General features: G+C 36.0%; 1 protein-coding gene across 3 annotated transcripts; it reads right to left on the reverse strand.

Annotated features, from left to right (window-relative positions):
* Window positions 1-12,764: 12,764 nt before the first annotated feature.
* LOC124885580 lies at window positions 12,765-28,053 on the reverse strand. Of its 3 annotated transcripts, XM_047393559.1 has the most exons (3): window positions 27,813-28,005; window positions 26,974-27,009; window positions 14,380-14,926 (listed from the first exon to the last, which is right to left on the reverse strand). In XM_047393559.1, the coding sequence occupies exons 1-3, from the start codon at window positions 27,988-27,990 to the stop codon at window positions 14,673-14,675; spliced, it is 468 nt and encodes a 155-aa protein (XP_047249515.1). In that variant the 5' UTR covers window positions 27,991-28,005; the 3' UTR covers window positions 14,380-14,672. The 3 variants fall into 3 exon arrangements, 2 of the variants coding, with proteins under 2 accessions (XP_047249515.1, XP_047249516.1); XR_007042741.1 differs by lacking the exons at window positions 14,380-14,926; window positions 26,974-27,009 and adding an exon at window positions 12,765-13,037 and having other exon boundaries at window positions 27,813-28,040; XM_047393560.1 differs by lacking the exon at window positions 26,974-27,009 and having other exon boundaries at window positions 27,813-28,053.
* Between the last annotated feature and the right edge of the window lie 44,036 nt (window positions 28,054-72,089).

A 72,089-nucleotide genomic window follows, 5' to 3' on the forward strand; every position in this document is an offset into this window, starting at 1 on the left:
TACCTTGGTAGATGATTAAATGAAAAATCTTGAATTACTGATTCATATTTGAGTTGTTGAAGATGAGTTCTTGATTATCTGGTCCTGAAAATCCTCAATTTGGAGCTTTCTTGGAGAAACAATAGAGGAATTTGATTTCTTGTAGAAGAAACGTTGGAGCTCTAGGGTTTTTCTTTGAGAGAGAAAGGATAAAATTATGCATAAAGTGCTTGGGATATGCTTAATTCTTTGTTTTAGACGGATTGGGGCTTGGGAATTGACCAAAGTGCCCTTTTTAATATTTTAAACGAAACTAGAAAAAATAATATTTTTTCAAATCGGCAGTCCACCGCAATGCGAAACTATCACGGTGGCTCACTGGAAATGACGAGTGGGAACTGGAAGATCTCTACAATGCACCACCATCGCAGTGCTCTATAGAAATGCCATTTAGGCCACCAACGCGATGCAGTACAATCGCATTGGCCTACTGGAAATTGCCAAATGGGAAATTGGACCTCGTCGCAGAGGTCCACTGGAATTTGACAATTGGGATTTTAACCATCTACGCGACGTGGTGAGTGCGCAGGTGGCACACTGCTTCACTAAAATCGCCATAACTTCTTAACCGCGTATCGTATTTAGGCGAATTTGGTATCGCTGAAAAGCTTATTCAATTATCTTCACAATTGAAGGTCTAAATCTGGAGAATTCCACATGGAATAAATGTTGTTTATTTTTTAAGCTAACCCATAACATTCTCGGAGCAAAATTAACCTAGGAAAAAGTATGAGGCATTACATATAGGATGAGTAGTTCAATTACAAATCAGTACTAACTCAAGAACAATTTCAATTTAAGCTTACATAAATAGCTACGAACTTGAACAATGGAGCTTTTGCTTCTATAACTCTTCCTCTCTTAAATTTGTAAAAACCTCATTTGATGAAGAAGTGTCTCTTTCCTTTCATAGATGAGTGATGATTAGAGCTGAAATATCATTGGACCAATTGTCCTAATTAGTACAAAATAGCACCTGCAAGTTTGTTACACAAGAGGACAAAACTGTGTAGACAACACGTTCCAGTTATACTGTTCCTTGTACATCCAGGGACCTAGTCCCTTGTAGTTTAATTGTTCATCATCAAAACTACATATAGTAATTTCCCCCCTTTTTGATGATAACAAACTAGCCATACAGTTTTGAGAATTAATGCATATTCATCACATTTAATCAGTGTGATTACCACCAAAAGATGAATGTTCCACCTATCTTCATGCTTCCTCTATCACCATCATGCAACATAGGGACATGGTCCCTTGTTGTCAATTGCTTATCAGGATTCAATTAATTTCTTTACGCTTCATAACTCATTTAGTGTATTTGCATATTTCCCCCTGTCATTATACCTGCATACCTTCACTGTAGCTCATCACATCATTCTACATACCTTTACTATAGCTCATCACATCATTTCTTCCCCCTGTCAACATGTATACTTATCTGCAACCTTACCTTTGTTTATTAACACTTCTCTGTTTTCCGGTCATGAGATCCCTTTCGTCTCATGAGATCAGTGAGTATTCCCCCTTTTGGCATCATTGAAAAGTGAGAACAGTAAACCAAGGGTAATAGTAAGCACAAGTTAGTTAACTCATGGCCAAGCAACTGGGGCAACACTAATCATAAAGAACACTTTTAAGGTAAAACCGGATAAAGAGCATAAAAGCAAGAACACATTTATGTCCAACAAATTATGTATCATTTTAGTGCAAGAATTACATTTCAAGTTCCATAGAAAACGCCACATAAGTTAGAGGGAAAAGGTGGAGGATTATGGGAGAAGGTTTGGAGACATGAGGTCATCTTAGGATAGTGTAACAATTCAAGTTCAGGAGTTCATCACTTTTTTGATTTTGCACCAACACTTACAAAATATCTGCGTTTTCTATCATTTGTCTTTTGTTTTTCTTATTTTACAAGCCCTTTTAGGTTTATCATCAGGATTTTCTTTTTCTTGGGACCGGGTCCCTCAGAATTTGGTGCCTTTTAATAGGATGTTCAGAATTTACTACAAGCGCTTTATTTTCAGGTTGTTATTTTGTTCCTTGGACCATCCAAACTTCCTTTCACACTGTCGAAGGAGTAATATATTTTTGGGGCAAATCTTCAATGGAAAAGTGAAGAAAAGGATGTCTTTCGATAATTTGGATAGTTTAGTTGAGCAAGGTTCATGGGGTTAATGCAAAGATGAAATTGATTTTAGTTTTGCCTTAGAAAAGTTTTCTAACATGGAGAGAGAAAATATGGCCTTTCCTAGACGAACAAGAAGAAAAACATGCACAAAGTTTTCTAGCATTTGTCTTTTGTTTTTCTTATTTTACAAGCCCTGTTAGATTTATCATCAGGATTTTCTTTTTCTTGGGACCTTGTTCCTTGGACCATCCAAACTTCCTTTCACACTGTCAAAGGAGTAATATATTTTTGGGGCAAATCTTCAATGGAAAAGTGAAGAAAAGGATTTGTCTTTAGATAATTTGGATAGTTTAGTTGAGCAAGGTCCATGGGGTTAATGAAAAGATGAAATTGATTTCAGTTTTTCCTTAGAAAAGTTTTCTAACATGGAGAGAGAAAATGTGGCCTTTTCTAGACGAACAAGAAGAAAAACATGCACATTCATGATACTAACCTTAGATATGGCACCAAGTCCCTCTCTTTCTTTGAGTGATTTCTCACATTTGTGCATACTTCATCTATTTTCTTTCAAAGTTGTTTCCATAGGTGTATACCTGCAAAGGTATGATACTAAGTTAAACTAACAACTACACAATTTACCAAGGATACCTGTTCTCTTGATCATAGCCAATTTTATGGAGAATTACTAATTCACATGGTAGGTTAGGTCATTTTGATCAAGCCTAACCTCAGCCTGTTCTTCATAAATTGTTCCTTGTGAAGTGCCTTAGTAAAGATATATGCTATCTGATCCTCAATCTTGCAAAAGTTCATTTAGACTGCCTCTTTCTCAACATTGTCTCTTAGGAAGTGATGCCTCACATCAATTTGCATAGTCCTTTTATGCTGCACTGGATTTTAGTCCATGTTTAGAGCATTTGTGTTATCATACATTAGAGGTGTAGTATTTAAGACATTAACAAAGTCTTTCAATTATTGCTTGATCCATAGTAGTTGTGCACAACAAGAAGCTGCAGCAACATATTCAGCCCCAACAGTAGATAGATCAACTGAATTTGCTTCTTCGAACCCCGGGAGATTAAGGATGAGCCAAGAAAATATGCCATTCCTGAAGTGCTTTTCTATTTACTAAATATCCATCATAGTCAGCATCAGCATAGCCCACTAAGTCAAAACTGTCTTCTGATGGATAGTATAGGACCAGGTCTCCTATCCCCTTCAGATACCTAAGAATTCTTTTTGCAGCTTCCAAATGGGACTCCTTTAGGCATGCTTGAAATCTAGCACACATTCCTACACTAAAAACAATGTCAGTCCTACTTACATTGAGATATAGCAAGGATCCAATAATCTTATACATTGTCTCATTCACTGAAAGACTTAACTCATCATTGTCCATTTTTGAGTTGGTTCCAATTAGGGTATCAATTGGCTTGGCATCTCCTATGTTATACTTCTTTAGTGTCTCCTTGATGTAATTCTCCTTATAAATCATTGTCCCTTGAGAATTTTGCTTAATCAGTAGACCTAGAAAGAAGCTCAATTCACCCATCATACTCATTTCAAATTCACTTCCCATCAGTTTAGCAATTTCTTCACATAAGGATTCAGAAGTAGCTCCAAAGATTATGTCATCAACATATATCTGAGCAATCAATAGAATACTACCTCTGGTCTTTAAGAATAGAGTGTTATCTATTTTCCCTCCTTTGAAGCCATTTTCCATGAGAAACTTTGAGAGTCTCTCATACCAGGATCTTGGTGCTTACTTCAAACCATAAAGAGATTTGTCCAATTTAAGTACATGATAAGGAAAATCTGCATCTTCAAAACCTGGAGGTTGTTTGACATATACTTTTTCTTTCATATTTTTATTCAGCAAGGTACTCTTGACATCTATTTGAAACAGTTTGAATCCCATGTATGCAACAAATGCAACAAGAATTTTGATTGCCTCTATTCTTGCTATAGGGGCAAAGGTCTCATCATAGTCAATCCCTTCTTCAAAGTTATAACCTTGAACAACCAACCTTGTCTTGTTTCTGTTGATAGTTCCATTTTTATCTTGCTTATTCACGTACACCCATTTGGTCCCAATGATTGTTCTATTAACAGTCCTAGGGACCAAATGCCAGACTTTGCTTCTTTCAGATTGAAGAAGCTCTTCTTGCCTTGCATTAATCCAATTAGCATCTTTCAGGGCCTCTTTTACATTCTTGGGCTTAATTTAAGATAAAAAGGCTGAAAATGCCATAGCATTCCTGGCTTGAGCTCTTTTTTGAACTCCAATTTCCAGGGGTGTATTCAGGTTCTCAAGAGCATGAAAGGATTTGTACCTCCAATTTTGCCTTCTGAGGTTGATACTACTGGGACCAGGTCCATATGAATTCTGACAGGTTTCCTCTAGTTGTTCTTCTAGTGGAGCTAAAATTTATGGTTGAGATCCTAGATCATCAGCACTGTCATCACTTTCATCTGTACCATTAATCACTTGATCATCATCTTTCGTAATAACGTCCTTTTGAAAAGGAAAGAGTTCTTCATCTTCTGAACTTTCACCATCTCCAGTGTTTATATGACTTCCTGACCCATTAAAGATTACATGAATACTTTCTTCAACAAACAAAGTTCTTTTACTGAACACTTTGTAATATTTGCTAGTTGAGGAGTAGCCGACAAATACAGCTTCATCACTTTTGGAATCAAATTTTTCCAATTCTCTCTTCCCATTGTTTAGTACAAAACATTTGCATCCAAAAGGTTTGAAATACTCTATCCTAGGCTATCTATTGAATACCAACTCATATGGAGTTTTATTCGTAAGTGATCTAATCAAACACCTATTAGTCATATAACAAGCAGTATTCACTACTTCAACCCATAAACTCTTCAAAAGACCACTATCAATTAGCATAGTCCTAGCAATCTTTATAAGAGTACTGGTTTTACTTTCAACAACTCCATTTTGTTGTGGAGTTCTAGGAGCAAAATAGTGATGACTTATTCCATGATCAGAATTTTCAAATTCAGTCCCATGATCAGACCTAATTTCAGCAATTTTACAATTTAGCCTCACTTGAATTTTCTTGGCAAAAGACACAAGAACCCCATATGTTTTATCTTTTGTTCTTATAAATATTGTCCGGGTGAACCTGGAACAGTCATCTACAATAACCAGCACATATTTTTCCCTCCTTTACTTTCAACTTGGATAGTTCCGCATAAATCCATGTGAAGTATTTCAAGAATTCTGGAAGTACTTACTTGCTTCTTCAATTTGAAGGAGGATCTGGTTTGTTTACCTTTAACACAAGCATCACAAACTTTATTATCTGGAAATTTCAGCTTTGGCGGGCCACGGACCAGGTTCCTTGAAATCAGCTTGTTTAACAAGGAGGAACTCACATGCCTTAATCTTCTATGCTACAAATTAGCATCTTCACCTTTGTGCACTTAAACAAGTTAATTCCCCATCGACCACAGACTCTAGATCAGCTGCATACATGTTCTTGATCCTTTTGTTTTTGAGAATAATCTTTCTAGATTTTATGCTTGATATGGTGCATCCATCAGATGAGAATTTTACATTTACTTTGTCACATATTTGAGATACACTTAGAAGACTATACTTTAGACTATTCACATAATACACATCTTCTATTGCATGATGAGGTGATTTCCTAATTTTTCCAACACCTTGGATGTAACCCTTTTTGTCATTTCCAAAAGACACACCTTTTCCTTGAAGTTCCTTGAGAGAGAAAAAACAATCAACCCTCCCAGTCATTTATCTAAAACAACCACTATCCATAAACCAATTTTAGGTGTCATCCACATTTTCTACCACATTTTATTCTCTATCCACAGTAGTGGCCATTAAAGAGATACAGGGTCCTGATATTATTTTTTTCTCATCATGTTTTAGCATTAAAACATCTCCATCCTCCTTGTCTTAGATTTATTTGTGGAGTCTTCCCATGCAGCCAACATCTTTTTTATTATACAGCAAGTTGCCATTTTTTTTCAAGATTTTGATCATTCTTTTTGCTAAGCTGACCACCCCTTTATATAGCTCTAACAATCCTCATTGCCAGAAGTGCAACGTCAGTGTCTTCCTCACCTGGGTCAGACTCTAGAGTCTGAAAAGTCAGGAATCTCTCCTTTTTTGCTTTCTTTTCACCCCCAGTTCAGTTAAAGCAGCCATGATGACCAGAACACTGTAGGTGTAAACCCTTTAGAGTGATCCTTCTCTAATACTAACTGTTGGAACCTTTGGGGGTTGCTCCACACAATAAGAGACCAGGTTCCTCAAAGTCAATCACAAGCGATAGAACAGTAAAGAAACTATGAGGTGGTAAAAAACAAATGCAATGCAGGAAGGTAAAAACATAAGAATTTTACGTGGAAACCTAGGAAGGAAAAAACCATTGCTTGCCCTCACAAGAACCTCAAGAAATTCACTATAATCAACCTCCTTATTACAGCCTAGATTTCATCCTACCACTAGGCTCCTTTCGCTTGTAATAACTCTACTACAAGCTCATCTTGGTAACTCTACCAAGGATACTCTACGCTGGTTAACTCTAATCAGCCTCACACTTAGGCAACTTTACCTAAGCACTCTCTACTCAAAGAGAAAAACACTACTATTATAGTATGAGTAGTTCAGTTACAAATCAGTACTAACTCAAGAACAATTTCAATTTAAGCTCACATAAATAGCTAAGAACTTGAGCAGTGGAGTTTTTGCTTCTATCTCTTTCCTCTCTTGAATTTGCAAAAATCTCATTTGTTGAAGAAGTGTCTCTTTCTTTTTATAGATGAGCATTGAATAGGGTTGAAATATCATTGGACCAGTTGTCCTAATCAATATAAAATAGCACTTGCAAGTTTGTTACACAAGAGGATAAAACTGTGCAAACAACGCGTGCCAAATGTACTGTTCCTTACACATCCAGGGACCTGGTCCCTTGTAGTTTAGCTGTTCATCATCAAAACTACATATAGCAGATACAGCCTTGTCATTAAACATAATTTCAGATGTTTTGTCAAATCTAAATACTCAACTTATAGGGTTCCACTACCTTGTCATTCTATTCTTCTCCCATTAAGCATTAAGTAACCCATATTTCTCTACCTTCTCCTGTTGGGCATTATCCTCCTCTTGAAGTATCTTTTTCATTAATTCCAGGTGGAGTACTCTACATTCTTTTTCATCATGTCTCTTCAATTTACACTCCTTACAGTACTTTGGAACCATGCCATACTAAATCTTAATCTTCTCAATTCTAGATTCATTTGGGATGGGGTTAATAATTCCCATCTCAACAAACTTTGAAAACTCAGATAAGAGATCCACTTGCACCTTTACCAGCACACAAATAGGTTTAGTTTTATTAATAGTGGTTGAATCCAAATAAGAGGCTTGCCAACTGCTTTGGCAATTGAGAACAATGCTTCCTTGACAAAAACGTGGGTTCAAGATCAGAGAGGGAGATCTAAGCTAAGGCCTGAGTAGTTTCTTCATCCACTTTAAATTTGCCATAATAGATTAAGGGTCTTATGTGATAGGAGTAACCTTCTTTATCCAAAAAAATAGTAAACATTTTTGGATAGCATGTTAATAAAATCATCTTTTCTCTAAATCCAATGAGAATATGATTGTGTCAAAGTAGTCCAACGGTACATCACCCTTAACATTACATTGCTTTGGGATTTTGGATCGAAGTTCATCAATTTCAGGCCAACCATAAGAAAATTTCTCAACAACCGTAAATTACAAGTTTTCTATGGTATTCACTCTGTTTACTTCTTTTCAATCCACTAGATATGGGGAACTCCAACTTTGTATACTATTTATTTCATAGGGATCACCTCCACTGCAGTCGTAGTAATTTCATCATTGACAAGAGCTTCTAATAAGTTGAAATAATTACTAGTCTTCAAAGATTCAATACTCTTGTCCTCCATGGTAGGCATATTCGTCGGCAAATTATCTAGGTCCTTATCCAATGTTGAATTAGGGTTAGGTTTCAGTGACTTAGATGGGGAACGAGGGGGATAATCAGTGTTAGAGAGTGGGGGTGGATTGTCAGCCTTGGATGGCTAACCAGTGGTTCGTACAGGCCATCGGCGACAATGAATGGGGTTATCAGTGGGTAATGGCTAGTAGGTGAGAGAAGAGAGCATTTTTAAGATATTTAGAAACTTTTTTCCCTAACCCATAACATGTATTACTTATTTATTAACTACCCAACCTAATAAAGTTAAGTAATAACTTACCTTAAAATGTAAAAATTCAAGCCTAAAGCCTTTCCTATATCGACTGGTCTCGAAATCAACTAAAACATTCAAATATCATAGCCGCACATTAAAAGAAAGCTAATGATACCCATATCAGTTATACTTAAGAATGGTGAAAAACGAGTTAAAAAATGAAAGGGATAAAATCTGAAATTTTATTGTAGAAAAGTGCCCCAAGGTTATAGGAGTCTGCAATCGAAAATCCATGAGAAAACGCATCAAAAATGCGGTTTGACTAAAAACAACTCTTTTTAAGCTTTACTGGCAAACACCCCCCTAGAAACTCATTTTGAAATCAAGATTAAAAGGTGTTTTTGAAGAAATGACCAATAGGAATCAATGTAAACAAGATTTTGAAGCTTACTTAAGCTCAAATTGTGAAGAAAACCTTAAAAATTGTCCCAATCCAAAGCTTCAAGTCTTGAAAATAGATGAACAGAAAAAAAATTGGGTATATATACTAGGGATGGCTGCTTTAGCGGCTAAATGACTACTAAAGCAACCTAACCTTCGTGGCTATACTTCGCTAAAACGGTCACCTACGCTAAAGCAGTTAGGTGTCTGTTTTAGCGACTGAGGCGAAAGTCAACTGATCGCTAAAGCGGTGTTATGCCAGTAAAGAGGCTATCACTAAAGAGGTCTTTGGCCTCTAAAGCAGTTGCACCAAGTTCAGCTGCATCAGCAACTTTGTGAAGTTGCAAGTTGTCGATCGACCCCACGGAATTCTTTTGAAATCTCATGAACACAAACTAAGTAACTTAGCTATTTTCGATATTTCAAACTCAATGGCAACTTCAGATTTTTTTAAATGGATAATTTTCAACAAATTAGTCCTCGAGACCCCTTCAAGGCAATTCTCACTAATTTTCAAATAGAGGGTCTAAATGCAAAAATAAAGATTTCAAAACCGAGCCAATCCGCTGCTAACCCAAATTCGACATTCTGGATCAAATAAAATTGTCTATCATTGACATTCAAAATAAAATATGTTGATGGAAGTCAAACTAATGACTTTTTAAAGCCTCCAAGAGACTCAAACTCTCCAAAATCGTTTTCAAAAGTATTGAGAACTGTGTCGATCATCCTCACACTCCAAAATCAACATGCAACAACTACAGAGGAGGGGAAATATGTCAAGTCACATAGAAAGAAAATTTTTACATATCATACAGGAAACAAGGGCTCCAAAAGCTAATTCATTGTAAACAATCTCTTTTTAAAAATCTGATGATTCAATTGAGTCTGGAACATTGCATTTAATCCATTATTATTATTAATTTGTTTTCATTGGTTCCCAAACATTCTCGAAGGTCCATTCGAAGAGTTTTTGACTTGTGTTTTGTTGGTTCCAACTATTGTTGGTGCAAGTCCTCCTTTGTTCGCATTCATGACCCATCTTTCACATTTTCAAAGAATAAATATTTCCTTTATCATGATCGCATTGGTGGGCACCACGATCGCAAAGCCATTATTGGTGGGCCAAATCAATTTTTTCATTCCATTTGTAGCCTAGGGCTTGCATTCACAAGGTCTTGATTTGGGTCAAGTCGTGATCGCGGTACCTAACCCACAATCGTGATAGCTGACACATGATCGCAATTAAGAGTGTACATGAGCAAATATTTTTTTCCGTTTTGATGCAAAATATAATTTCTTCTTTTTTAGACCTTGAGAGCTCAAAATTATGCAATTTCAAATATGTTTTCGAGAATTCTTACATGGGTATGTTTCCAAACTTTGAAGTCATTATTTCACATTATTTTCCTTAAATCTACCTTCAAATCTTTTTTAAACTTGATTATGAGGGTTTTACCCTGTAAAGTATAAAATGAATTTTTCTTTGATTTAAAGCTCGAAGTCTACTCATTTTTTCTTGGATGTCTAGATTCAGAAACCTAAAAGTGTGGTGAACATGATACTTAAATAGAATCTCAATTTTACCCTTACATTTTTGAAATTAGTTTTCAAAGTGATTTTAGACCCGAAATCAAAATATATTGATATGGACATCGATGAAATTCTTTTGTAGATGTCATATTTTGTTAGATTGAATGTGTTTAGAGATGATTTGAGGGAGTAGAGCTTTCGATTGATGCTTCGTACTGTGTTTTGGGCTTGCAAATCTTCTTTAAGACAAGTTGGGATGTATTTTGACTTTTTCTAAATTGTTGTATGCTTGTTTGCTTGTGTATTATGAATCTCTTGGGTTTTGGGGGCCCTACTTGGGTGAAACGACGAGCATCTCTGCAGGTACCAGAGTCTTTTGATGGATTATAGTTACATAATTGCTTATCTTAGTTAGTCTTGCTATTTGAGAATATGCTTAGAGTAAATTATAGATATATGGCTCACTGACTTTGAATAAATTGATAGTGGATAGATATTTAGAGCTTGAATCATGTTTAGTAGACTTTGTTGTGATATCGGGGCTTAGGGATCTTTTAGGAGTTTATTATGTTATTATTGTTATTTGATGAAATGATTGAGGTTTAGAAAATATTTAGAGTATAAATAGACTTGTAATAATTAATGTGATTATTGGGGTTTAGTTTCTTTTATTAGAGCATATTATTAACCAGCATAGTTCTTCTTTTAGTTATTTAGTCTAGTGACTTCATCTTAGGAAAATATGACATTTATCATATGGATTAAGCTAGGATCGGGTAAGTTTCGTCATATAATGTTTTTTAGATTGTTTACTATTTTTTTGTTACCCGAGTGGGGGTTTATGTGAATATTATTATTGACTTGGGAGACTATTATTGTTGTGATGCTCGCGTGAGTCATGAATTGATATTTTTGATATTATTTGTGCATTAATTTCCTCATTATTATCATGATGCCCGAGTTGGGATTTGACTTGATATTACAGGCCTTATGTGAGCATTATATTGCCTATCATTATCATGATTTTCGAGAGAGAGGCTTGAATTGAGTATTATCTTCATATTGACTGGTTGTTAGCATTACATCCTCATTTCAACCATACATATTCATAAGATTTGGTACCACTAAGAAACACTGATTTTGATAGAAAATGAAACATTTTATCAAACTCTTGATCGTGAATTGTGTCAGTAAGGAGATTGAGATATAATTTGAGAGAGTATATGAGTGCGAACCTCCCATGGATCCTATCTTAAAGCACTGAGGCTCAAAAGGTGTATACAAAAAATCAAGTGATGACTTACATCATCATCCTACCATCATTACATTGCATTGCATCACTATTTTTTTCTTATGTCTTTTGACGTCGTGTACTTAGTTTTCTTATATTTTTTAGTGTAATTATTCTTATTCAGATATTATATTATAGAAATTTTTAGGAGATACGGTGCGATTGAACCTCAATTGTGATATTGGGTATTTTCCATTCATTTCACTACATTACATCATATCATACTACTTTTTGATTCATTTGAGAGTTGAGATATTTATGAGATGTGGGGTATGGCTACGGCTTGATTAGTGAGATATGTAGTGACGTAATTATTGGTGGCATAATATACACATAATTATACATTCTCACTATTTTATCTCAGATTATTGGTTGAATATGCTTGATTGAGCCTGATATACTGTATTAATTAATCTTCCTCATAAATAACGTACTTGCTGATCATAAAACGGCTAGTGTCGACTCATTTGAATTATTTTGTCTACCCTGCATATTGATACTCCTATGATTGTTGTGTTGGGACACCTTTTTATGATGAAATAGTGTATTTATCGATTGTAGATTGAAGGGAACCTTGGATAGTTGGGATTGTGGTCCTCGCCATCACTTTGAATTATGATCGATTATCGACTATGCTTGTTGAGTACATGTGTTTCATCCTCACTCTTATTTTTCTTTCCTTTTTCTTTTCTTCCGCACCCCATGCAGGTAGTGGTTCGAGTAGCAAATAGTAGATTGGGTCCCCTTACAATTGATGTTGCGGAGATCGAGGTAGCGACTAACGTTTCCCCATACTTAGCCAAATCTCTCTTAATTTATCTAATATTTTATCCACATTTAACATACTTTAGAGTATTGATATCATTCTGTATTAGAGACTTATACTAGTGACAAACAGATGTGAGATGTTTCGTTGAATTACTATTTCATTTTTAATTATTTTGGAATTATTCTATTCTTCCTCCTTCGCTTCTGAATTACTTTGATTGTTGAGTTTGAATTGGGATAGACTTGTATCGGAGGGTGTGACTGGTCCCATCACATACTCTATTTTGGATCATGATAATATGTCTAGCAAATCACGGGTAATTCCTATCTAGATTATAATACAACAGAAATACCACCAGTTTTATGAATTTGTAATATTCATCTTGAAGATTCACGAATATTTTATGATGACAAGCAGAAAGTGGAGGCTTATATTTTCAAGAAGGTGATGTTGAACTTGAAATCCCCTAAACTGAAGGCCCAAATTCCATCTGTAATCAAGAAAATCTAAACATAATTATACTAGACTTGCATGTTTCTGAATGGATAGCAAGAACCAACTAGTGTCCAAACTACTCTGTCCAAACGAGTAGAAAAAGGATCATGAATCATCTGAAATCAACAAAACATGGGCCTTGTCAAGAATCAATCACTCAAATAAACTACTACATTTATGCATCCTCCGATGCATGATATGAACTATAAAATGCACCTTCGCAATGATACGGAGAAAAACCTATTGAATTTCTTTCGTTCTCATAAAAAATAACAGATTGGGCAGGTACCAAAGGACAGCGCACTATAGCTCTTATATAACTGTGCTAAACTTCTTACTCCTACTACACCAGATAAGAAATAATGTCAACAAATATCAAGGTGGCTGACCAAACTATCAACAGCAAACATTACGATGCATCCACATACAGCTTTTGCACAGTACATAATGATGTAAGGCGGCAAAACATTCTGTACACAAATCCAAGAACAAAGGGGATGTAGTGCAATAGTTATCAGTTCATCCAAACCCTATAGCTTTGGCTCCAGAACCTATGTGCGTTAATAAAAATTAACCAAACTAGTAGAAATAGTAGACTTTGAATACAGTAAATCATATGGTTCACGGCAGAATTCTGAACTCAAACCCATAATGTTCAAATCCTGGATCCACCTTTATCACGGAAATGGCAAAACAGTAAATTATTATCGAAAACCTAGTTCCAACATCCACACAGGCATGCAAGAACTTATGAATCGAAACTTTCATATGCTAATACTTCTTGCTCTCATACAGGCAGTGGGGCTTGGGGACTTCTTGCTCTCATACAGGCAGGCAGTGGGGCTTGGGGACTTTAAAGTTGAGACAACCCTTTCTAAAAAATGGGCAAGAGTGTCACAGGGGTGTTTTTAAAGGATTATGCAACAAAAGCAAGACCTAGGTAACAAATCATTAAACAAAAATAAGAGAAGAAAAAGGTTAGCGTTCAAACTGCCAAAATTGCAATACTCCGAAAGTGTGAAACGCTTTTAAGTGATTAGCCTATGAGGTTCTGAAAAAGGGAGTGAGAATTTGAGAAATCTGAATCTGTATAAAGGTGCTTGGAATACTAGATTGGCCAGTGGCAACTAGAGATTATATATGAGTGCATACTTTGTCCAAATTTGAGCGTCTGCATTGATGAATCTTTTTAAATGCTATGGTTGGTTGTCTTTCTACTTTTTTCTGGATGGTAGGGTTTGAAGGAAGTTGGGTTTGTGGGTTTGTTTCTTCCTGGTTGAAGACAAAATTTGACATGGAAAGTGCATATTTGGTGTGCAACTGTTGTTTGATAACCAATAGGTCAAGAAAAAAGTTCAGATTCTATAAATACTCCTATTAACTATCAAGAATAAACAATTAGAGCATTTTGTTGACTCGTGAAATAGCCAACAGAAATGACCCTCTTATGAAGTGCAGTGGGAAAAAGTTCATTTAGATAAATGAAACAGTCATGGAACTCGATTAGCTCCATTAGTTTCCTCCACTGGCAATAAAACATTCTGCTGTACCGAATCATCTATTATCCATACTGCCTACTCAAAAAGCAGCAGTATCAATTAGATTGAAGGTGGCAAAAAAAAATGCCACGTCGTAAATGACGGTTCAGTAACTAAGCTCAGCCTACGAAATTTTTGAATTACGAAACATCTACATTACATCAGATCTTTGGGATGGAATCTGCTTACGAACTGCTTCAGTAGAGCTTTTCTTCATTGATTATCTTCTTCTCTTCTCAGTTTTGAAGTTTGACCTTCCTCTTTATCTTTTAGCATCGATCCGAAAAAACTGTGTTGCCGCTCTACATAAAGGGACTCTGCTACCTTCACAGGCTCTGGAATAGGAGAAAAGATGGGTTCAAAATTGTGGGGAGCGAGTGGAGTGGGAATAGTAGTCTCAGCTGGAGTAATGGGTTGTCTAGTGGTAGCCTTTTTATCCTTCTTAGCAGGCCTTGCAAATAGGTAAGCTGCAAAAGTAGAAATGTTTGTCAATTTATTAGGAAGTCACAGAATCTGAGCCGCCATTGGTGTTAGCCTCCTATAATAACCTGATATGATTTAATAATAATAAACTAATAAGAAGAGATCAAAGTAAAGAATCAAAAGATGAGCAAATAAATTGGGACCTCGGAACTATATTTGGAAGAACTCACTGGAAGATCCCGATAAGGGGCAATCAAAGATTCTGACAGCGGATGATGGAGCACCAATCACGGAAGGAAGATCTCGCCCAAGGCCAAGCAAGGAAAGAGATCATATCCTCCACAGGGACACATCCAATATGGACATGTATAGATGTGAACCAGAAAGGAAGATTATATCACACGCACAGACATATTTGATATGGACGTGCCAATGATGTGAATTCCCAATCAAGGAATCAATACAAATCCTTGATTGAAAGAAATCCCTTGGGTTTTGCTATTTAGAGCAAGGAAGCAGCGAAAGATGACGGCTATATAAGGGCATTGAAGACAGAAGGATAATCACGTAACTTCACAGGAAACTATCCCATCTTTAGTCTTCACAAAGCTTTGTAATCCTCTCAGTTTACAATACTTACAAAAAAGAAAAAGATTGAGCTAGTCCTTTAGCTATATCAGTCGAGGTTGTGTCACAAGATCGGGACAACTACAGATTGAGTTCTAGGAATTATCCAATTACGTTGTCACTCATACTTTACATCAAGCTCTAAAGAAAACCCTTGCAACCCAAGGGGACTAGAATAGGCACCACACTGGCGATCCGAACCAGTATAAAACTGTGTTCTTCGTTACATTTCAATTTTAGTATTCAGTTTATTTCTATCTTATTGTGTATATTAACTTGCAGGAGAGTTAACTGACCAAGCTGAACAGTCGACTCAAAAAAAAATTCAATTCACCCCCCGCCCCCGAATTTCATTGGTATTAGAGCAAGTCTCAACATAAAGAGTTGCCCAACTGCACGTGAGTAAAGATCAAATGGTTAACTATCAGATTTCAGGAGCACTTCTTCAAGATAGGGCATTTCTCAACAGGACCGTCCTAACAATACTACTCGCACTGGAAGAACAGATTCAGAATCTTCATACAGTCAACAGACTTACAGGCTTGAGAAGTCATTAAGAAAGGACCGAAACCCATACACGGACTGAAGGAAAAACAAAAGGAAGAGGAATCTAGCAGCATGGACGATTTTGAAAACTTTGAAATCACCGAGGAACAACAAGAGGTAATCGAAACTAATGCTAGAGATATAAGTTTGCTTTATTGTGCAGTTAGTCGAGTAGAATACGACAAGATATAGACCTATGAAATGGCCAAAGAAATGTGGGACAAACTTGAAGTAACTTATGAAGGTACTATCAAAGTAAAGGAAGTCAGGATCACTGCTCTAGTCAATGAGTACGAGCTTTTCAAAATGGAGGAAAATCAGGGACTGGAGTCAATGTTCGCACGTGTCAGCGAAATTGTCTATGAACTAAGTCTCTAGGGATGATCTACTCAAACAGTCTTCAAGTCATGAAACTAGTGAGGAGTCTTCCAAAAGCATGGGAAACCAAGGAAGGTATTCTAGAGGATGAAGATCTCCATAACGTGACATATGATGAGTTGTAAGATAATCTTCTTACTTATGAACAAATCATATAAAGAGGTATAGCAAGAAGGAGAAAAAAAACCTATAGCCTTTAATGTTGTTAGTCTGGGAGAAGACGAAAACATAGACAAAGAGAACAACAAAACAATGGCCCTTAGTGGAGTCAGGCAAATTCTAAGGCAAAGATAGCAGAGACCTCAACAAACCTTCAAAAACAGCAAATTCACAAGAAATGATGATCGATGTTATCATTGCGACAAACCGGGCCACATCAAACAAAATTATCCGGAATTAAGGAGAAGACCATCTAAGAAAACAGAAACTTCGATGCCTAAGGAGATGAAGATGAAACTGAAGACGACACAGAAACCACAAATATGTGTTTTATGCGATAGGTGAACCCACTGTGGTAAGACCTTTAACTGTCAAAATTGCAACATTCTTCAATTAAATCTTGATATGATCATTGATGAGTTTCAGAAGATCATTGATGAATAGAACAAAATTGCTCAAAAAAGGAAAAATTGACAAACTCGGTTAAAAAAGAAAATTGAGGAAGAAAGAAAACTAGCAGATTCAACTTGAAGCAAGCCAAATAGAAATCAACTTGCTTCAAGATGAACTTGATGATAGTAAAACGCAGTTAAACAACATTACAAAATCACCAAGTCACAATTTTATCAAGTCAAATATTTTAAACGCTAAATCTATTTCTTCCTCCGACTCTTTTACCTCTGTCAAATCCTTTTTCTCTTATCATGAACCTATCTGTTATACCTGTGGAAAAGGGGGCACAAATCACATAACTGCATGCAACGATCTAGAGGAATGTGGATTTGGAGACCTAAAGAAAGCACATCTAACCCTCAAGGACCCAAAACCACTTGGGTACCTAAACGAAATTAATTCTTTTTTTAAGCAGAAATATGTACGCAAAAACTACAAAAAGGAATGTGGGTAATAGACAGCGAATGATCCAGAATTATGACCGGAAAGAAAGAAAACTTCAGCACCTTAAAGAAAATTGATGGTGGATCTGTTAGATTTGGAGATAACTCCAAAGAAAAAGTCATAAAAGTTGGCTCTGTAAAAATTAGCTCTTCCTACGAGCTAATTGAAGTTTACCTTGCTGATGGGCTTAGACACAACTTATTGAGCATCAGTCAACTCTGCGGTGCAGGATTTGGCGCATCTTTCAATGCTTAAAATTGCTCCATCAAGTATGAAACAAAGAGAATCACTCTTACTGGTGACCACATTGATAACACTTATGTTTTAAATAATACTGATTTTGCTACCCTGACATGTCTCACTACTCAAACCAGTGATCCTTGATTGTGGCATGGAAAACTTGGACATGGCAGCATACGTGCCATTGACTAGACTTGAACTGTGAACGGCCTGCCAAAGCTAAAGTTCGAGAAGAATCACATCTGTGATGCTTGTCATCTTGGTAAACAGACTCGGACATTTTTTAAAGTCAAAGACATTGTCAGCACCACCAAACCCCTTCAAACGATCCATATAAATCTATTTGGCCCCACCAAAACAGCTAGCATTGGTGGAAAAAGATGTGTTTGTTATCATTGATGACTCTCTAGATTTACTTGGAAAATATTTCTTGCTCATAAACATGAAGCCCGGCCATGCTGTATGGAGCAGAGTGTTGGCCAGTCAAGAGCTCCCATATTCAAAGAGTGAAGGTGGCGGCAATGAGAATGTTGTGCTGGATGTGTGGACTTACTAGAGGGGATAGAGTTAGGAATGAGACTCCGGGAGAAGGTGGGAGTGGCTTCAGTGGAGGACAAGATGCGAAAAGGAAAGCTGAGATGGTTTGGGCATGTAATGAGGAGGGGCATGGATGCCCCAGTTCGTAGGTGTAAGAGACTAGCTTTGGATGGCTTCAGGAGGAGTAGGGGTAGGCCGAAGAAATACTGGAGGGAGGTGATTAGGCATGACATGGAGCAGCTACAGCTTATTGAGGACATGACCCTAGACAGGAAGATGTGGAAGGCGCAAATAAGGGTAGAAGGCTAGTGTAAAGGTGTGGGTTGTAGCAAGGTGTTAGGAAAGCGCTTGTGTAGCTGGAATAGTAACCCTAGGACTGTGACCTTGAGTAGGAGCCTTTAGTCAGGAAGGATTGGGTGTTGTTGGCGTCTTTGGGCCGTGAGTGTATGTTAATTCTAGGTGGGTGTCAGATTTGTTATCTCTTATTTCGAATTGCTCATATTTCTCTTATTTCGTATTTCTCTTATATCTATTTTTATCATCTCTTATTCCTTATTTCTGTAATGTAATCCATCCTGTTTCATGTTTCACTATGACCTTGTGTACTATTCTCTATCTTGAGCCGGGGGTCTATAGGAAACAGCGTCTCTACTTCTTCGAAGGTAGCGGTATGGACCGCGTACATTTTACACTCCTCAGACCTCACTTTGTGGGAATACACTGGGTTTGTTATTGTTGTTGTCGTTGTTTAGGATTTGATCTCGGGCAAAAACTCCTAGTAGATGACCTCGGATGAGAATTCTGACGTCATGAGCTCTGAAACATTGATTGTAGGCTAAAAGGACCCTTGGTTCAAGTCCCGAGGCTTTCAAACTCATTTTGGGCTATTGGGGGATTATATGAAAAATGAAACTATAGGTTTAAGCCATACAATTAGTCGAAACAATCTTGAATGAAAGTTACAATGATTCCATTGGATCCGGAACGTGTTTTACAATCAATTTGCACTATTGGATCATGTTCATAGGATTCCGAATGTGTTCCAAGGGTCAAAAACAAGTTTTTGAAATTATTGGTATTGGTGTGGTCGCGAAAGCGAACTTTTGACTGTGTTTGCGACTATTTGACTATTTGACCAGGTTGCGAAAGCGAACTTTATGTCGCATTCGCAACCATCGTTGATGGTTAAGACTGATATTGAATCCTTTTCGTATTTTTGACATTTTGAAAGCTAGGAAGCTCCGATTTTGACGATTTTCGATGCATTTTCCTCGTATAATCATTGTCTACCAATTTAGAACTCTATTTTCTCCATTTCCCAAGAACTATTTTATTTTTCGTGATTGCCACCCAACTTGAGAATCAAAACGTTATTTTTACCATTTTTAGAGCTTGGGAGCTCGGATTTGAGCGACTCCAAAGGAGTTTTCGAGATTTCTTCCATGGTTAAGTTTTCTAATCTTCTACTCCCTCCGTTTAAAAAAGAATGACCTACTTTGACTTGGCATAAAGTTTAAGAAAATAAAGAAAACTTTTGAATCTTGTGGCCTTAAATTAAAGTAATGTCAAATGCACCAAAATGCCCTTTAATCTTGTGGTCATAAACATGCCATGTGGAAAGTCGAAATTAAAGTATTGTCAAAAAAAGAAAGGGGTCATTCTTTTTTAAACAAACTAAAATGGAAAGTAGGTCATTCTTTTTCAAACGGAGGGAGTAATTATCATTTTCCCCTTGATTTCATCTTCAAAACAACTTCAAATAATTGATTTCAAAATGGGTTTTGGAGGTTTTTGCCGGTAAAGCTTGAAAATGATTTTTCTTTTATTTGAACCTCGTTTTTCACTCGTTTTCGCATAAGTTTTCAGTTGTAGACTCCTATGAGTATGGGAAATATATATCTAAAATAAAATTATGACTTTATCCCTTTTAATTTCAAACTCACTTTCAGGGTCCGTTTTTAGACCCGTCTTGAATATAGCAGTATGGGTCTCATTTTATTCCTAATGACGTGTAGATTACTATTTTGATAGCATGACAGCATTTCGAGATCATGGTTTAAAAGCGAACAATTTGTGGGCGATTCAACAATTGTGGTTCGACATCGAGGTAGGCTTCGGTCTACTCTTCTTCATGAGATAGTGTAATATATATGCTGCATGTTAGATAGGGATGTTAGGATGTGATTATGGGTAGAACGCTGTGACTTAGACTAATTTATGAGCTCGGGGATAGAAGGATGAATCAACCCTTAAGGTGAAATACTTATTATGTTTCTAGGATCCTATTACTCTAGGTTGCTAGCATGTTACGCATAGTTGAGGCTAATGATCCTTTATTATAAGATTTGCTACCTTACGTGGTGGATGGTGATGATTTCCCAAATCGTGTTTTGGTTATGCCAGTCATTTATTATTGGGCCCAAGGCCATGATTATGATATTAGTTGAATTCCGGGAAGTGATTTACCCCTGTAAAGAACATGGCGGCAGTTTATACACATTTACATGCTTATAATCATATTATTTGAATATTGGTGAAGGCATGCATAGATTCGGTACAATTCATGCTCATTCAATAGTAAATGGTACGATTCCAACTAAAAACGTGCTTTTACTTCTGTTCTCCTATAAAGGAATTTATTCCCACTTTTCACCTTCAAAATAGATTCCTTCGTAACAGAAATCGTACCATCTTAATGAATGATTTATAAGCCCTTGAGACTAAAAGTTATGTTTTAAATATTAGACCAAGATAGATTTCAATCCACGATTTTACTACTACTATTTACTTCTATCGAGAGAGACTGACCTTTTCAACACTTTATAATGATTTAGTCCCCAAGTTTACCCCGGGGCAATGGATTTACGAACTTACACTCTTTTAACCACGGCTTGGGTCTGTGCATTATTATATATACATATACACATCTTCGGTACTAGACAAAGTTGATGATGATGATGATGGTTATTTGAAATCCTGAATCGATACTAGGTTCGTGTATACAGGTACTCTCGAACCCCCTAGGGGCCCCTTCGTCCGTGAGTCATCGTGTCGGAGAAGAGAGGTCGCCGTAGGTCGTACCTTTGCGAGCCGTCGAGCTGGAGGGAGTGTATACACTGGATTACATTATGGTACTTGGTTCGATTATAGTAGTATGGATTATACTTTACATTCATCCTTGCATGCGCATTGCGTATCACCAGTATACATATATATATCTATTAGCCTTATGGGATGTTTCATAGGTATAGGTGATGAGTATTGCTTATAGTGTGTTGTGTGTTGTGTGGACCTTCTGGGTTATGGAACCCGATTTAGGTATTGTTTGTCTGGGCTAGCTAGTTACTGTATTGTGTTATTATTATGGTTAGTTTGTGACAGGTTGATTACTAGACTGGTACTGAGATTTGAGATATGATTATGATTTTTTTCTTTATGGTTGCTTTATTATAGATAATTATCTCATGTTTAGATGTATGGATTAGAGATCCTAATTATGTTAGTACTAGTTCCTACTATGATTAGGAGGTCTTAAGATGCTAGTATGACTACTTTTGGTTGTACCTTTGGGTTAGCCATGTTTATGTATACATTTATATATGTAGTTATGGTATTACCGTACATCCCTCCCTTCCTTCATGTGTTCATGTTTTATATCCATATTCTTAGGCCTTATATACTATTATATATCCTTCATCTGGTCTTTATTTGTACATAAGCCAACAATATATGGTATAGTGCTTAGGTTCCTGACTATGGCTGGAATAGGATAGTTTATCTTATTGCCTCCTTAGCTTTACTATGATACCTAGATAGTTTACATTCCTGTTTGCATGTAATGCATATTTGCATTATCTTTGGATAATAGTACTCATACTATACTTCTGTAACCTGCAGATCATAGTACAGGTTCTCGTCGTTGTTGTGTGCGTCGTGCGGAGCAGCTATGGTTCAGAGACATAAGGTGAGCTTCTCGCGTTCGGAGTATTGCTATTCTCCCTCCTATGTGCTAGACTAATCTCTATGTTGTATTCAGAGATGGATTGTATCAGAATATGCATTTAGTACTTCATTTTGTAATCTTATCACATTAGAAGCTCTTGTATTGATTCCACCGGGTTTTGGAACTATCTTGTATATTTTAGCCTTTTTACTATATTTATTCCGCATTTTTCCTTCATTTCTCTTGGTCATCCGTTACTAGTAATTACAGACTACGGGTTGGCTTACCTACTGGTGGGTTATCGAAGGTGTCATCATGACCTGAGAAATAGAGTCATGACATAAATACATAAAGGAACTCATCAAAAAGTTTGACATGGAAAAAGGGAAAGCTTTCGGAACTCCTGTGAGTCTTTCAACAAATCTGGACTCGGAACACAACAGGAAAAGATGTGGATGAAAAAACCTACAGAGGAATGATTGGGTCTCTACTCTACTTGACCGCATGTTGATCAGACATCATGTTCAGTGTATGCAAATGCGCAAGATTTCAGTCGGCTCTTAAAAGAATCATATTTGATTGCAATAAAGCAAATTATTCGATCTTATTGGAACTCAGGATATTGGACTATGGTACCCCCACTCCTCAAACTTTGATTTAATTGGTTATTTAGATGCTGACTTTGCAGGTGAGAAAAATGACGGAAAAAGTACTAGCGGCAAGAAGCCGATCTAGGATTTAAAGTTTGTGGGTTCCTTGGGCAAAATAAAAAATCAAATATAGAGGCTTATAGGGTTAGAACCCACAACTAAGAGGCCTACAAAGCTTTAGCAAGTTCTTTATTTACCACAAGACCAATGACACACTTCGTTTATGGGTTCCCAACTTAAAATTCTTATATATTTACTAGATTTCTCAATATAATTAAAAGATTTGCACGAAAGTTACTATGTTCTCGGGAACCCCCACCTACCACCCTAGATCCGCCCCTGCTAGCGGCACCTACCAAATTCTTGGGAAGGCCTTAATTTCATGACATAGCAAGAAACAAACTTCAGTCGCATTATCAACTACTGAAGTTGAATACATAACCATTGGAAACTATGGTACTCATTGATTATGCATAATGCATCAATTACTTGATTTTGATTTAACCTACGAATTTATGCCAATTATGTGTGACAACGCTAGTTCTATCAGTCTATCTAAGTACACCGTGCATCAATCTAGGGCGCATACAGACATTAAGCATCATTTTATTCATGATCATGTCGAGAATGGTGATTTTGCATTAAAATTTGTTGACTTCAAAAATCAACTTGCTGACATTTTTACAAAATCATTGCTAGAAGAAAGATTTTGTTTCCTTAGAAAAAGTCTTGGTGTTATTTGCATTAATGATATTTGATTTTCTTGCAAAATATTTTTAATTATGTGCAAATATGATATTTGACATTCTTGCAAAAATAGTTTTAATTATGTGCAAATATTTTTTCCTTTCTGACTTACACATCCTTTTTAATCATTATCCCCTCGTCCTTTAAGTAGTGCCATTTTCAGCTTCTATTCATTTCTATTTCTGCCAAAATATTTTCTTGACTTTTTCTCTTCTCTAGGACTACGTCCTTGCCTTTTAAACGTCCTTTCTTTTCAATCGACTTTTACCTTTCAACTTCCCACCGTTTCATCTCCCTTCACACCCTTTTTATACCCCCTTGAAAAGGTGTTTTCCCCATTCTCTTTCAAATGAGCCGAACTAGATCCATGGCCAATATTTTGAAAAATCCCGCAGATTGTCACTCCAATAATCAAGAACCAGTCATTGTTCCTGGTTCTTCTGAAATAGCCTCCTCTCAATCCCTGCAATTGACTACTCCTAGAAAACACTTCGTCTCTAGCCCCAATTTGCCCAGTAAGAAATCTCGCCCCAATTCTCTAGAAAATCTTCCTCCGAAGGACATGCACAAGTCCTGGACCGCATCTCAATGGGAGAAGTTTATCGCCTACAAAAATCGCTAAGTGGTGTCCGGAAGGATTGCGAATCTCCTTCAATTGAAGAAATCTCATTGTAATGTAAGCCCCTATTTAAAGCTCAGGACTTATCTCTTGTTTTCCATCTAAGTGGATCCAAAGTCTTTGAAGACCCTGTCAAAATGTTTTATGCTAACCTCTTCCTCTCCCAAGATAGTGCTGAGTTAAAAAACCTTGTGCTCGACACATATTATTTTGAATGATTTTCTGTTTGAGAACGTGTTTGATACTAAGTTCTCTAGGGTAATTCCCTTTATGAATGAAACTTGGCTTGAAAATTTTGAAGCTAGCTTTAAGGAAGCAAGAGAAGTTGTTTCAGATCCTAAAGTGAACCTGTCAACTTTGGACCGTTATCCTTGTGTTTCAAACACAAAATTTTGGCTCATATCATCACCACTACACTGATTCCCAAGAAGGGGTCTCAAAGTAATGTCACCTGCAGAGAGTCTTTGTTCTGTATTGCATGATAAAAAATACAAAATTAAAGCCATGTGGTTTCGTGAGTATATGTTAGAGAGTGCAACTGACACTCATGCCACAGCAAGCCTGCCCTAAGGTCTTTTGATTACTCGGATCCTGCTCCACTACTCTGTTGATCTCTCCAGCTTTCCTGTGGTTGAAGTTTTGGCCACAAATGACTCCAGAACATTTACCAGCATGGGATATGTTTTAGTGGAAAATGAGTGGTGCAAAAAGGAGTTTGCTAAAGCAAGTAAGAATGCTACTAACCTTGTGTTTTCAATGTTGAAGGAAGTAAAGGAGATTAAGGAACACCTGAAGTCTATCGAGGAAGGGATAATGAATATTCAGGAGTCAACTAGCAAGTTGTTGCAGCTGGATAAGGACACAAGCATTGATGTGGGCAAAATGCATATTTTAGTCGATGGCCTCAAACAACAAGGTGTCAAAATCTTTAACAGGGTTATTCAAGCAAGTCGACTCCATCAAGTCTGAAGCCAACTCCCTCAAAATGAGCTTGTCATATCTGTCCAGAACTCCTACTCCAGCTTCTCCAAAAATGTTGAACGATTCTATGAACGCTTTTGTCACAATATGCACAATACTGTCACCTATTTTCTTAAAAAATGTTGACTCTTAGCTTTGCTCATTCAAAGGAGGCATGTCCCCTCTCTTTCATTGGTTTGTAACTGGGATACTAACGACCTCTCTCCCCGACATTATACTGCTGTTTTTTTGTCTTGTTTTTAATTCTGCAAAATCTGCCTATTTCTCTGTGATGTGTCTATTTATTCCGCCTTGCTGTTTTGGTTTGCTTGTTTTTCCTTGCATTTTTTTCATTATGCCGAAAGGGGGAGAAATAGCCAACATCAATAAGAAAGAGCTAAAAGTAAGGGGGAGCCACAAGAAAGTGAGAGCTAGCTATTAGCCACAAGGAGCCAGCTACAAGCACGGGGGAGCCACATATACAGGGAAGTCAACTGATGTTTATTATTTGTCATTATCAAAAAGGGAGAGATTGTTAGTCTCCTATAATAACCTAATATATTTTAATAATGACAAACCAATAAATTAAATATGCAGGACCCACCTCGGAGAAGATCAAAGCAAAGAATTGAAAGATGGGCAAATAAATTGGGACCTCGGAACTATATTTGGAAGAACTCATTGGAAGATCCTCATAAGGGGCAATCAAAGATTTTGATGGAGCACCAATCACGGAAGGAAGATCTCGTGCAAGGCCAAGCAAGGAAAGAGATCATATCCTCTGCACGGACATATCTGATATGGACGTGTATGGATGTGAACCACTATTCAGGAAAGGAAGATCATATCACACGCACGGAAATATCTGATATGGATGAGCCAATGATGTGAATTCTCAATCAAGGAATCAATACAAATCCATGATTGAAAGAAAATCCCTTGGGTTTTTCTTTTTAGAGCAAGGAAGCAGCGGAAGATAAAGACTATATAAGGGCATTGAAGACAAAAGGATAATCACGCAACTTCACATAAACTCACTCTGTCTCATCTTTACTCTTCACAAAGCTTTGTAATCCTCTTAGTTTATAACAGTTGAAAAAAGAAAAAGATTGAGTGAGTCCTTTAGTTATACCACTCAAGGTTGTGTCATAAGATCGGGACAACTACAGATTGAGATCCAGGACTTGTCTAATTATCTGTAACTCATACTTTACATCAAACTCTAAAGGAAATCCTTGCAACCCAAGGACTGGAATAGGCACCACATTGGTGATCAGAACTAGTATAAAACTCTGTGTTCTTCCTTATATTTTAGTTTCTACATTCAGTTTCTTTCTATCTTATTGTTTATACTAACTTGCAGGAGAGCTAACTGACCAAGCCGATACTCGAAAAAAATTTCAATCCCCCCCAACCCGAATTTCAATTAGAACATGTCAAGAATGACAATTTTACGTAAAATGCTCGCCAGGAATTGGAATGCAAGTTCATGCCACCCTCCATGACGTACTTGATATGGAGCATTTTAGATAGATGGCTCCATACCTTTTATAACAAGAGGATGGCTCCATGCATTATGAGTAAAATTTAAAACTATAATGTTAAACTCCAGTGAGAAAGAAAAAGTATTTGAAGAAAGTACTACAAAGGTTGAGTCAATCAAAATGCTTTTCCCACATAAATAATCTGTTCATCACCTCCTCTACCTCGATTAAACGTTGCATGTTTGCTAAGTACAGTATTAGCCAAGACCTAATTTGCATCAATAATAATAGGAGCAAAACCTACCGCTAGCTCTACGGTTATCCAATTCTGATAATTGAACTGCATATCCAATGAAACAACTGTTATATATAGACAAGAAAGAGAAACTCAAAGAATTTAAGACGATATGCCTAGCAAATCACAGGTCCAACTCTAGGTTTTAGAGGGAGAAAAAATCCAACATAGTAAGATCAAAGTTGAACAGGAACGCCATCAATTCTCTTAATCTGCAACACGCTCCTTGAAGTACTCATTTATATAGACAAGCACAAAGGGGAACTTAAGTGAAGTGAATTTCCTTTTATATTCTAGCCTAAAAGACTGATAGAAGATGAAGTTCAACTTGAAATCCCCAAACAGATAAATGGCGCATATTCTTTCTGTGTAAGGATCTAAATTACAGTTACTACACACTAAAGTAGCATGTTTCTGAATGGATATCGAGAAGGAACTACTACATCCAGGCTATGCTGCCAGAATCTATATTTGCAATCGAAGGATAATGAATCAACTGAAATAAGCAACATTTGGCGTCTGTTAACTTTCACTCTCGTAAGCCATAAAACATTGGATATCCACAAAGGCAAGGATCTTAACAAAAATCAAATAATGCCATACCGCATTTATTTATCCTCCAATACATCAATGACATGCACAACAAAATGCAGCCCAAACTCAACTCAAATTCTTTCATTTTCATGTAAGCAAGCAGATTAAGGACATATCAACAGACCAAAAGCATTTAAGCTCTTAGGAAAACAGGGCAAAAATTCTTACTCCCACTAAAACCAACAAGAAACAATACAAATGCAGCGGTGAGGTTTTGGGTTTTACAAATGCAGCGGTGAGGTTTTGGGTTTTACCTCCTAGACCGAGATTGAAGATGAGAACAGCACGCCAAATAAATTTGGCACCACGCCAGTTATTCGATATCTGTGTTTGCGAGTGAGGAGGAGGATCCATCTTTCTCTGATTTCCTTCCAATTGCTCCCTTTCTAATAACAGTCCCTTGTTTTTGGACAACATGACAAAAATGGTCATTTATGTATGAGAGTAAGTTCAAAATAGCCTATTTAGTACACGCTTAACACTTGCACTCTTTTTACGTTTTTTTTTTTTGGTTTCCAAGGTAGGCAGCGTAACATTAATTCTTCGTTTCTACCGGAGTAGTAGGCACACTAAGCTATAGAAAATTGGTCACAAAGTTTTTTTCATTCATCAGAGGTGGGATCGAACCTCAACCTCTTGCTTGCTGAACCACCACACTAACCCTTGTGGTTGCGCTTCTTTAAGTTTATCATAAACTAGTTGGCAACCACAAGTTGATACTTAAAAATTCTACAATGTGTAATTTTATCATTTAATTAAAAAATTTATTTGTTTAGTTGATAATTTTAGTTAGATATATTTATTATATTTTAATTAATGAGATTTGTATAAGAATGTTTTGAGTTGTTAATATGACACCTATAAAATTTTGAAAGTCAATCAAATATTTTATATTTTTTAAGTTGTTAATTATGGTGATTAATATATTTTTTTACATATTTTTTTTGAAATATATAACAAATTAATTATTTTTTTAGATATTTTAAATGGTTAACTATTTGTAATTTATAATATTTTTTATGTAATTTTTAAGTAATACATTTTTTTGAAACGTATAACATATTAATTATTTTTTAGATATTTTAAGTTGTTAACTATGAAATTTATTTTTTGACATTGTAATTTACTATTTTAAGTTGTTAGCTAATTTATAATACTTTCTTTGTTCAAATTTTTGTATCATTGATAGTCAATTATATTTTAAAAATAATTTATGTTTTTAATCATTGTGATTTATAATAGTTTTTCTTCTATTGAATTTAAGCGACACTGATTTAATTTTAAGAGTCAATCAAATACCATAATTGAAGTAGCGAAGTAGGTATGTCTTAAATGATTCATAATAACTAATTACAAGTGATATTGCAAAATTGCTATAAAAATAATTATGAAAAAAATTTAAGTAAACCTCATGTAAGATGTTAAATTAATTCAAAACATCAAGAGTTAATTTATCATTTTATGTCTATTTTATTTTTTTTATTAAATATTAGTAATTTTTTAATATTTAGATGACTTATAATAATTAATTAGGGTGATATAGTAAAATTATGCAGACACGTCATAAATATCTATTTTATTTTTTAATTAAATATTATTAATTATCTAATACATAAATGTCATATAACAATTAATTAAGGGTGATATAGTAAAATCACAATTAAAGCAGCTGAGACAGTCATGTCATAAATATCTATTCTAATTTTTTATTAAATATTATTAATTTTTTAATACATAAAAAATTTATAATAATTAATTAGAGCTAATATAGTAAAACACAATTGAAGCAACTGAAGTAGGCATGTCGACCATAAGCAGTCCGCTTCAGAAAATAATAATTTAACATTTAGATAACTTATAAATAATTAATTAGGTGTGATATAGTAAAATTATGGTTGAAGCAGCATAAGCAGACATGTCATAAATATCTATTTTACTTTTTTTTTATTAAATATCATTAATTTTTTAATATGTAAATGTCATACAATAATTAATTAGGGGCGATACAATAAAATCACGGTTAAAGTAGCTGAAACAGTCATGTCATAAATGTCTATTTTAATTTTTTTTAAATATTATTAATTTTTAATATGTAAATAACTTGTAATAATTAATTAGGAGTAATATAGTAAAACCACAGTTGAACCAGCTAAAGCAAGCATGTCGATCATAAGTAGCCTACTTCAGCTGCTTCATTCTCGTTTATTATATATTATATTTTAAAAGGTGGTTGCTTAAGTTTAAGGATTTAACATAGTCCCTTATGCATTTTACACTTTTCGACTTTTAAGTTTGCCAAAAAGTAATAATTTTAGTCTTCGACAAAATATTCGGTAAAACTATGTTTATTATATTTAATAAGAATTATGAATAAATAAATAAATAAGCAAGAACTCACTAACATGATCCGAACCAGGGCCTTGTCATAATGGGCATCCCAAGTTCAACAAGGACCGGGGCCCACCCCCAATACCCAACCCAACCTCCAAGTGCATATCCTGAATTGAATAAATTCCAAACATATAAAAGGATAGTGTATTTGAAGATGTAATGACTTTGGTATAAGTCTACTTCCTAGACTAACCCAACAAAGTCAATCCGTCCAATAACCAACTAAACTAAGACAATAACCCAATATGTTTATATATAATCCAAAACAAAACGGAACAATCATAAATCAAATATAACCCACCGGTATCAGCCATAAAACCAATACCAATGTCAAGGCTAACACCACTACCGACACCGCTCATACCAACCTATAGTAGCCCCATAAAGCCTTTATCCAAAAGTAAAACAATATCTGATCGGGACATGCCGCCGACCATAGCCAAAACTATAGTTTATAAATTGACTTAAGTATGTAAAGACATTTATGACATAAAATAGAGCCTTCTAGAATATGGAAGCTTACCACTTTAATCCACCATAAGCTGATCCCGAATTCGACCACTAAGCAGAAAGAGTAGAATGGTTGATTACTACATCGTATGGGGATACAACGCTCGAAGACGGGTTAGCGGGTGAGCACTAGCATGCACTCAGGATAAGTATAAAATAATGCCAACCTTTGAAACCAAGTAAATCACCCTATGCATTCACAACCAAACATATATATATAGATATAATCCATGCCAGGAAAGGGAATCGATTTTTAGCATGCCTTAAAACCATTAACCTAGGTATGTGTAGCATAACCATCCTAGAATCACCCACGGGCTATATGGGTCTAGTGTTACCCCCTGAATGAGAACCGATGTGTGTAGCCGCACGAACCGGAGATACCATGGGAGTAGGGGATTGTCATGTAGCCTTTTCTTTCCATAACACAGATATACAAATATAACTTAGGGGATTCTCGTGTACCCCTATAAGTATCATATATGGTCTCCATGACAAATCCTCATATCGACAAACATAAGTTTCCAGTGTCCGTCTATTGGACTCACACCTTCATGTTTAGTTATTACACCCCGCCATTATTGCCCAATTAAAACCATTAACACATAACCAAACCATCATTTCATTTATTATTAACCATGGCTATAAATAGTGGTATCGTCATACCGACTACACTTTGCACGCAATATCCTTAGCCAACCTTTTTAAAGATTAGGTATTCCCATGTACCCATAGATTACATTATTATGTTAACTTGGCGGATTGTCATAAACCCATAAGTAGTTCATTAATATGTTTGCTTGGGGGATTCCCTTGTACCTCATAAGGCTTTCAATTAAACCAAACCATGACCACCAAAACCTTACCATTTGACCATTTAAAACTATCCAATCCAGTTTAGGTTCCATTACTAAGTTATACTATGCAATAGTTTCATTAAAAGTCCAACTATGTAATAAAAGCATTTTCATAGACATTTTAACAAACACATTAGGGGCATATAATTTTCAAAACCAAAACCAAGTACCAATTTATCATTCCCATGCAACCACATGTTCAAACTATCATGAAAACATGAAAAATCATAATTAAGACATGGGAAAACCATAACCAACCATTATAACCAAAAACCCCAACATATATTTGTAAACCCAAGACCATACCATAATTATGCCATGAAAATCATATATTAAATCATGTCTTTAGTTGAACTAACAATGAGGGAGAAGTAAAATGCCTTAGATTACGAAGAAGACGGAGAGAAATCACCCTTTGCAAGCCCCAAATTGATCTTATTGATAAAACTCTAACCTTTCTTGACCCAAGATCCTTGAGAGAATTTGAGAGAGTGTTCTAAGTGTTTAAGATTAAAATAATATGGTAAATAATGTCCCAATAGTGTTATAAGTCGTGGGGACTTAAGAGGTTAAGAGGATAAATGTCCATATTACCCCTAACTTAAATTGTATAAAATTCTTGCAAGAAGGTACGACCACCCTCCCTCAAATCATACCCTAGGGTATGAGTGGTACCCTTATCTCATACCCTAGGCCTCCACTTAGACCCTAACACTGTCCAACATACAACCACCATTTTTAAACCATACCCAACCATACGACCAGTACCCTAAATTCGTACCTTGGGCAAAATAGAATTCTCTAGGTTAAACATAGGGCAACATGCGATTGGTAACATACTATTAGTACCCTAAGATACAACTAGTATAACCCAACCGTACCTTGCACAGAAACCAACCAACCCACACTGGTTACCATATGACCAAGACCCACCAAACCGTACCCTATCATACAACTAGTACCCCCTAATTGTATGATGTCTAAAAGTCAAAAACTAAGAAATTTTCTAAGGGTTAAAACCCAAAGTTTTTTAAATTCTCCCCCACTTGGATCATTCATCCCCGAATAATGGACAAGGCAGTATAAGCATGATTTACACCCTAACACCTCTATTGCGACCTTTAACTAAGTTAGAAAACAACAATGCAAGGAATTAACCTTTCCTTTAGCAAAGTTTGAAAACAAAAGTATGACGAAGAACACATACTTTCTGCACGAATATCCGGATTGGAAAATAGATGTGGATATTTGGACTTCATGTCCTCTTCCGCTTCCCAAGTAGCCTCTTTCATCTTGTGGTTCCTTTATAGAACCTTTACCAAGGCCACATTCTTGGTCCACAACCGATGAACCTAATAATCCAAGATCTCAACCAGGATTTCTTCATAAGACAGAGAATCCAAAATACCCAACCCTTTTTAAAGAACAACTAGTAAAAGATCATGTGAGACCCTTCAAAGTTCCCTCGTAGTCTAAGGCATTAGATCCTGTAAAGTGAAGCCTAATTTTGCTCTTAGAAGGCCAAGGAATGGATTCCAAAGTGATTAGTGTTTAAATCATATGGAATTTTCCTATTTCATCAAAATTCGACACCAGAAGAGAAAGATATGGATGTTTAACAGAAAGTAGTCAAAACTGCCCAGGTGCTACGAAGAGGGCCGATAGACCATCGCCCAAACCATCGCAGAGAAAGTAGTGAGACCTCATTCTAGTTAGGTGAGATGGTAAGGCTGACGGACCATCGACCTAGCGACGGACCGTTGACCCAGCCGTCGCAGGCTAGACAGAAAGTCCAATTCTGGCCCAGGTGCGATGGTCAGGGCCGACAGACCGTCGCTCCCACCATCGCCTATTCCGTTGAGTGATCTTAAGTCATTTTTAAAAGGGTTTTTTGGTTTTTTCCACCCTTTTTACACTCAGATATAGCCAAAAAGAAGCACATAGCTTCATATTCTTCATAGACATCAAAAACTAGGGTTTTCTCTCAAGATTAACCCTCTAGAGCAAATCCAAATCTTTCTCCAAGAAATTCAAGAACTCACCATAGATTTTACAAATTGAGTTAAGATTCAAGGTTCCCAAGTCAAAGGCTTGAAGAACCCTCTCTTAGGAGTTCTAAAAAGAGTCTCAAGCAAGCTTGTTCATCCAATTTCACAATCTAAGGTATGTGGGGTTTGAACAAGGGTAATCCTTTCACCCTTGTGCCCGAAGGCTTATTTTAAATTACAAGTTTTCTACAATTTATGAGATTTTACATAAAATTGAGTTAGGGTTTTTCACCCATTATCATTAGTTGCAAGTTTGTGATACTTCCCATAAATTAAAAGTCAAATAACATGATTTTGCATATGTTTCTATATTTATTGATGAGACTTACAAATTTAAGATACCTTATGAGTAATTGCATTCTTAAGCATGAATTTTGAGATGTTGACTTGAGATTTACTGTTTGGGTCAATAGAACCTCATTTTAAGATTTATTGTTCAAGACTATTTGGGTCATAAGTACCCCATAGCTAAGCTATTTTCAGATTTTAGTTAAAGATTTAACCCCTTGGGTCTAAGCTAAGATAGGAATCCATATTTGATTATGATTTAAAGTAAAGAGGAATATATTTTGGTCTTTATTATAGACCCTTGAGTTATTTTAAGGTGGATTTCCTAAAAGTTCTGAGCTGAGTATGGGAGTAGTATTTAGCACCATGTTGGGTATGATTCCAAGGTTTCATGCCCTAGAACTACGTGCCCCCATAGGTTTCTGATTTACCCAAATGGGTTAAGATAGTGATCACTAAAGTTAAGATTATATTTCGATGACAAGGGTAGAATAGCTCTCCCCAATGTGGGCAAGACATTGGACTCCATATAGCTCACATGGTTTATGTTGGTTAGAAGAAACTCCTGAGTCTAAAAGAGTTCTAGAGTTCCCAAGTGTTAAAGTTCCTAAAAGTTCTATAAGCTGTAAGTTTTAAAGAAGTTTTACTCTCAGCAAGATAAAAGCATGAGTTTGAAAGTATTGTTTAAAGCTTCCTTTAGCCTTCAAGTACTGAGAATAAGAGGAGAGCACAGATTTTAAAGTTAAGTATAATGACTCACGAGATTTGTGTTACATATTTCACTATTCATGATTTATGAGTTTTATATTTTAGACTTATTCAAGCTATGCGAGTCATTCCTATTTGCATGCATGATTTTATTAAAGAGTATTAATATTGTTTTATGTAAATGCATACACCCCCATATACTCAGTACATTCCTAAAGTGCTGATCCACATATACGTCTATGTGCTACATTGTCTTATAATGTGGGTTCAGGTGCTCAGTCTTAGTAGTGATCGTGATTCCCAAGTGCCTTTGCCTACATCCATAGTTGGTGAGTCCTCATGGTTCGAGGACCTACTTTCTCAGATTTTTAGTTGTCATTACTTTCATATCAGTTTGAGTCAATTAGAGGTTTGTCTCGATGGCTCTCCAGTTTGAGTAGTGGAGGCTTTGTCAGACTAGACTAGCAATTGTGTTTTAGACTTTCAGTATTTGATATTTTAGAATATGTTTCCAGTTATTCTAGTTTTGAGTTAATATATCATAGTATTATTGTTTGGTTTGACATCCCAAAGTGAGAGATAGAGATGGTAACAGGCTCAAAGGGTTAGCTTGGGGCTACTTGTAGCCTTAAGCACCGTGTGACACTCTGGGGTGAGATTTCGGGGCATTTCAGACCACCTACATATTTTCTCAACACAAAGACATGAAATACCAGATGAATGGAGTTCAAACTAGAAGACAACTCTAACTCATAAGCAATATTGCCAAACCTTCTCAAGACTATATAAGGACCAACATACCAGGGACTAAGCTTTCCTTTCTTCCCAAACCACATCACTCCCTTCATGGGAGATACCTTTAGGAACACCCTATCCCCAACCTTAAATTCCAAGTCTTTTTATCTTACATCTGCATTGGACTTTTGGCGACTTTAGGCAGGCTTAAGCCTATCCCGAATCACCTTCACCTTCTTCATTGCTTGGTAAACCAAATTGGGCCAAAAACATATCTGCCTTACCAAGTTCAAACCACCCAATAGGAGATCTACACCTCCTACCACACAATGCATCAAAAAGAGCCATACCAATACTAGAATGGTAACTATTATTATAACCAAACTCTACAATAGGTAGATGCTCAACCCCGCTACCACCATAGCCAATCACACATGTGCGAAGCATATCCTCTAATGTCTGAATAGTCCTCTCTACTTACCCATCCATCTACAGGTGGAAAGAAGTACTCAGACTAACCTTAGCCTCAACCCTTTCTAAAATGACCGCCAAAAGTGAGATAAAAATTGCATACCATGATCAAAGATGATAGAAATAGGTACCTCATACAGCTTCACAATCTCATGAAGGTACAACCTCGTATAATCCTCAGCCAAAAAGTAAGTCCTTACTGGTAAAAAGTGAGACAACTTTGTCATCCTATCCATAATGACCCAAACCAAATCAAATTGATTTCGAGATCGAGAAAGACCGGTAACAAAATCCATGTTGATCACTTTTCATTTCCATTCAGGCAACTCAATTTCCTGATACAATCCTCCGGGCCTTATGTGCTCAAATTTCACTTATTGGCACACCATGCACTTGGCTAAAAAACTAGCCACATTCTTCTTCATACCTTTCCATCAATATATCTCCTTGAGGTCATGATATATTTTTATCGAACTAGGATGAAAAACATAGCGCAATTCATGTGCCGCAGCCAAGATTTTTTCTTGCAAAACATCAATGTCAGGAACACACAACCTTCTTCGGTACTGCAAGGTACCATCACCACTAATATCGAAGGCCACCACCTTCTGCCCACCAACATCACCATTGATCTTTAATAGGACAGGTTCTAACATTTTCTTCTCCTTGATCTCTACTCCAAGAGATGACCGCACCACTTCTTGAACGAACACACCATCATCCTCAGAGTCCAAAAGGCAAACTTTAAGGTTAGCCAAATGGTGAATATCCTTCACTAACTCCTGCTTCTCTTTATCCACATGAGCTAGACTCTCCATGGATAACCTGCTAAGAGCATAAAAGCTACATTAACTTTACTTGGATGGTAGTAAAAATTCAAGTCATAGTCCTTGAGAAGCTCAAGCCACCTCCTCTTCCTGAGATTAAGTTCTTTTTGAGTAAATACATATTGTAGGCTCTCATAATTTGAGAAGATATCCATATGCACCCCATACAAATAGTGCTGTTAGATTTTTAATACAAACACCATAGCTAACAACTCCAAATCATGAGTAAGATAATTTCTCTCATGCACCTTCAACTGCCTAGAAGCATAGGCTATTACCTTTCTATGTTGCATCAAAACACAGCCACATCCCACCTGGGATGCATTACAGTAAACCATAAACCCCTCAGTGCCTTCATGCAAGGTCAAACCAGAGCTAAAATTAGCTTATCCTTCAGCTTTTCAAAACTACCTTCACACGCATCCGACCAAGAGAACTTTACCTTTTTATGAGTCAACTTAGTCAATGGGGCCGCTATAGAAGAGAAAATCTCTACAAACCTCTTGTAGTAGCTAGCCAAACTCAAAAATCTCCAAATATCGATTGGAGTCGTAGGTCTAGGCCATTTCTTAACCTCCACAACCTTTAGCAGATCCACCATGATTCCCTTACTAGAAATATTATGACTTAGAAAAGTGACAACGTTCAACCAAATTTCATATTTTAAAAGGTATGCAACACAACACGAAGGTGGTTGGCATAATCTACCTCACTCTTAGAATACACCAAGATGTCATCCATGAATACAATGACAAACAAATCTAGAAACTGATGGAAGACCTTATTCATCAAATCCATAAATGCTGTCGTAGCGTTGGTTAAACCAAAAGACATAACCAAGAACTCAAAGTACCCATACCGAGTACGAAAAGTAGTCTTAGGGATATCCACCTCCCTAATATTAAGTTGATGATACCCATCCGAAGATCAATCTTAGAGAAAAATTTGACACCTTGGAACTGATCAAATCCTTGGAAGAGGATACTTGTTCTTAACTATTACCTTATTCAATAGTCGATAGTCAATACACATCCGAAGGGAACCATCCTTCTTACACATGAATAACACTAGTACACTCCCCGGAGACATACTAGGATGGATGAAACCCTTATCCAAGAGATTCTTAAGTTGCTCCTTCAACTAAGCCAGAGTCATCCTATAAAGAGGAATAGAAATTGGACGAGTGTCCAGATTAATCATAAACTCAATCTCCCTATCCAAAGAAACACCAGGAAGTTCATCAGGGAAGACCTCAGGAAATTCATTCACCCCCAGAATAGAATACAAAGAAGTGCTATTCGAGTTAGAATCTCTAACCTAGAATAGATGGTAAAGACACCCCTTAGAGATTAATCTCTGAGCTCTAAGATATGATATAAACGTCCCTTTAGGTACTAGGGAACTACCCTCCCACTCAATAACTAATTTACCAGGGAACTTAAAGACAACCTTATGGGTCCAACAGTTTTAGGATGTATAGCATGAGTGCAACCAATCCATCCCCAGAATAACATCAAAATCCACTATATCTAACTTATATAAATCCACCAAAGTCTCTTACTAACAATAGATACCATGCACTCCCTATAGACTCTTCTAGAAATCATAGAGTCACCCACTGAGGTAGAAATAAAAAAAAAGGTTCAGAACAACCTCAGGACCAAAACCAAAATACACAGCCACAAATGAGGTCACATAAAAGAGAGTGGACCCTGGATCAAGTAAATAATACATACAATGGGATAAAAGTTTCAATGTACAAGTCACATCAGGCAATGCCTCAAACTCATGTCAGGATGCAAGAGCATATAACCGATTCCAATATGTGTCGGTACCAAAAGTAAAAATAGATACAGAAGCAACCCTTTGGTGTAGAGGTAGATGAAGAGGCAATCGGAAAAATGTTCGCTCTCGAAGTAACTTTACCAACCAAATAATTTTTAAGCATATGGCCCAGCTAACCACATTTAAAACACCTGTCGCTTCTCCCATCATAGAAACCCCAATACAACGAACCAAAAAACCTATAAGAAGGACATGATGAAGTCGACTGTGCTCCACTAGTTTGATATTGGGCACCTTGTACCCTGAAGTTGTCTTTACCCTGCTGATGCCTGTCATCCGACGACTTTGGGTAAGGAGCACTAGCTGTGGAGAAAGAACCAAAACTCCTCCATGTCTTCTTTGGCCATTTACCACCATTCCTGCTAATGAGTGGTGAAGTTACCACTTATTTGCACTCCACTTCCGTGCACACTACTATTATTATTTGAATGTATAAACAAAATAAATTTTATATTAAATACACTATTTTCCATATTTTGTAGGCATACAGGTTATGGGAAGGAAAAATGCGGACACAAGATGAAAAGGGTCAAGAATGGAGAGAAAAAGTACAACTAGTAGAACTGAAGTAGAACATAGTTACAGTTACCATGATCGTAATTTGAGGGCCGAGATCACAGCCAGTTAAGTCAGATCAAATGACCAAAATTGTAGTGATCTTAACATATTTGTAGTTGCCGCGATCGTGCTCAAGCCTCCGCAATTGCGTGAGAGCAGAAGATGACCCAGGGGCAAAACCATTGTTTAGCCAGACGACCCTAAATCCCATTTAAGACTCAATACCCATTTATTCTAGGAAATTATTATTCCACAACCCTACCTCCAGATTTAGTTTAGGGTTTTTGTAATTTCTTAGATCTTAGAACTAAACTTGTACTAATGTTGAGCTAAGAAGACATTAGAGTGACTTTCAAGTGTAGATTTGGCATCACCCATTGAAGATTCATTGGATTCTGAAGTGCAGTTTACCCTCTCTTTATTTTTTATGGATAACTTTGATGAAAATATTGGTTTATTTGTGTTTGTTATCATTATGATTTGCTAGATATACCTCTTGGAATTCTACTAGAATAAGATGAAATAGTGTATGGGTTGTGATATATTTGTATAGATTCTAGTTGGTTGATGATGGGTTTTACTATTTCTTGGTTGAAATGGTTGGGATTTGTGGATGAAAGCCCCAAATACCCAAATGGGTTTGATGGGTGAAAAATCCTAAGCTCTTAAAAGCCTAAACATCCTTAAAACAGGGGTTTAAGTGAACTTTAGGAACCCTCATCATCCTTGAAAGAGAGATGTGGGAATTAAAGCAATAGTAGATAATAATTTGGTATGTCTTGCCAATTTTTCACTATCTTAGACATAAGGGTGATTAAGAGGTTGACTATACCATGGGTCTCATCCTAGAATTAGGGATACCTAATTGAGGTATTTGGTGGTTTTAATTAACACACTCGTTAGGTACTCAAAAGGGTCAATAAGTGACATCTGTGAGGTTTTGTTAAAAAACTAGCCTAAATTACCTTAAACCTAGCCTACCACATCATCAATGATTCGAATTTGCAATGAATCATCATGATCCCATGTATAATTTGCCCCTAGGAAAACATAGTCCCAAGATCTATTTTAATTGATTACACTCTAAATATTCTTAGTCTCGAGTTAGTCCTTTAAAATCCCAAGAATTACTTCACACTTGATAAGATTGAAATCCCCCAAACTATTTTAAACCATAGGTTTGACCCTAGCATGAAAATTTTATTTCAAATTAACTCAATCGTTACTCACATTAATCTTTATGGATTCGACTCCGACTCTTAGTTGGGTAAATATATTGACAACGATAACCTTGCACTTAAATTGATGTGTAAGTTGAGCATTATAAAAAATGGCATTGTTGTTGTGGAATAATTTGGCGTATTGAGTTAGTTTGAAATTTTAGCCTACTTTCTTGGATTCAAACTTGTAAATATTTGTTTGTGATTTTCTTTTGTTTATTGTGTTAGATAGATTTTTATTTTTGATTATTTGTCAATATGGCATCTTGGAATAAATATGAGTTTGGTGGTTGGAGATCTTATCTTGATGATCCATGTCCATATTGTGGTAGACCCCACTTTTATCAAGATTGTAGATATTCTCCCCAAAGAGAGATGTGTGCACCATCTCGATCTTATAGGGAGTATGGTTGTTCTCTATGTGGTGGTCAAGATAGACATTGTAGTGATTGTCCAAATGTCCCTACCCCTATTATGCTAACCTTATTGCTAGTTCGTTTTATGATTTTGATAGGTCTTATGATTAAGAAAAGAAAGAACAAAGCACCAAAAATAGTGGCATTGAAGCAATGCTTCAAATTATCTTGGATCAGGTAGAATCAACGGGGGCTGATATACATCTCATGCATCAATCTATGAGAGCATGTAATAAGGAAAGAAAGAGGATAGAAAAAAATGGGCATGGAGGTCAATCATGTAAGTACTACAATCATGCCCACACTTCTAAATAAGCTTGACATTGAAAAGTCCTCGATGATTTCCCAACCAACCGAGCACAATATGGTTGAAGATGCCAAAATAAAGGAAATGATTCTAGAGTCTAAAGAAGAATCCAAGTAAATTTCTTATGAAGACTCTATTCCTTTTCGGGTGAGAGTGCTAATATAAATGCAATTCCAGAATTTAGGGAAAGGCCCCATTCTAACCATTTTTCAACATTATGCTTGATGGATTTGATGAAAGTCTATCCATCCTAGCAAATGATGGATTTTAGGGAAAAAGGAATTCGATCCCTATATTTCAAAGTTCGACATTCCAAAGGATCACATGAGAATCCCACACTCGAAAGACAAGGAGCTTAATTTTTGATGTACAACTAATGGCCTATTGATGACCCTACTTTTATCCAAGGAATCGATACAGAAATTTGATATGAAGTTGGATAAAAGGTTCAAGTCCTCAGAGTGTCATGATAGAACACGTTCCACCGTGCCTTCACATTTGCCCAACGCCCCTCAAAGATGTAATGATCGAAAATTGGGCTGAAAATTCAAATCCTCTAAGTAGAGATACAAATAAGGATAAAAAAGGCGTCATGTCGCGATGATAAATCAAGCACTTGATGGGAGGCAACCCATCATTTTCATATTTTTATTTTTATGATTTTGAGTAAGTCACATAATTTTAATGTTTTCTAGGTGCTTGGGACAATGTTGGATGCCAAAAATAGGGGAAAGCCAAATTTGAGAAGTATGGCTGCCCTATAGGAAACAGGGTAAAATAGGGGAGCAAAACACCTCATGTACTGCAATCGCGGCTTGAGAATTGCGATTGCAAAACCGCAATTACTTCAACTAAGTTGCAATTGCAACAACTTCTACACCTGCACCTTGGTTATCACTTCGGTTTTAGGGATCCCTTTAACCCTTTTACGCTTTTATGTTAGGTAGTGAGGTCACTATAAGTCTTATAGTTGTGGGTGCGGCCCTATCCATATATTTAATCTTTGGCTTGCAATACTTGAACTTAGTTGATGCGAAGCATGGGAATTTTGTAAAGTCGATTGTTTTTATTTTTTTTGCTTTTTATTTCTTTTAATAATAAGGTTGGATGAGTCTTTCCCTATGATAGATTGATTGACGACATTCTTAAGGGAAAAACGTCGTGATTGGGTTTTGATCCATGGATACAGGGAAATTCTAAGTACCCATAGCATCTAGATCACAAAAGCAAGAAAAGTCTGAGTACCTGTGGCATTATGTATTTGGGATTGCACTTATACCATTGGTGAAGTCTGAGTAGCCATGTGGTTGGTTTGCCCATATAAATCCAAAATGTGAGACTAAGACTTGGCTTGTTGCCATGGTTAGCAAAATTGTGCATGGTGCAAATACAAAGCAACCACCCCTTTCCACCTAAAAATTTTTCAAAGATCAAGGGCATGTATGTGAGCGACATTGTAACAATTCTTTTTTTTTTTGTGACTCTAAATTTTTTACTTGTGTAAAATTGGAAGATACTTCATTTTTGTCTCTAGCGGGAGGGGCAATTGAGCCTCCTTGGTGAATTTGTATGCCATGTGTGGTGAGCTTATTTATCTAAATCTCATGTAAACTTGTACCATCTAAAACTTGCCCCATTAGTTTTGCAAAGCTAATTTTGATTTTACTTCATTGTGGAGATGATCTTAGGCCATATTTGTGGCATTGGGGGTCCACTTTAGTCTAAAAAGCCTACCCTTGCATAGATATTATCCCTAGTCACCCACTTTGAGCCTTTATACCTTTCTTTGGCAATCATATTGTAACCCATGGGCCTTTCAATTCTTATTCATCTTTTGAACCTTATTCTCCTTGGACTTAAAAATACAAATTGAGGCTAAAAGCCTCAGTTGGGGTGGTGAAGATTGGAAGAGGTAACTTTGGGACACAGGAATGTAAGTTAGTGCCTATAAGGTAAATTTTGAGAACAAATGAATAGGAAAAAGAAGGGATCCAAGAAAGAAAAGAAAAGCATGAAATGTACAAGGCAAAGAGGTGAAAAAAAAATGCTTTCCAAAAGATGGGTGAATCAAGGTAGTAATATTAGGCACATGTTTAAAGAGTGAAAACAAAAAAAGTGGCCCATTGTAATGCCCCGAGAGTACATCCTGGGTGCCATACGATGCTTACAACCCCGAAGGACCACAAGCTAACCCATGACTGATATCTGCTATGAGCACTGTATAATAATCATGAAATAAATGCGAAATAATATGCTGAGATACCATAAGGTTCAAAATATCTAAAATATTGATAAAATATAACATCTGAGATAATATCTGTAAAACTGAATACTGACTGAAACTAGTTTAAAAAGCCTCTAACTGAAACAGTCTGAAAGTGGAGTTGATGGGACAATCCCCCAACTAACTCCATATACTAAAATACTGAGTCTAATGAAATACTGAAATAAAGCATATTCTCGATAGATGAGGACTCACTTCTAAATCTAATGCTGGCTAAATCTGAATCTGTCTATGTATGGTCGGGAACTGGAGTGTACAAACCTATGATATAAGACATCATAGTGCAAGAGAAAATATGCATCAGTACGTGGAATATACTGGTATGCAAGATGAGATAAGGCTGAATGCAAGGTTTCATATGCATGAACAATACTGACTGAATGATATAGAGTAACTGAACATGAGAGTACATAAAAACTAAAACTACTGTAACTACTGAGTATGTAATACTACGCATGTACGTGAATGTATACTGTAACTTAGCTTTTCTGAAGCTAAGTACTGAATTCTAATAACTGAGTTACTGATACTGATTGATTATTTGTAACAGTCCTGATTCTGTAGATCTGAACTAAATTCTATACTAAGACTGAAATCCAAACTGTGGGAGGTAATTATCTAACCAATATGCCCCTTTCTAATATAATTGGGGTCCAACCTGTAACCTCATCTAGAAGGGTGCTAATACCATGCCACGGGTTCTACTAACTGCTGTGGAGTCAGTCCTAATCTAGAGGGTGACCCCTGAGATCAGTGGTGTGTGGGTGAAAGCCCCAAATACCCAAATGGGTTTGATGGGTTAAAATCCCAAGCTCTTGAAAGCCTAAACCATCCTTGAAATAGGGGTTTACGTAAACTTTAGGAACCCTCATCATCCTTGAAAGAGGGATATGGGAATCAAAGAAATAGTAGATAATTTATGGGTATGTCTTACTTATTTTCACTATCTTAGACATAAGGGCAATTAGGAAGTTAACTATACCATGGGTCTCATCCTAGAAATAATGATACCCAATTGAGGTATTGGGTGGTTTTAATTGACACACTCGTTAGGTACTTGAAAGGGTCAATGAGTGACATTTGTGAGGTTTTGTTGAAAAACTAGCCTCAAAGACATTAAACCTAGCCTACCACATCATCAATGATTCGAATTTGCACCAAATCATTATGATCCCATGTATAATTTGCCCCTAGGAAAGAATAGTCCAAAGATCCATTTTAATTGATTATACTCTAATTATTCTTAGTCTCGATTTAGTCCTTTATAATCCCAAGAATTACTTTCACATTTGAAAAGATTAAAACCCCTCCCCCAAACCATTTTGAACCATAGGTTTGACCCAAGCATGCAAATTTTATTTCAAATTGACTCAATCGTCACTCATATTGTTCCTCGTGGATTCGACCCTGACTCTTAGTTGGGTAAATATATTGACAATGAATGCTTTGAACTCATATTGACGTGTAAGTTAAGAGTTATCACCTACCAATTTTCTGTTGCCCACCACCCTACTCAGAGAACCTAAACTTCTTACCCTGCCCCTCTATAATACCCGTACTTTTCCTAGCTTGAATTTTTTTCCCAAGAATGTTAGAAGCTTTCTTTGAAAGATGAATCCACTTTTGTAAATGTAGTATTTTTAATATATTCAATTTTTTTCATGTGGGAAATTCAATAAGCTTTCCATCGATACCATATTCGCCCAAATCCGACACCCGGGCGAAGAGTTAGAGCCTTTTTAGTGATACAATGTATCACCTGAGCCTTCAGCGCGTCGCGGAGATAGCTCAAATGGCAATTGTCAATTTTCAGTGTCGCTCCGCGATAGTGGCGCGTCGTGCCAAACTTCCAAGTCATAGATAGGTGGCAATACGATAGCTCCGCGTCGCGCCACTATGAAATTTCCCATTTGTCACTTTCCAGTGACTTGGCACGATAGTGGCGCATAGCGCCAAGGATGGAAATCGAAAAATTTTCTTAGAAATTAAATTCGTGTCCTAGGGTTAATAGGGTCAATTTCCAACCATATATAAGCCTTATAACACGAGATTTGGCCATAATTCAGCAACTTATACTCAATTACCCTCAAAAACTCTCAAGAACAAGCCCTAAGGTTTTATAGAAGGTTCAATTCCAAGGGAATTCACCGTCAAATTTCAAGAATCTCTCCGTCAATCTTCGTAGAATCACAAGATAAGGTATGCATAGTATTCATTTATGGACACCTTTCGTCCATGAAGCCTGAGAATCTTTTTTCTAAGTTTAAGTTTATGGATTTCTTTATAAATTTCATGTTGGGTTTGTTTTGTTTATGCTGAGAATGATCAATTAAATTTAAATCCATGTTGGGTGATCAATTTTATATGGAATTGATTTGTATAGATGTATATTCATGTGAACTATAATAAACCCTAGGATGATGAAATTAGAGATGAATCATGATGATTAATTATTGTATAATGTTGTCTACATGTGCTATGCCTACCATGTGTATGATTAAATGCCTAGATGAAGGAACAATCCCAACTACTATGATATCATGAAATCCCCATGTATGTACAATCTTATGCATATCACATGTTTGATGAAGTGCTTTAATATATGAATTAAGATGTATTGTTGGTCATGTGTTCAGGTAAGCCATGCTATGTCAGTTTTTTCACATCGAGTCCTGGGGGTACTTATACCCGAACATTTAGCTGTGTGCCTAGAGCCATGTCATGTTTTCATTTTCTCCTCAGTCAAGCCATGATCCATAGAACTCAGTTAGTCATGTGACTCAGGAAAACCAAAAATCTCAGTAGTCTCAGTAGTTCAGTAATCTCAGTGATCTTAGTACTCAGTAATCTCACTACCCTCAGTATTCCCAGTCAATCTCAGTAACTACAATACTCTCAGTCAGTCCTCAGAACTTAGTAGTACATTTCATTATTCAATGAAACTCAGTAAATTTAGTTTATCTCCTCTAGACAATAGCACTAGTATCAGTTCAGTTCAATTGATCAGTTCAGCTCAGTTAATCAGTTCAGTGTCTTTCAGATGGGAGTAGGATTCAGCACTGAGTGAGCTTAGGGATGGGGACTCACCCGCAAGAAAGAACTGGGATCTCTAGAAGAAATCCCAAAGTTCTATAACTACGTAGCCAGCGTAGGTATGAGATGTCACCCGTTAGATAAGACTGACATACTCAGGGATCACCCGTTAGCACATTTAAATATATAGGACTGAACCCAGGGGTTACCCACTAGATTAGAACAAACTCCACAACAGTTATCTTTACCAGTGGCGTAGTACTAATACCCTTCTAACTGGGGTTACAGGTTGGACCCCAGTTAGCATAGTATGGGGCATGTCGGTTAGATGAATACATCCTACAGTTTCAGTTACAAAATCAGGACTGTCAGATACAGTCAATTCAGCTCAGTAGTATATATTTAGGACTATAAGATACAGTCAATCCTTATCATTATAAATAGACTTTGGGATTACCCACTAGACAGGATTGATCTCAACTATAGTCAATCGGAATCAGTATCATCAGATTTAGAGATCACCCGCTAGATAGGACTGATCTCAGATGCAGTTACTCAGATACAGTATAGAACTCAGCTAGTTCCATTAGATTTAGGACTGTCAGATACAGTCACTCATGTTATCAGTTATATTAGTTATCATAACTTATGTTATCAGTATTTAGCTTCAGGACTATCAGATACAGTCAACCAGACCAGTTCTTTATAATCAGAATTGTTAGACACAATTATTCATGTATTAGTAACATAGTATCAGTCCCTCAGTATTTAGTAATATAGTATCAGTCTTTCTCACTCATCAGTAACTCAGATGTCAATATCAGTAAACATAGTAGTCAGAACTCAGTATTCAATACTATCATGATCTCAGTTACAGTTACGTAGTCATGTATGTATTCTCACGTTCATGTTAGTTAGTCCGTTAGTATTGTTCATGCATATGAATCATTTGCATTCAGCCTACCTCACTTGCATACCAGTACATTCAAAGTACTGACACATTTTCACTATGGTGTCTTATACCATAGGTTTAGAAGCATGAGCTCCAGAGCATCAGTAGTATCCAAGTTCAACAGTTAGAGTCAGCTGTGAGTCCTCATCCTTAGAGGACATGATGATTATATTACTATTTTAGTTTTTAGTTTATTTCAGTAGTCGGAGTTAGTTGGGGACATGTCCCATCAATTCATTTTTCAGACTGTTTAGAGGCTTTCAGACTATTGTATGTCAGAGAGTTATTTCAGTTATTTTGGTATTGATATACCATATTTTAGTTATGTACCAATATTAAACCTTATGGCCTTCCAATTCATGTTTTCGTATTATACAGTCTTTTATGTAGTATACAGGTACAAATATCAGTCATGGGTTAGCTTGTGGGCCTTTGAGGTAATGAGCACCGTGTAATGTTTTGGGTACCAGATTTGGGGTGTTACACCCTCCCCTATTTTGGCCTACTTTCTCTTTTCCTTCTCTACCTATTACATATGAACAACCAACCTAGAAATATCCATATCCTTGATCAGCAAAGTAGTCTTACTTCCAAGGATTAACTCATGAGATAGTCTTGAAGAGAACTTTCTCATCCTGACCCTCATGTCATACACCATCGTCGGAGCATACCTAGACAACTTGTGAAATTTCAAGGCATACTCCTTAACTGACCTCTTTCCTATTCCATATTAACAAATTCCTCTGCTTTTGCTCCCCTCAACTCCTTAGGAAAAAACGATCCAGAAAGGCATTGGAGAAAGTATCCCACAAAGATGACTCATCAACATCACCCTTTGACCTATCCCATTCCTCATACCATTGGTACGCCACATATTTTAGTTGGTAGGCAGCAAACTCCACCCCTTCCATATTCATGGCATACATAACCCTAAAAATCTTTTCCATCTCATCGAGAAAACCCTGAGGATCCTCCTTCACCTTAACACTAGTAAAAGTTGGAGGATTCAACCTTATGAACTGGCCAACCCTTGTTGCCTTAGAAGATTGAGTAATCGATGCACCACAATTAGCCTAAAAAGCTACCAACTAAGAAATCATATGAATCGACTAATGGAACTCCACATTCATTATATAGGCCTGAGGAGCCTGAGGAGGACTAGAGGGAATCGGTGGAACTTCAGAAAAATAAAGGACTGGATCCCTTGACCGAGTATGGATCTCATGAATAGAGCATGTCCCATTAACATCATCCCAAGTTAGGGCAGAGGATTTTTCATGCATATCAGATCATCGAGGCATGATCTAAAAAATAAACAAACCAGGATTAGAGAGGGTTTTAGGACCGTAGACTTTATAGCTTGAAATCAGAACATAAGAAAGAGGAATATTTCTAAATATATATTGTAGCCTCTCTCTTATGAGTGTGGCGTGCTATACAGCCTTAAAAGAGACTACACTCAACATGGTTTTGTGGACTCCCAATTGACCATGAACCTAGGGCTCTGATAAAAACTTAACACAACCCAAACCAAGGCCTTGTTGTAATGGGCATCCCAAGTCCAACAAGGACCTAGGACTACCTCCGATACCCAACTCAACCTCCAAGCGCATACCCTGAGTCAGATGAATTCTAAACATATAAAAATATAGAGTATTTGAAGATATAATGACTTTGGTATAAATCTACCTAGACCAATCTAACCAAGTCAATCCATCCAACAACCAACCAAATCAGGACAATAACCCAATAATTTTATATATAATCCAAAACAAAATAGAACAATCATAAATCAAAGATAGTCCACCAATATCAACCATAATACCAATACCAATGCCAAGGCTGACACTAATGCTGATACCACTCATACCAATCCATAGTAGTCCTACAAAGCTTTTATCTAAAAGTAAAATAATATTCGATCCGAACATACCCTGACCATAGCCAAAACCATAGTCTATAAAATAACCAAAGTATGCGAAGACATCCATCACATAAAATGGAGCCTTCCAGAATATGAAAGCTCACTACTTCAATCCAACACAAGATGATCCTAAATCTGATCATTGAATAGGAGAAGAAGAATGGACAGTTCCAGTATTGCGTAGGGATATAGAGCTCGAAGAAGGGTTAACTGGTGAACTCTAGCATGCACTCAGGATAAGGATAAAATAATGGCAATCTTTGAAACCAAATAAACCACCATATGTATTCACGACCAAGCATATATATATATATATGGAGAGAGAAAGAGAGAGAAATAATCCATGTGGGGAAAGGGAATTGGGTTTTAGCCTGCCTTAAAACTATTAACCTGGTATGTGTAGATTAACCATCCTACAACCACCAATGGGATATATGGGTCTAGTGTTACCCCTTAAACGGGCCCTAATGCCTGAAGTCACACGAACCAGAGATACCATTAGAGTAGGGGATTCTCGTGTACCCCTTGATCTCCATGATACATATATACAAGTGTAATTTAGCGGATTCTCGTATACCTTACAAGTATCATATATGGTCTCCATGACCAATCCTCATGTCAGAAAATGTAAGTTTCCAATGTCTGTCCATTGTACGATTAGCTATCACACCCCGCTATTATTGCCCAATTAAAACCATTAACACACAGCCAAGCCACCCTTTCATTTATTATTAACCAAGGCTATAAGTAATGGTATCATCATATCGAATATAACTTGGAAGCAATGTCTTTAGCCAACCTTTTTAAAGAAAAGAGATTCCCATGTACCTTTCGATTACATTATTAAGTTAACTTGGGGAATTCCCATGTACCTCACAAGTAGTTCATTAGTATGTTTGCTTGGGGGATTCCCTTGTACCCCACATGGTTTTCAATTAAACCAAACAATAACCAACCATCTAATCCAGTTTAGGTTCCATTACCAAGTTATACCATACAATAGTTTCACTAAAAGTCCTACTATGTAATAAAAGCATTCTCATAGATATTTTAACAAACACACTAAGGTCATATAGTTTCCAAAAGCAAAACCAAGTACCAATTCACTATTCCCTTGCAACCATATGTTCAAACCATCATTAAAACATAAAAAACCATAATTTAGACATGGGAAAACGATAACCAATCATTATAAGTAAAAGCTCCAACATATATTTGAAAACTCAAAACAATACCATAATTATGCCATGAAAACCATATATTAAATCATGCCTTTAGTTGAGCTAACAATGAGGGTGGAGAAACATGCCTTATATTATGAAAAATATCAAGGGAAACCACCCTTTGCAATCCCCGGATCCTATTAATGAAACCCTAGCCTTCCTTGGCCCAAGACCCTTGAGAGAATTTGAGAAAGTGTTCTCAGTATTTAATATTAGAATAATGGGGTAAATGATGTTCCAATAGTGTTATAAGTTGTGGGACCTTAAGAGGTTAAGAGAAAAAATGTCCAGATCACCCTCAACTTAAACTATATAAATTCCCGCAGGAAGGTACGACCCCCTCAAACCGTACCTTAGGGTACGAGTGGTACCCTTATCTCGTACCCTAAGCCTCCTCTTAGACCCCAAAACTGTCCAACATATGGCCACTATGGCCTAACCGTTCCTAACCATGCGACCAATATCCTAAATCCATACCTTGGGCAGAATAAAATCCTCTAGGTTAAACATAGGGAAACATATGATTGACAACATACTACTAGTACTCTAAGGTACGACTAGTATGACCCAACCGTACCTTGGAAAAAAACCAACCAACCCACACTATACGACCAGGACCCACCAAACCATACCCAATCATATGACTAGTATCCCCTAGTCGTATAATGTCCAAAAGCAAAAAATCGAGAAATTTTCTTACGGTCAAAACTCAGGGTGTTTCAACTCACATTAAAAGGTACAAATTATTTTAAAAAGATCAAATATTGAGGGACAAAATCATAGGACAGTGTCGGTTATAGGACAAAATTGAAAAAATCTAAGGAATTCTTAATATAGAAAAATAGTGTATCTAAACACAAAATTCAACGGGCACCTTCGATTAAAAAATTCATTGGTTAGGTAAAATACTTAAATTTCATTTTTAATGAAAATATCAATATAAAAATAAAATACTTTCATTGATTCTTATTTTTACTCTTCAACTGAAACTCTACTAGGGTATGAAAATAAATAAATCATTGGCTCTTCGACAATGTTCCTAGTTTTCGTCTATCAATTTCTTTTACTTGCTATTAGTAGTGATAATATTCATAATTTTGTTATTTCTAATTTATTTTTGAGGTCTACTGCAATTTTTTGTGGTGTATCTCTGCTTTTTATACCTTATTAATGTTTAATGTAGTTTCTATTTTAGGATTTGATGGACTTTATTGATGTTTATAACAAAAAAAATTATAGTTCTTGTCGAATCTGAATGATAGAGTCCAATAAATATTTTATCAAGAATAAAAGTTTTAATTTTTGACAAATTTAAAAAAAATAAATTATTAAGTCATAGTTAAGGAACAATTTTTAACCTACCTCATACATAAATGGCCATTTTTTCATTTTTCACTCTTATTTTTACTCATATATTGATCACATTCTTGATCTCTCTTTTTGTTTTAATCATTACCTATTTTTTTTATGCACACACATTGCATATTTATGTCAAGACATACAAATGATTTCTTATGCATGCACTTGCATATTTATGTCAAAACATATATTACATATTTTCATAAATAAAATTGATATAATTAAAATGGAGATAATCTCAGATCTTCTCCCATAAATGAGAAATTGTAATCTAACTAATATGTTCTTTCAAGTCTCAAATATATTTATTTTATTATAGTGTATGTTTACTATGTTCTATTTTTAAAAAAAAGTTAGGAATGCCAGCTTTGAGGCTAAGCTACTTTTGTGCTACAAGTAAAATGGTCATTTTCATTGTATTCATTGAGAAATAAGAAGTATTTTCTCTTTTCTTCCATTTTTTTAATTTTATTATTTCATAACATATAATTAGCATGAGTCCTTTTATTAATAGTCCATTAAAATTATTATTTCAAGAGTTTTATGATGCCACCGGTACCTTATTAAACATCAAGTTAAAAAGGAAGTCATTTTGTATTTACTATAGAAAAGAATAGAAAGTATGATCAATACATCCATAAGCCTTGTTTATTCTTGATTTGATCATTATTTTCAAATAACTAATATATACTAAGACATATACATAAATTACACGTAAATTCAATAATAATCTAAGTTTGTCTAAAATTTTCTCTGTTAGCAAGAAATATGTACATAAATAGTGACTAGTGACTAGATTTTCTAAGTCTTGATATTGTTTTATTTCATTAAGTACTCATATTTCTTCTTAAAAGTACTATGGCGGTTTGTTTTAGTTTTGAGAGGTGAAGATTTTTGTATAGTGAAAAAGATGCATTTTGAGATAAAGATGTACATCAATCCATATGACTAGAGCTAAAAAGGATGGTGTCATACAAGGACAACAATAGAAGTTGCTCTCCTTATTCCTAAATAAGTGGTGTTTTAGTTTTTTCTTTTTGTTTCAAAATAAATAGGATTTACATAATAAAAAAGACATTAATGACGTTCTTTCAATTTTATCGTTAATTAAATAAAAACAATTTTACATAATTAAGAAACTACTAAAGACTTACATTTTTGCAAGGGTATTTATTAATGATAAGTTAGTAAAAACATTCTTTATTTTCACTCTTCTTTTTCTAGGAATGAATAGTTTCTTAAAGGGTACGACCAAATTAAAAATATTAGTACTTAATAAGAACGGAGGGAGTGCATGTTTATTATAATAATTGAAGACATTTTAGAGAAAATTTTTGTACATTATATATGAGTCGATTTGCTTTTGAAATAGTAATATCTTGAAGGAGTTTAAAACCTATCGTAATTTGATAAACTTAAGTCACGTTAAGATATTGACATTAAATTTCGGAGGATGAGAACCTTGACATTAAGATATTAACATTACATTTCGGAGGATGAGAACTTTGATAAATGTTGTACAACCAGATCCATTACCTGAAGCAAATGTAATAATATTTAGTAAATCTTATAAATATAAATGTGTCCTTGATTGTGAAGATATCAAGACCTACTTCATGAAGAGGTAGAATAATTGAGAAGAGTTAGTCTAAAATTTACTTCCAAAATAGTAAATTTAAAAACATATTTTATGTAATAGTAAATCAAATTAAAAGTCACATATTATAATAGACTTTAAGTTTACTAGTACTTAAATATTGGCATGAGGATTGCGCCATCTCGAAGATGTACATATTAAGTATTCAACATATATTGAAGAATTAGAAGATCCTTAAAGAATTCTTTTATATTTTTTGTTCTCATAATAAGTTGATTAAACAACTAATATTGAGACTGAATCTCCTAAATTTAGAAAAGTAAAAAAAATGAATATGGGTTGGTTCACATATATAGTCATATGCATGTGCGTTTATATCAATATGCAGTTTGACATTCGTAAAATTATTTTCTCAATATAAATTGAGTTAAGATAATAATTTTTGAATTGTGTAATCAAGATAATTCTTCTTGCTAATGTTAATTCATATTCAAGTTGGTTTGACATTAAATGTCTAATAAATAGTTGGATCCTTGCATATGAGAATAAAACTTCATATGTTGATTTGAAATGTGATATATTGGATACAATGATACTTGCATGCATCAATCTAATAACTTAATTAAGTTTTCCTTCTTAATTGGTTCAAGGTTGGTAGTCAAACATTTTTCATCCTATAGCTTTTACTATGCACTTCATGATTAATAAATATATATTGATGCACAAAGATGGATTATCCAAAGTATATTATGATATATGTTAGTTTTTCTAACATAAAGGGGGATAACAAGAGTTAAGAAATATCTTGTGATAAATAATCAATATGATCATCATCCAAAATATAATTCAAGTCAAATGTTAAAATCACTTGCTGTCAAAATATATCTCATATTTCATATGCAAATGCTCCCATTTAATGTCCTAAAAGGACATAGTCTATGGCATGCATGAAGCATGATAGACCAATTAATTCAATTACAGTAATAAGGAGACAATATGCTCTTAAAGAGTCTACGACATATCATACACTTCAGGTACCTGAAAATAAAAAAATAATGAGATCTCAATAAGTTATGTCGTATTGTGGGCCGATACAAATTGATATCTCATGGATAAAATATTTGATATAATATAATGTAATATTATAAAAGATTATGAGGATCTGGATTTTATGTTTATCAAATCATACCAAAATAGAAATAATTTTCAAGTGAAATGATGCATCTTATTAAGCGAAAGGCTTCTTGGACATATAGTGCAAGGATCATAATATGTCACACATTTAAGTACTCGAGTTGATATCTCTGATGATTTTTTGAGTAAGTAGTACATTTTCTATGATACTTATTCCCTTCATGAAACCTATTTAATTTTAAGAGATTATTATTATTAGTATCCCCACCAGTCTTTCACAATTCATTCAAGAGATAATCTTATGAGCTAATGTACTCAAGATGATAGTCTTCAAGTCTACAACTTTGTGTATATTCCCCTTTTATGGAAATAGGATCAAATTGATATGAGTTATAAATTTTAGTAATTCATGATCACAAAAGAAAGCCTTAACCATTCTAGTAATTTCCTATCTTATTATATCGCAAGAATTCTTAAAGAAATGTACAATGATTGTATCAAGGCCACTGACAATGTAACTATTTAGGGAAACTGATACCTCTTTGACTTCTTTTGTAAGACCCCAAAAAATTCTAAGCTTAACTCAGTCTTTTAAAACTTGTTAAGGGGTCCCAAACTTAGAAAATTTTAGCTAAGTACTCAGACTTAGTGTCATTTTAACCATCGTAAGTTGACAACTCTATTTCACAACCTCTACAATCTTAAAATATCAATCTTTAGGTTGAATCATGATCAGGAGTGTCAGTAGGTGTCCTCGAACAAGTTTTAAATTTTTAAAACTTCTTTTGAGGCACGTTTAGAATTTCAAACCAGAGGATCAACGCGATCTCGACACAACGCGTCGTCTATCGTGCCGATGAATATTTTTCTCATACTCCCAATGCAAATTCCAGTGAACTAATGCAAACTCGATGTGGTGTGTTGGCCATAGCGTTGACCCCATCGATTCGATGCGTCGGTCTACGCATCACTAATTCAATTTTTAATAATTAAAAGCCGCATTCCTCAGGGGTATTTGGGTCTTTTACCTGCAATTATCAGCCCCAAAACACAAAATTAATCCCCTTTAGAGGTAAAGTCATTCTCTATTCAGAAATTACTCAAGAACAAAAATCCTTGTAGATCAAATTTCAAACTCAAGGCTTAAGATTTCACCATCATTCTTCAAGAATTTAGCAACCAAGGTATGCCAAGTGTTCATCCAAGGGTTACCTTCCACCCTTGGAGTTCAAGCACTTTTTTTTCAAGTTAATGAATTTGATGGATTTGATGGTTGAATTTGAATGTGTTCTTGACTACCATGTTAATGAGGTTTCTAGTTCATGATTCAATTGTGAGATGCATATGAAATTATTTGTTATATATGTTGTAATATGTTAATTCATGCTAAAACCTTCCAAATTGTGAATTTGGCAGTTGAAATTATGATGCTCGCATGTTGTTTAGTATTATGTGCATATACTATGTCCCCCAAGTGTTTATTGAATTGCTCATGTGAGTTGAATAGTGAAATTATATTATGTTAGTATGTATTCAAGTTCATGTCATGCAAGTGTTTCCTAGAATGTTCCAATGAAGGAATGATGATCAAGTAATTAGCTATCATGTTTCAAGATTGTACTATGTCTTGTAATTTATTCTATCGAGTCTTGGGGATATTCAATGCCCAAAAATTTAGCTATTTACCTAGAGCCATGGTCAGTTATGGAATAGTATAAGTCATGGCATAATCAGTAGAATTTAGTTAGTTACAGAACTTAGGAAAGCATAGTAGTCTTAGTCAGTTAACAAAATTCAATAGTATTTAATCAATCCACGGAACCCAGTGAGCTCAGTTCAGTTTAGTTATACAGTACGATCAGTAATAGTTCATTCCAGCCTAGAATGGCTTAGAATTTAGTTCGGTGTCTATTCAGTTGGGAGTAGATTCAGCACCGAGTGAACCCAAGGATGGGTACTCACCTGCTAGTAGAGGGTGTGATCTTTAGAAGCAGTCCCTGCGTTATAGAACTATGTAACTAGTGTAGGTTGAGACATCAACCTGCTAGTTGAGGTTTGATAAGGTATTTTAACCTACCAGTTGAAGGTACCACCGTTCTCACTCAGAGTACCTACGAAATGAGGGTTGACTCAGTTTGTCTTTACCTGTGGCACGGTACTGATACCATTTCAGTTGGGATTACAGGTTGGACCCCAATCAGTTCAGAGAGGGGCATTACATCCTACTGTCTCAGTTTCAGTTTTCAGAATAGAACTCAGGTCAGTTCTACAAAATAATAGTCACTCAGTTCAGTACAAAACTCAGCATGGTTGAACAAAATTAGGAATGTTAGATACATTCAATTAGTTAACAGTATTATAGTATCAGTAAACTTAGATATTAGTAAACTAATGATTTAGAACTCAGTACTCATTTTTATCACAACCTCAGTTACAGTTTATGTGTTCATGTATGTACTCTCAATAGTTATACTCATGTCGTTCAGTTAGTATTATTCATGCATATGAACCCACACATTTCAACCTACCTCACTTTGCGTACCAGTATATTCAAAGTACTGACCCATACTTTTCTTTTGCGCTATGATGTCTTATATCATCGGTTCAGACGCACGGGCTCACGATCATATTTAGCAGTTTAGATATTCAGCAGTCAGAGTTAGTGGTAAGTCCTCATAGTCTGAGGACGTGGTTATTACTTCAACATTTCAGTTCATTTCAGTAGTTCAGAGTTAGTTGGGGACTTTTCCCATCAAATCCTTATTCAGACAGTTAGAGGCTTATTTAGACTAGAGTATTTTTCTTCAGACAGATATTCAATTTTGGTATTGATATACCATATTTAGCATTTATTTATAGTATTGAACCTTTTGGCCAGTTTTCACCTAATTTCTACATTTTTACAGTATTAAACCTTTTGGCCAGTTTTCACCTAATTTCTACATTTTTACAGTATTATTATTCAGTTATTGCAGCAGGTACTAGTCATGGGTTAGCTTATGGTCCTTCGAGATTATGTGCACCATGTAGCTTTCGGGGTACAGACTCGGGGTGTTACATATTTCAAACATGACGATTTGATCATTTACTTATTTTAATCTTTTGTAATGATCTGAAGAATATGTAGCAACCTAGTAAAATTTTGTTGTACATTACCCTCCCTGAACTTATTTGAGGAAAAAGAAACAACTTCCTCATCTATCTATTATTTTGTGTAAACTATTGTTCCTTGGCTAGTCTGTATTTCTACAAGGTGTATTTTTTCCTTTTTTTTTCCACATAGGAGTGGAAAAAATTAGTATTCCTATCCTCTTATGCAAACCAATTCATGACTGCTTTCTATTCTCAGTATTTTTTTCTATTTTTATGTACCTTTTTAGATTTTCTTCTTCCTTCTTAAAGCGTCTCTATTTGCTATTGTAAGTTTGATTTTCAATTGAATCACCTTAACCTTCATTACATTGTTAATATTTGCAACTTATTGAAAGAGATTTCTAAAAGTCTCCTTACTCCATATAGCCAAAGCTCCTTTCACCTTCTTTAGTTTGGCCTAGAATTCTATGAATTTCTTGCAAAATATAATCTCCAGTTCTTTTGAGCAATTCCTTAATTAATGAATATTTTAAAGTCTTGACAGTAGAATTTCAATTTTGTCACATGCTACATGGAGATGACCATGCTCAGAACTTTATCTTACTAGGTGTTGGACTTTCCTGGATGGGAAAGTCTCCATGAACTCCTGGTTCCCAAGTACCCTATTCGGTCTTTTAAAAATACACACCCCTTTTTATTATGTCATTCCACCACGTGTATTTGTTACCTATGAATTTGAATTCTATTATAGCATAATTATTGATGCACTATGCAAAATTGGTGGCTTCATGTTGTGTAAAAGGTGATCCCCCTAAATTTTCCTCACCATTGAGTATCATATTAAAGTCTCCACCTGCCACCCAAGGTAACTGATTCATATATGCAACTTGCTCCAGATCCCCCCATAGTTATAATCTATGAAGTACATTGGAGAGAGATCCCAACTTTAATGAATTGAATGTTTTTTTTTATTCTCTTATCCTCATTTGTATCCTTTGTTTGTTATTTCTGTTCCTTTGTGAGTTCTAATAACTTTTGAGTCTCCTAAATGGGTACTTTTGAGATGATTGTTATAGTGTGTACTCATGTTTGACTGCTGTCCTTGCCTGTGCTCCCATCTTGATTGCCATCATTAAATTTGGGGCTACTTAAATCTGTGACTTCTTCTTGTGTACTTCTATCCCTATTGTCATTACCAGTTCAATCATTATCTGTGGGTTTCCATACATCTAGATCCCATGTTTCTTCTTTCCTATCTATTTTTTTTTTCACGATGAAATTTATGAGTCATGATGGCACCAACTCTATACCACCAGTAGGCAAGCTGAATTATAGCCTAGATCTAGATGCAATGGGCTAAATTGGTAGAAATGGCCTAAAAGATGAAAATTAACAATAATAGACTTAAATAGCAATAATACAACCATAAAGGCCTAATAGATAGATAAGAAATCAACAATCATTCTAAGACTCAGTAATGTCGGTACAAGAGATACTATAAATGAACTATGAGTCCTAAATAGAAGGAAAAGGGGGTAACTCTGACTCCAAGAGCTCACCTAATATCCTAAATCACTCAGCACGATTGACGAATCAACGACGACAACTAGTACTCAAATCTGCACCAAAAAGGTACAAAAGTGTAGTATGAGTACTAAAAATACGGGTACGCAATAGGCATCATCGATCGACTGTGCTAAATCATGTTATAAATATGATAAGATAAAAGATATAATAATCTAAGTCAAGGCAAAATAGGCAAATCAGGAAATAATCTCTGACATTATTGTACATAAATAAATAAATGCATATGAGATAATAACTTAAAGATCATACCATTATCACTACATGATTGGCTCCTATAAGACAATAAGTGCGAAAAAGAAAATAACTCAACACAGGACCCATAGACCTAGATGGTACAATTAAGGAAACTAAACAACCGAATAGCCATAAATCGCCAAATTATCATGTCATAACCTACAATCCATTTGAACCGTGTCATTTCATACATAATTCCAAATGCTAGACTTGAATCGAAATTCAATAATATCATCATCATTATCATAATTTGTCGGGATTGAACTAGAAGTCATATTATCAAGATCATTATCAATTGACGGACTCGAACTGGAACTCATATTTATACATTGTATCAATGAACTTTATCACTAAGCCATACCGATAAACTAACCAAATAGACTATACCAATACCACATTTTCTAAGTCACACCAATAACTATGCCCATAGTCCATTTCAATAGTCATAAACTTAAGTTATTTCAATAATCGTATGTATAAGCTACCAATTATATCCATAATCCATTAATCACATCTATAAATCATTAACTATGTTTATAAGCCATTAATCATATCAATAAGCCATCTCATATTCATACATCATATTATATCCATAAGCCATATCATTAATAACGTCGATATCTATACAATTTAACATGTCAATAGGCCATATTATTTATCATATCTGGAAGTCATACTAGTAATCACATGTATAAGTCATTAATCATATCTGAAAGCCAGTTAATCACATTGAGTTATACCCGAAAATAGCACCAATCTTCCAGTATCCAACTAACATACTCATTAAATACATTTAACCTCCTCAAATCTCAACCCAAACAATAATAAGGGTACATCATGCATAAGTAAGTCTACAAAGTTGTAACAACCTGAATCAAAACTTGGCCGTAATGGGTATCTCAAGTCCACCGAGGATTGGAGACAACCCCCATTTCCTAGTCAAATAGAACACAGCACATCTTGGAGCAGATGAATTTTGAACATATAACAAGATAGAATAATAAATGGTGAGTATGTACTAAGAAATCATAATACCAAATAACAATCTACAGTAATGCACAAAGCCTCTAATCCAAACCAAACAATCTAAGTCGGGACATACCTTCGATGAAAGATAAAAATAAGTCCAAAGAAAAGTTTGTGATATTAGGGAAACCAAGAAGCAGCGACCTTTCATCAGAAGTAGTCTCACCGCTTCAAGCTGACTGTCGACAACCCAAAAATCCTATCACTGCACAGAAAATATAGAAGTGCTTTCGTACCTTACATTACATGGGGATATAACATCCATAGACGATTAGTGGGTTGAGTGCTAGCACATAACTCAAGGATAAGGAGTAAAATAAAGCCATGATCAACAGTTCAAAATTATTTAGAAGCAGTGTACACCATCATTTGCAAATACATATATATCACATGCCAGAGTAGGGAACAAGGCTTTGCATGAACATAAAACATTAGTATGGGCTATGTAGCTTGACCGTCATAAAACTACCTATGAGCTATATGGGTCCAGTTGTCTCCCTCTGGTCATGCCCAGTGCGTGTTAGCCGTACAAAGCAGATATATCATAGAAGGTCGGGCAATCCTCATACCCTATGCCATGTATGATACAAATAAATGTATAGTCTGACAGAAGCACACAGTCATCACGACCAACCCTTATGTCATAAAACATGAGTTTCTAGTATTAGTCCTTTGGGACTTATATCTTTTTCAGCTAGCTACACAACTCCCTTTAAGCCTAACTGACATATTTTGCACATAACTCATTCATATATTCAAGGAGTCAATCATTTAGGCATTATCAAGTGGTATCATCATACCGATTACAACTTGCGAGCAAATGTCATTAAGCTAATACTTTCATCCTTGTACCATAAATTCCATTATTAAAATCAACACAGGGGATTCCTTGTAACCCACAAGGATTTTAAAATCATTATCATCCATTTAGCCATTCATGCAATGCATTAGTTTTACGAAAATTAGGCCAAGCAAAATGATTAATCACATTCTAAAACCAATTATGCAATTGAGTTGGGGTTCTCATCAATTTTAATACCAAATCCAATTATTTTGGGAAATCCTTGTACCCCTAGTTCCATTTTTTGTAAATTTGGGAAATCCTTGTACCCCTAGTTCTATTATTTACAAATTTGGGGAATCCTTATACCACTATTTCATTAATCAGTCCCATGTAAACCCATGAGTTCACAATCATCAATTCAATGCAAAATAAATCCATAATAATCATAAGAATAACATTTAGACAATTTACATCCGAAACCTTTAACCTATAGTTCAAAATCCAATATCAAAACCATGTAAATAATAAACCAATTCATTCCATAGTGAAAACACAATTTTAAAGAGAGAGATACATGCCTTATTCACAAAGAAATTTGAAAAAACAATCACCTTTAGAGCCCTAGATGACCAATTTATTGATACCCTAACATTGTATTTGAATGGGGAATTTGAGAGAGTTTAAGAGAGTGTTTACAATTGATAAGTGTTGAAAATAATTGCCCCAAGGTGTCTTTTGTGCGTAGGTTCAAAGCGGGTAAAGAGGGAAATGTCCAAAGTGAACTTAATGAAAGATTAAATAGTTATTTTTAGTGATTATGGGTCACTATACGACTCATAAGGACTCACTACGAGTTGTCACCATGAGTATTAGTTTGGACAGTAGCTGAGGGACCCCTCTCTAGTAACCTTATAATTCGTGAAGAGACCCTATGACTCGTAGGGTCCTGGTCGTAACCAAGGTAAAAGCATTTGGGGCATACACTGGTCACCCTACGATTTGGACACCATGACTCAAAACCTCTAGTCGTAATTAGGACAATAGCATGGGCACCATTCACAGGTAAGACAATGATTTGGATTTTATGGCCTGTAAGGACACCGTACGACTCGTAAGGTGAGTTATTGGTTTGGTAGCGAGCTCAAAGCTTAGGGATTTTTTAAGGACCAAAATTTGAGGTATTTTACTATCCCCTATTTAGGATCATTCATTCTTGAATGATAAGTCAAGGCGTCCATTAGCACTATTTAACATAGAGCACAACCACAATTTCTTTTAACAAATATAGAAAACAAAGATATTAATGAATTACTTATACCTTACGCACGATTATCCAAGTCGGAGAACAAGAATGGACATTTGGACTTCATGTCCTCTTCAGCTTCCCAAGCAGCTTCTTCAAACTTTTGGTTCCTCTAAAGAACCTTCACCAAAGCCATATCCTTCGACCTCAAATGGCAGACTTGCCTATCTAAAATTTCGACTGGGAGTTCCTCATAAGACAAGGAATTCAAAATACCCGCACTCTCTAAAGAAACAACTAAGGAAGGATCACACACACTTTCTCAACATCAAAACATGAAAAATCGAGTGAACAAAACCCAAAATCGAAAGCAACTCTAACTCATAAGAGACATTACCCACTCTTTTCAAAATCAAGTATGGGCCAATACAAAAAGGACTGAGCTTTCGCTTCCTTCAAAACCTCATCACTCCCTTTTTGGAAGACACCTTTAAGAATACGCAATTGCCAACTTCAAATTCCAACTCCCTTTTCCTCATATCCTTATAGGACTTTTGGCGACTTTGGGTGGTTTTAAGCCTATCCCAAATTACCTTTACCTTTTCCATGGCTTGGAGAACAAAGTTGGGACCATACAACCTATTCTTACCAATCTCAAATAACCCAATAATAGACCTACACCTCTAACCATGAAGGGCCTCAAAAGAAGCCAACCCAATGCTAGAGTGATAGCTATTATTATATGCGAACTCTATGAGAGGAAAATTATCAACCCAATTACCACTAAAGTTGATAATGTAGGACCTTAACATATCCTCCATTGTCTGAATAGTCCTCTCCGCTTATCCATCTGCTTGAGGGTGAAAAGTGGTGCTAAGATTCACCTTAGCTCTCAAACCTCTCAGAAAAGAATGCTAAAAATGAGGCGAGAATTGATTACCTTAATCAGATAAGATGGAAACTAGAGCACCTTGCAACTTCATGATCTCTTGAATAAATAATTTTGCATAGTCCTCCCTAGAATAGTTAGTCCTCATGGGCAATAAATGAGCGGTCTTATTCATCCTATACACAATGGCCTAAATCGAGTCTAACTGATTTTGAGACCGCAGAAGATTGGTAACAAAATCCATATTAATCACCTCGCACTTCCAAACAAGCAACTGAATTTCTTAACAACCCACCAGGTCTTAAGTGCTCCACCTTACTTATTGACACACCATGCACTTAGCAACAAAATTATCCATATCTCACTTAGTGTTATTCCATCAATAGATCTCTTTTAAGTCATGGTATATCTTCATCGAACTAGGATGAATAGTATACCTTAACTCATGAGCCTCAACCAACATTATTTCTCACAGGCCATCAATATCGGGAACACACAGTTTGCCTTGGTACCTCAAGACACCATCGCCTCTAATCTTAAAAGCCAATAACTTTTTGTTGACTCATATCATCCTTGATTTGCATAAAAATAGGATCTAAAACCTATTTCTCCTTTACCTCAACACCAAGAGATGACCTTACCACCTCTTGAACATCACACCATTATCCTCTAAGTCCAAGAGACGAACTCCTAGATTATCCAAATGGTGAATATCCTTCACTAACCCTTGCTTCTCCTTATCAACATGAGATAACCTTCCCATGGATAACTTGCTAAGAGCATCAACGACCACATTAGCTTTTTACCTGGATAATAATGGAGACTCATATCATAAGCTTTGAGAAACTCAAGTCATCTCTGTTTCTTGTGATTCAACTCCTTCTGGATGAACATTTACTGTAAGCTTTTATGATCTGAGAAGATATCCATATGAACTCTATACGAATAATGATACCAGATCTTTAGTGCAAACACCACAACCAACAATTCTAAGTCGTGTGTTGGATAGTTCTTCTCATGCACCTTAAGCTACCTAAAATCATATGCTATATCCTTGCCATGCTGCATAAAAAAACAACCCAATCCCACAAGGGATGCAACACAAGAAGCAATGAAACCATCGGTACCCTCGAGAAGGGTCAAAATAGGAGTAAAAGTCAACTTATCTTTTAAATTCTCAAAAATACCCATACAAGTATTTGACCGCACAAACTTTACCTATTTCTAAGTCAATTTAGTCAATTGAGCTGCAATAGATGAGAAACTCTCTACAAATCTCCTATAATAGCCGGCTAAACCCAAGAAGCTCTGAATATCAATTGGAGTCGTAGGTCTAAGACAATTCTTAACCCCCACAACTTTCTGTGAACCCAACATGATCCCTCACTAGAAATAACATGACCCAAAAAAGTAACAACATTCAATAAAAATTACACTTGGAAAACCTAACATACAAATAATGATCCTTAGGATTTGTAACACTATATGGAGGTGATCGGCATGATCCTCTTCACTTTTTGAATACACCAAGATGTCATCAATAAACGCAATGATAAATTAGTCCAAGAACTGATAAAATACCTGGTTTATAAGATCCATAAATACTGTCGGGGCATTAGTCAAATCGAAAGACCTAACCAAAAACTCATAAAGACCATATCGGGTATGGAAAATAGTCTTAGGGATATCCACTTCCATTATATTTAATTGATGATAACCTAACCTGTAACGCCTTGAATTTGGTACTCAAATACTACACGGTGCTCATGACCCCGAAGGACCATAAGCTAATCCATGACTGATATCTATACCTATACACTATAAATATACTAAATATAATGCAGAAATGGAGGCTGAAAGGCCATAAGGTTCAAAATTGCATGACTGATAAACACATCTGAGCGGGGTAGTAGAATACCCAAAACTGAAATGCTGTTTGAACATACTGTAGTCTAAAAAACCTCTAAAACATAACTGTCTGGATAAGGAGTTGATGGGATATTTTCCCAACTAACTCCAACTTATAAATTAATTAATGAGATGATAAATAAATGATCATGTCCTCGAAAGATGAGGACTTACTACTAACTTTGACTGCTGAGACTGGAATACTGCTAATACTTTGGAGCTTATGCTTCAAAACCTATGGTATAAGACACCATAATGTAAATGTGTCAGCACTTTGAATGTACTGGTATGCATGGAAGGTAGGCTGAATGCATGGGGTTTATATGCATAAATAATACTGGCTAACTGACTAATATGAACATAAGAATACATGTATGAATACATCATAACTATATCTAAGATTGTGATAACATAAATTTACTAATAACTAACATGACTGATAACTGAGTTCTGATGACTGATATAACTGATGACATGCGTGGCTGTATCTGACAGTTCTGATCCTGATGGAACTAGCTGAGTTTTGTACTATTCTAAGTTGACTGTATCTGACAGTCCTAAATTCTATAGAACTATCTGAGTTTTGTTACTGAGACTGAATGAATGTATTTGACAGTCTGATTCTGTAACTAAAACTGTGGGAAGTAGTTATCTAACCGACATGCCCTTAATATGCGATTATGGCTGATTCGGGGGTTTAATTTGTAACCTTAATTGGAAGGGTGTCAATACTGTGCCACTGGTAAGGACAATCTGTGAGTGACTCTCATTTGAGAGTGTCCCCAAAAGAGAATGGTGGGGCCCTAATCTGATAGTGCTTATCCACCTCATCAACCCTCATCTGATAGTGTTGATGTCTCAACCTATGTTGGCTACATAGTTTTGGAATTTAAGGATAAATTCTAAGAATCACATTCTCATCTGACAGTATGTGTTACCATCCTTGGGTTCACTCGGTGCTAATTCCTACTACTATCTGAATAAACATTGATCATGGATTATTGAACTGAATTAGACTAAATTAACTGAGTTCCGTTGACTGATGGAATCGTACTGAGATTACTGTATTACTGAGCTTTCCTGAATTATATGACTGATTGAGTTCTATGTATCATGGCTTGCTTGAGGATATCATGAAACATGACACAGACTCTAGGAACACAACTATATTTTTTGGGTACAAGTACCCCCAGGACTCAATAGAATACATAATCCATTGGATAAGACATTTCATCAAACACTTGACATACATAACTTGTACATGAATAAAGATTTCACATTATCATACTAGTATGGCACTTTTCCTTCAGATAGACATTTAATCAAATATTGGGGGGGGGGGGGGGAGCATGCAATGTTTATACAATCATCAACATATCTAATAATCAAGGATACATCAATCAACTTGTGAATTGAAGGGTTTTACCATGAATACCACGAAATTCCTCATATACATATCCCTTTTTGAAACATTTGTCCTCCAATGAGACTAACTGAGAGAGAAGAGATGATAAGCCAAAGTACTTACTGAACATGAACACTAAAACATAACTACTTAACTGACATTTCTTAGATTCATACAGAGTATGCATATCTGATGCATGATTTCATGACTGAGCTAATACATGAATGCATGACTGAGAGTACTGATTAGCTGATCACATACATTTGATGCATGCATACATTATAGAATTGATTAGTTGACTGAGATTTCTAATAACTGATTCTTCTCGTAAGGATAATGGATGTCTGATGCATGAACATATGACTAATCTGATGCATGGACATATAATTGGATATGCAATGGTACTTAGTACCAAGTTTAAAAATAAAATCTTGAACATGAGGTTGATACCAAGTTGTAACTAAAATTTGGACATGAAAACTGAAAAACTTAAGGAGAACTATTACCTTGAGCTTGATCTAAGTCAGCGAAGAAGAGGTTAGGGTTCTTGGTACACATGTCTGCTTCTTCTTCCCGAGTAGCTCTCTCAATGGACTGATTTCAGAAAAGAACTTTGACTAAAGAGACTTCTTTTTTCCTCAGTCTACAAGTCTGGTAGTCTAGAATTTCGATTGGCATCTCCTCATAAGAGAGGTTGTTCTGAACATCTATGCTCTGAATAGGTACTACAACTGCTGGATAACCTATACACTTCTTGAGCAAAGAGACATAAAAGACTGGATGAACTGAGGCTAGATCTGAAGACAATTCGATCTTATAAGCTACCTTGCCAAAGCGACTGAGAATTTTGAAGGGACCAAAATATTGGGGACTGAGCTTTCCCTTCTTGCCGAACCTCTTCACTCCCTTCATGGGTGAGATCTTTAGACAGACATAGTCACAAACCTCGAACTAGAGATCCTTTCTATGAACATCTGCATAAGACTTCTATCGGCTCTGAGCAGCCCAGAGTCTTTCTCTGATCAACTGGACTTTCTATAAGGCATCAAATACCAAGTTATGTCTTATGACCAAGGCCTTACTAACTTCGAACCAACCGACTGGAGATCTGTATCTCTCACCATAGAGAGCTTTGAATAGAGCCATCTGAATACTGGAATGATAGCTATTATTGCATGCAAACTCAATCAAAGGCAAGTCCTGATGTCTGATGGAGAGATAGGTGTGGGCTAGTTTCTTACCGCTTCGGTCTTTTGAAGATCTAATCTAATGCCATCACCAGAAATGATATGGCCAAGGAATGCTACTGACCTTAGCCAAAATTTGCATTTACTGAATTTGGCAAATAAGTGGTGATTTTTGAGAGTCTGAAGTACAATTCTTAGATGGTCTGCATAATCATGCTCACTGCGGGAATAGACAAGAATATCATCTATAAAGACTATGATGAACATATCCAAGTACTGCTTGAACACACGGTTCATCAAATCCATGAAAGCTGCTGGGGCATTGGTAAGACCAAAGGATATGACTAGGAATTTAAAATGACCATACCGAGTTTGGAAAGCTATTTTTAGAATGTCATATTTTTTGACTCTGAGCTGATGATAGCCTGATCTGTGGTCTATCTTTGAAAAATAGCTGGCACCCTGAAGTTGGTCAAACAAGTCATCGATTCTGGAAAGAGAATACTTGTTCTTGACCGTGACTTTAATGAGATGACGGTAATCAATGCACATTTTGAGAGAACCATCTTTCTTGCACACGAATAAGACTAGTGCGCCTCACAGGGATACGCTGGGTCTAATGAATCCCTTATCGAGGAGATCCATCAACTGCTTCTTCAATTTCCGAGTTCTGCTGGTGCCATTCTGTATGACGAAATAAATATAGGCTGAGTATCTGAAGAAGATCAATGCCGAAGTCTATTTCCCTTTCAGGAGGAATTTTTAGAAGATCTTCGGGAAAGACATCTGAATATTCATTCACTACTGGGACTAATTCAAGACTGGGGGTTTCGAAACTAGTGTCCTTAACACAAACAAGATGATAGACACATACTTTAGATATTATTTTTCATGCCTGAGGATAGGAAATAAGATGACCTCTGAAAGCTGAAGTACTACCCCTCGACTCTAGGATAGTTTCATTCAGAAACTAAAACTGGACTATTCTATTTTTACAGTCGATTGTGGCATAGTAGGAATGAAGCCAATCTATGCTAAGAATAACATCAAAATCAGTCATCTCTAATTGGACTAAGTCTAATGAAGTGACTTTCTAAAATATCATAACCGGGCAGTTCCTGTATACTCGTCGGGCTATGATGGTTTTACCCACTAGGGTAGAGACTGAAAAGGGCTCTGCTAGAATTTTAGGACTGATTTCAAAATCAACTGCTATATAGGGAGTGACAAAAAACAAGAAAGCTCTTGGTTCTAGTAAAGAGTAAACATGCATATGAAAGATCTATAACATACTAGTAACCACATTAGGCTTTGATACCAATTTGGTAACACCCCAAATCTGGTACTTGGAATGCTACACGATGCTCACAACACCGAAGGACCACAAGCTAATCCATGACTGATATCTGTACCTATACACTATATAACATACTAAATATAATGCAGAAATGGTGGCTGAAAGACCATAAGGTTCAAAACTGGTTGACTGATAAAATATAATATTCGAGTAGCGTAATAGAATGCCCAACACTAAAATACTGTCTGAACATACTGTAGTCTGAAAAACCTCTAAAACATAACTGTCTGGATAAGGAGTTGATGGGACATGTCCTCAACTGGCTCAAACTTATAAATTAATTAATGAGATAGTAATAAATGATCATGTCCTTGAAAGATGAGGACTCACTACTAACTATGACTGCTGAGACTGGAATGCTACTAATGCTCTGGAGCTCGTGCTTCTGAACCTATGGTATAAGACACCATAGCGCAAATGCATCAGTACTTTGAATGTACTGGTATGGATGGAAGGTAGGCTGAATGCATGAGGTTTATATGCATGAACAATATTGGCTAACTGACTAATATGAATATGAGAATACATGCATGAATACATCGTAACTATATTTGAAATCATGATAACATGAATTTACTGATAACTAACCTGACTGATAAGTAAATTCTGATGACTGATATAACTGATGACATGAGTGACTGTATCTAATAGTCCTGAATTTGATGAAACTAGATGAGTTCCATACTATTCTGAGTTGACTGTACCTGATAGTCTTGAATTTTGTAGAACTATCTGAGTTCTATTACTGAGACTAAATGACTGTATCTGACAATCCTGATTCTGTAACTGAAATTGTGGGAAGTAGTTATCTAACCAATATGCCCCTAATACGCCATTATGGCTGAGTTGGGGTCCAATTTGTAACCCCAATTGGAAAGGTGTCAATACCGAACCACTGGTAAGGACAAGCTGTGAGTGACCCTCATTTGATAGTGTCCCTAAAAAAGAATGGTGGGGCCCTTATCTGACAGTGCTTATCCACCTCATCAACCCTCATCTGACAGTGTTGATATCTCAACCAATGCTGACTACATAGTTTTGGAATGCAAGGATGACTTCTAAGAATCACATCCTCATATGACAGTATGTGTTCCCATCCCTGGGTTCACTCGGTGCTAATTCCTACTTCTATCTGAATAGACACTGATCATGGATTACTGAACTGAACTGGACTGAATTAACTGAGTTCCGTTAACTGACAAAATAGTTTTGAGATTACTGTATTACTGAGCTTTCCTAAGTCACCTGACTGACTGAGTTCTACGGATCATGGCTTGACTGAGGATATCGTGAAAACATGACACAGACTCTAGGCACACAACTATATTTTTCGGGTACAAATATCCCAGGACTCGATAGAAGGAAACTGACAAATCATGACTTTCTTGAGTACAGGATCAACATCAACAATACATAATCCATTGGCTAAGATATTTCATCAAACACTTGACATACATAACTTGTACATGAATGGTGATTTCACATTATCATACTAGTATGACACTTTTCCATCACATAGGCATTTAATCAAACATGGGGGTGGGGGGGAGGGGGAGCATGCTATGGTCATACAATCATTAACACATCTAATAATCAAGGATACATCAATCAACTTGTGAATTGAAGGGTTTTATCATGAATACTGCGTAATTCCTCACATACTAGAATCCATTCTGGTAATTAATAGTCTATAACATGGAATGAAACCAAAAAACAACATGAACATCACTTTTCAATTAAATCAAATCATAAACATTCATAAATATACAAATCTTTTGGTTTTGAAAAGAGATTCTTGAGCTTCATGGGCGAAAGAGACCCATGAATCAACACATGACATACCTTAGTTCTTGATTTAGTGAAGATTGACAGAGAGACTTTCTTGAAATTGAATCCCCAATTGAAACCCTAGCTTGTTCTTGAAAGAAAATTCAGAGAAACTAGTAAATTTTGGTTTCTAAATAGCTGAATCTCGTGTTAAAGGGCTTAAATAGGGGTGGAAAATTGACCCTTTTAACCCTGGACACATTTTTTAAATTGGTGAAAATTTCCTGACCTGGACCCCTGGCACGATACTGCGCTATTGCTCTGTGTCACTGGAATTTGACAATTGGAAAATAGAGGAATGGCGCGATGCGGAGCCATCGTATTGCCATTTCGTTTACGATCTGGAAGTTTGGCGCGATGCGGAGAAATAGCGCTGGGACACTAGAAAAAGGAAAATTGCCATTTTATCTTGTGGCGCGGCACGACATGCCACAGACCAATATGGCGCTGTTTTACGACGGGGACCTAAAATAGTCATAACTTCTTACCCAGTTATCGAATTTAGGAAAATTTTATATCGATGGAAAGCTTATTGAATTTCCCACATGACAAAAAGTGAAAATCTTGAAAATTCCCCATGGAATAAACATTATTCAATTTAGAAGATAATACTTGACATTCTTGAGACAAAATTAGTTATGAAACTTTGGGGTATTACACGACCGAAGATCAATTTTAGAAAAATACTTATCGCCCTAAAGCTGGTCAAACAGGTTATCGATTCTAGGAAGAGGATGTTTATTCTTTACCGTCACATTATTCAACTGGCGGTAATCTATAGACAGTCAAAGAGACCTATCCTTCTTACGTACAAAGAGTACCAGAGTGCGGCATGGGGAAAAACTAGGATGAATAAAACCCATATCGAGAAGTTATTTCAACTTAGCTAAAATCATACTTTAGGAAGGGATAAAGATATGAAGGGTATCCAGAAGAAGATCAATCCCAAAATCTATTTCCCTATCGGGAGGAATACCAGGAAGGTCATTAGGAAAGACCTCAGGAAATTCATGACTATAGGAAAAAAGTGCAAAGAAAGATCCTCCGAGTTGGAGTCCTTAACCCGAACTAGGTGATAAAGACATCCATTGGAAATTATTTTTTAGTCTCTTAAATAATAAATGAACCTTCCCTTAGGACCTAGGGAACTCCCTTCCCACACAATCATTAGTTTAATCGAGAATTAGAAACTGAACTTTTGGGTTCTACAATCAAGGGATGCATAGCATGAATGGAGCCAATCCATCCCTAAAATAACACTAAATTTAGTATCTCCAACTCTATCAAATCCACCAAGGTCTCCC

The sequence above is a fragment of the Capsicum annuum genome, chromosome 7, assembly GCF_002878395.1.
Source record: "Capsicum annuum cultivar UCD-10X-F1 chromosome 7, UCD10Xv1.1, whole genome shotgun sequence".
Lineage (NCBI taxonomy): Eukaryota > Viridiplantae > Streptophyta > Magnoliopsida > Solanales > Solanaceae > Capsicum > Capsicum annuum.

What these genes read in the sequence shown, in the direction of transcription:
- LOC124885580 (XM_047393559.1), bottom strand. Translation starts at nt 27,990, where the DNA reads ATGACCATTTTTGTCATGTTGTCCAAAAACAAGGGACTGTTATTAGAA. An exon ending in CTTCAATCTCGGTCTAGGAG is followed by an intron (nt 27,010 to 27,812) that starts GTAAAACCCAAA and finishes TTGGATATGCAG; the next exon opens with TTCAATTATCAGAATTGGAT. An exon ending in GGATAACCGTAGAGCTAGCG is followed by an intron (nt 14,927 to 26,973) that starts GTAGGTTTTGCT and finishes CTACTTTTGCAG; the next exon opens with CTTACCTATTTGCAAGGCCT.